This window comes from Ahaetulla prasina, chromosome 14 (assembly GCF_028640845.1).
Source record: "Ahaetulla prasina isolate Xishuangbanna chromosome 14, ASM2864084v1, whole genome shotgun sequence".
Lineage (NCBI taxonomy): Eukaryota > Metazoa > Chordata > Lepidosauria > Squamata > Colubridae > Ahaetulla > Ahaetulla prasina.
The window spans coordinates 13474129-13546217 of record NC_080552.1 but is presented as its reverse complement, the minus strand read 5'-3'; the positions used below and the strand labels follow the sequence as shown (position 1 = coordinate 13546217).

The following is a 72089-nucleotide window of genomic DNA, read 5'->3' as shown; positions in this document are numbered from 1 at the left end:
TGCCTTGTGGTTTAGCATTTCGGTTCAGCCTGGATCTTAAGCTACTTTCCTTCAGGACTGACTGGTTCTTTTTTTTTTTTTCCTTTTTTAAAAATACTTTTATTGCACATTTTCCTTTATTTATACATCACATTTCCAGTTTTGCAATGACACTGTACTGGCCGTATCAAGTCCTTTTTAAGTATAGATAGTATTTATACACCCTGGGTATAACCCAAGGGTGAAATCCAAAAATTTTTCCCTACCGGTTCTGTGGGCATGGCTTGGTGGACGTGGCAGGGGAAGGATACTGCAAAATCCCCATTCCCTCCCCACTCCTGGGAGAAGGATACTGCAAAATCTCCATTCCCACCCAGTCCAGGGGAAGGATGCTGCAAAATCCCCATTCTCTACCCACTCCTGGGGGAAGGATACTGCAAAATCTCCATTCCCACCTCACTCCTGGGGCCAGCCAGAGGTGATATTTGCCAGTTCTCCGAACTACTCAAAATGTCTGCTACTGGTTCTCCAGAACCTGTTAGAACCTGCTGGATTTCACCCCCTGGTATAACCATTATTCTCATAGTCATACCTTATAGTCTCTTTTAATTACATAATGTTGTACGGCATAGCTATAACCATTATTTTCACAGTTGTACCATAACACTCTATACATTTATCCAGTGGTGGGATTCAGCCAGTTCGCACCACTTCGGGAGAACCGGTTGTTAACTTTCTGAGCAGTTTTCCAAACTGGTTGTTGGAAGAAATCATTAGGACAGAGAACATTTTGTTAAATGACTTGAATCCCACCACTGCATTTATCCCTCTATATGTTTTAATCTAAAATCAGGTACAGTCCGATATGATTATTACTTATGATATATATCCTTATATATCTATATAACTGTATCTATTTCTATTTTGTTGGTCTTCTTTCGTTATTAAATTACTAATCTCTGCTTTGGGCTGACTAATTCTTGAAAACCTTTCTTAACCCATTCTGGAAAGTGAGAGTGAGGCATCTCTCGGATTATTTAAAGAAAACACAACTAGATACACTTAAAATTACTTTTACTATTAGCCTTCTAATCGTTCCTCCCACTCATCTCCTCCCACTTAGGACTGCATGACTGTAACTTGTTGCTTGAATCCTTACGATTTATATTGATATTGATTGTTTTCTAGTATGATTTGATCGCTTATTTGTACCCTATGACTGTCATTAAGTGTTGTACCTTATGATTCTTGATGAACGTATCTTTTCTCTTTATGTACACTGAGAGCATCTGCACCAGAGACAAATTCCTTGTGTGTCCCATCACACTTGGCCAATAAAGTATTCTATTCTATTCTATTCTATTCTATTCTATTCTATTCTATTCTATTCTATTCTATTCTATTCTATTCTATTCTACTCTACTCTACTCTACTCTTATTTCTATTTCTATTCTATTCTTAATCCTATTCTATTCTATTTCTTTTCAATTCTATTCTTAATTCTATTCAATTCTATTCTTAATTCTATTCCATACTATTCTTAATTCTATTCAATTCTATTCTTAATTCAATTCTATTAATTCTATTCTATTCTATCCCTTTTTATTTGTTTTTATTTGTTTCCTAGTACGATTTGATAGCTTATTAGTAACCTTGACTATCACTAAGTGTTGTATCTTTTTATTCTTGAAGAATGTATTTTATTCTCCTTATGTACACTGAGAACTTATGCACCGAAGACAAATTCCTTGTGTGTCCAATCAAACTTGGCCAATAAAGAACAACAACAACAACCCCGTGCCTCTGTATTCCAGGAAAAGAACTGGAAAAATGAAATGGCCAAAGAGTTGAGCAATATTGAGAAGAGGACGAAGACCAGGAAGCTTCTGATCAAAAGGGGCCCCTTGAAAAAAACAGGAACTCTGTTCCAAATATTAAGACTTGGGTTCTACAGCTGGAGACACTTGTTCTCCTCAGTCTGGTAGGCTGCAAATGTGTGGAGAAAAACAACCTGTTAGGCAGCCCGGCCACTATGAAAGCCTAAGAAGTTGGCAACTCAACACTTTGGAAGCCTAGCAGCTTGGAGGAACATCCTTGGTGTCGGGCCCAGATGTTCCAGATGCTCTATGCCCAAGTCTCTCTCCAACAAGACGATAATAGCCACGAGATCTGGGTGAGGAACCTTTGCCAAGCTCAAGGAGAAGCCTCATCTGGTGTTGACCTCTCTATCTTACGGAAGAAGTAGCGATGGCTATAATGGTCTACAACAGGGGTTTCCAACCTTGGCAAAATTAAACCTGGAGGCAAAATTAAGCTTTGCTGGCTGGGGCTTTCTGGGAGTTGAAGTCCGCCAGGCTTAAAGTTGCCAAGGTTGGAGACCCCTGGTCTGCAACAAGGGGGCATCCCCTAGTCCAACTCACCAGGAGTAACAATCCAAGGAGATGTTTGCATTTGATCACTCGGGACAAGAGAGGCCTTCCTTCCAGATGTTGCAAAGCCAAAGCACATCCTTTTTCCAGAGCATCTGGCATCTCCGATAGAAATGCCACACATGTGGCCAGCGACGCAGCCTGCGACAGGGCAAGCGCACATATGCACACCATCTGCAAAATCTCTCCTTTGAGATGCTTATAAAAATCCTCCCCCCCCCCCACTCAGCCCCACACAACTCTTAAACATTTCTGGTCGCGAGCCAGCCGGGACGTGATTCTCCTGTGAGCCATAAACTTATCGTTTCCCCCCCCCTCTTTTTATAAGCCATTATAATTTCGGCATTTCGTTTCAGAACCGTGCCGAGCAGTTTTGCCACAACTTGGCACAGCGCAATCACCCAACACCACCAGTGACCAGTCACACTGTTTTTCCAACCGGACATCAAATAAATGATCCTTCCAATCAATCAATCAATCAATCAATTATGTTGGGAGACAAAGTTGCCATTTTGCTCTACAATTCAGTTGCTCCCCACACACAAGTAGCCTCTGAGGGCCCCTCAAAACTAGCCCAGGTTGCATCCTATATAAAGTTCTTCCCCCCCCCCCACCTACGAGATGAAGCAGCGAAAGGATGAAACGGGGAACTAAAGGAAGAGAAAGAAAGAAGGAAGAGAGTTTTAATAAAAGGATGGAAAGAGAGCAGAATAAAACTCTCCATTAAACGCTTATTTCCCTTTGACGGACGGACTGCCTATATAAAGTCCCTTTGATCCTCATAGAATCATCTATTGTAATGTCCTTCCTGTTAAAGACTACTTCAGCTTTAATTGCAACAATACAAGAGCAACCAACAGATTTAAACTTAATGTTAACCGCTTTAATCTAGATTGCAGAAAATATGACTTCTGTAACAGAATCATCAGTGCTTGGAATACTTTACCTGACTCTGTGGTCTCTTCCCATAATCCTAAAAGCTTCAACCAAAAACTTTCTACCATTGACCTCACCCCATTCCTAAGAGGACCATAAGGGGCGTGCATAAGCGCACAAACGTGCCTACCGTTCCTATCCTATTGTTTTTCTTTTCTTCTTCCTATATATATGCTTATACCTCCTTATATTTATCCATATATGTGTTTATATACTATATAATCCTCTTTATATGATGTTGTGACAAAAATAAATAAATAAATAAATAATTAGAACTCTTTCAGGTCCTTGGGAAAGAGGTGGTAAGTGGATCATAATGCCAGCTTCAGTCTACCTGCATGACAAACCCTCCTTCTCGCCCACCATCTTCCACTTGTCTATAAACAGAAATAAATAATCAGTAATAACCATAGCGGGGATTTTTTTCCATCTGCCTGTAAAACAGGAACAATAGGTGGATTTTCCCATTTTTTTAAAAAAACAACCACCCAGAAATTTAAAAAAAGACCTTCCAGGTTACCCATAGTAATAATAAGGTCTTCTATTTGGTCTATAAGTAAGACTAACAATATAAACCAAGGAGGCCTTTCACCTAATAAACAAGGACGCGGTCATATTTTCTTCGGCTTATCTATAAACAAGGAACCGCAGGGATAAATAGGTGGAATTTCCTTTTTTTTTTTTAATAAGAAGGGATCAGAAAGTGGGATTTTTTTCCCCCATCCCTCCCGCTTGGCTGCAAACGGGACTTTAAAAAGTGTGTCAAAAGAAATTTGGGAAGTGCTGGAGGAGGGAGGGTGTCTTGGAGTGGGGGGGGGGAGGCAGAGGGTACCCGTCTGAGCCCCCCCCCACTTTGCCAAGGGACCCACTCCGGGTTTCCCCGGGAAAAGAGAGAGAGAGAGAAATAATCAGATCCCACTTACTGCGAGGAAGGGCGCAGGTAGGAAGGAGAAGATCGCCCGCCGGGTAAACGTCAGATTCTGCCCAAGCCGAAGCGAGTCTGGAGTTTTTGAGCACTTGGGGAGTGGGAGGGTCGGGCGGGGGGGGAAAGCCCGCAGCTGCTCGTTAGGTACGCGGGGCTTGCAAAGCCGGGCAGGAGGAAAGGAGGAGGAAAAAGAAGAGGGGGGGGGAAGAAGAGAGAGAAACTCTCCTCTCCGAGGGCGAGCAAATAAAAAGCCACGCCGAAACATCTGCAGCTGCTGTGGCTGCGAAACGGGACGCCCCCGTCTTTTTTTGGCTCCCTGGCTGGCACGGTTGGCCGAGGTTCCCCAATCCGTCTCTCTCTCTCTCTGTGCCCCCCACCTCTAATGGCTCAGCGTGAAGAACTGGGAGGAACCGAACAGAGGAAAAGGAGGAGGAAGGAAAGAGTGTGGGGGGGGGAGAAACCGGGGAGAGAGAGAGAGAGAGAGAGAGAAAGAAAGAAAAAAGCAACAGAGAAGATACTGGCTTGCTTTTAAGATAAAGGTTTGGGGGGGCTTGGGCTTGGTGGTGGGGGCTGGGGGGGGCAGAAGGAAGATTCAATATAGATCCAAGGCTTAAATAAGACGGCAGAGGGATTTGGGGGGGGGAGGGAGGGAGAGAACGTCAATTCCCCGCGGAAAATGAGAAGCAGATTTTGAAGAGGAGGTTTTAAATCCACCACCCACCCACCCATTGCAAAGGGCTGTATGGGTCGTTTTGAGTGTTTGCGCGTGGAAGCGCCTGGGCTCTCCGCTCCTTAGCTGGGCGATCTGCCGCTTCTCCTCCTCCTCTTCTCTCTGTTTTTCCTGGCTTTGGGGTGGTTTTTTTTTTTCTTCAAAGGGGAGGGGGGGGTCCTTAGGTTGCCACTCGCCGCAGCCACACCGCCCCCCAACAAAGAGAAGTCCCGAAAGTGCCAGCAAAGAGGAAGAAAGGAAAGGAAAAAAGGGAAGAGCATAGAAGTTAGAAGAGCGCAAAAAGGAAGTTAGAAAGGCTGGGTCGTACCCCCTCCAAATCGAGCTGGCTTAACTGGGATGGGAGAATTGGGGGGGGGTTGGTTAGGGGGAGAAGGGAGGTGGAAATAGAAGCTACCTCGCCTTTTCCGAAGGGAAAGTCGGTTTTGGGGTAAGTGAGGAGGGGAGGAAGGGGTTTTTCTCCCGCTTTTGGGCTGAAAACTCCGACTTTCTGGAAAAGCAGAGAGGGAGGGTGGGTGGGTGGGGGGAGGCAGGAAATTTTTATTATTAGTTCTCTGGTTCTTTCCTCGCCATCGTCTCCCCCCCCCCTCCAACCCCCATTGGAGCTTCACAGGCCATTGGGTTGCTGGAAGCTTTTAGGAAATTGAAAAAGGAGGGGCTGGGTTTTCAGAAGGTTCGTCTGCGGGGCTCAGCCAAGGTAGTAGAGATGGAGGAGGGGGGGAAGCTTGCTTTGTGGGGAGGGGAGGGGAGGGTGAGGGAGAATGGGTGGGTGGGATGGGGGACCTCTGGCCTCCCTCTTCCCTTGGTGGCAGAGTCGAGGAATGGACTGATGGAGATGTCCGTTCTTCCGGGACTTCTTTTGAACTAACTAGCTGGCAGTTAGTACTACTAACCAGAGCATACAAAAACATTTGCTAGACCAATCCTTGAATACAGCTCATCTGTCTGGAACCCGCACTGCATATTGGACATTAATTCAATCGAAACAGTCCAGAGATATTTCACAAGAAGAGTCCTCCACTCCTCTGCTCCGAGCAAAATACCTTAGGCCACCAGACTCCGAACGTTGGGCTTAGACAACTTGGAACTACGCCGTCTTCGGTCTGACCTAAGCATAGTACATAAAATTACCTACCACAATGTCTTACCTGTCAAATGACTACTTCAGCTTCAACCACAACAATTCATGAGCAAATAATAGATTCAAACTCCCTCTTCCCTTGGTGGCAGAGTCGAGGAATGGACTAAACCGCTCCAAACCCGATTGCAGAAAATACGACTTCAGTGACAGTGGTCAATGCCTGGAATGCCCTAGCTGACTCTGTAGTTTCTTCCCCAAACCCCCAAAACTTTAAGCTTAAACTGTTGACCTCACCCCATTCCTAAGAGGTCTGTAAGGGGCGTGCATAAGTGTACCTGTGTGCCGTCCCTGTCCTAATATTCCTTTTTACTTACTCTTTTCATGTTTCCAAATGATGTTTATACTTTTACCTGTTATCTTATATATGACTGACAAATAAATAAATAAAAGTAAATAAAACTGAGGTCCTGGCCTCATCTCCCTTCTCCATGGCAATTCGGTCAAGTTTTATAGAATGGCCAACTGAGATCAAAGGAGAGAAAAATGGCCCAACAGGGACCCTTGAAGAGCTTCCTTTTGGGTTGGCCAGCTCTCCCCTAATGGAAACAGGGAGAACCTTGCTTTGCTAGAATTTAGAAGCAGAGAGCCAGATGGGACCTGGGAGGTCTTCTAGTCCAACCCCCTGCTCAAGCAGGGGATGACTCTATATACCCATGATGGCGAACCAAGGGCACGCGTGCCAGAGGTGGCACGCAGAGCCCTCTCTCTGGGCACGCATGCCATTGCCAGCTGCTCTTTTTGTTTCTGGCACACACATGCACGCCACTCAGCTGGTCTTCGCGGGTGCTGGAGCGCCGGAAAACGGCCTGGATAATGGCAAAAAACAGGCATGCACACGCCGGCCAGCTGGTCTTTGGGTTTCCAGTGCTCCGGCACATGGAAAGACCAGCTGGCTGATGTGCATGTGCGTGCCAGAAACCCAAAGACCAGCTGGCCGGCACATGCATGTGTGCCGGCTAGCTGGTCCTTGGGTTTTGGTGCTCTGGAACATGCACACGTATGCGTGTTCCAGTTTGGGCACTTGGTGCCAAAAATGTTCGCCATCACTGGTCTATGCATTCTGGACAAATGGCTCTTTGCAAAAATGTCCAGCAATCGATGCTATGGCCATAAGTTTCTACAGGGGCAGGTAAGAAGCACAATGATGTCACACACACACACACACCATGATGTCATTACGACACACATTACACAACTCGCCGCAATTCCACGATGCTCCCCAGGCGGGCATGACATCTGTGACTTTGAAAGGAAAGCAAAGAAGAGGAGGACCCAGCAGCAAGGCGAACGGTCTTGGCTACAATAACGATGGAGGCACCATTGGAAGACCCAAAGAATCTGGTTGGGGACGGATCCTCCTGGAGAAAACCGATCTATGTAGACTCTTAAGAGTTGACACCAACTTGATGGCACATCATCCATCGCTCAATGCAAAGACCTAGCTCAGTGATGGCTAACCTTTTTGCGATCATGTGCCAAAAGCGGGGGGAGCATGGGGAGTCATGCGCGTGCCCATACCCATGATTCTATGCGCCCTGCTCCCCACTCATGTGCGTGTGACCCCCCCCGTGCTCCCCCCACTTTTGGCATGCAATGGCACGGTGGGGCTGGTAGGCCCGTTTTTTGCCCTCCCCAGGCGCCAAAGCCTTTCTAGCCGGTCTGTTTCCCTACTTCGGGTGTGCCCAGAAAGCCTGAAAATCAGCTGGCTGGCACACACATGCACACCGGAGCTGAGCTCACGTGCCCACCAATAGGGCTCCACTTGCCACAGGTTTGCCATGATGGACCTAGCTCTCTGCAGAAGGATGCAATTCTGGGAAGGGTGGACAGAAGGACAGATTTCCTGGAGAAGGTCCACAATGTGTTTGCTAAGCACTGGAGTTGGTAGCACAGGATACTTCTCTACTTAGGAAAGCCTTAAAATAAAGTTAAACCTTGGGAAAGATAGAAGGAGAAAGTGACCAGCAGCATGGTCGGGAGACTCAGTTACGGTGGTAGTGGGGGCACCATTGGAAGAACAGGAGGACCAAAGTGGGGACAGATCCTCTTGCAGGAAGGTCCAGAGATGGTGCTTGCTAAGAAATGACTGGCTGGTACATAATATTTTTCTATCCAGGAAAGCCACAGAGAAGCTCATCATCTTGGGAAAGGTAGAAGGAAGAAGAAGATGAGGATGTCCAAACAGCAAGGTGGAGGGATTCAGTTACAGTGATGATGGAGACACCATTGGAAGACCTAAAGGATCTGGGGGAAAAAATATATGTGGACTCTAAGAGTTGACCCCAACTTGATGGCACATTGTCCATCCACCGATCGATGCAAAGACCTAGCTCTCTGCAGAAGGATGCAATTCTGGGAAGGGTGGTGTTGTGGTCTGTCAGCAGCCTATGGAGCTGGCAACGGAGTCGGACAGCGATGAGACTGAGGTGGGGCCAGGGCCATCGGGAAGTGAGGTGTGGATTCCAGAGCCTCCAGAGACTGATAGTAGTGAGGCAGAGGAACAGGAGGAGCCTGTTCCTAATGCACACATGAGAAGAGCTGCCAGAAGGCAAGAGCAGCTCAAGCAAAGAGGACGACTCGGGAGTAGGGCCAAGAGATGATTGGCCCCTCCCATAAGGCTTAAAACAGACCAGCACCTGCATTTGAGCTTTGCCAGAAAACAATGTTGTAGCTGCGTCTTCTGCTTCGTCTTCTGCTTCGTGTACGTCTTTGTTTTTGTGGCTTCTAGACGTTTGCCAGGAAGGGCCTTTGGCAGTTTGCCTAATTGGTTCTACGGTTTGTGAGATAACTGAGGAATTTGTGTTGGGAGGCATTTGTTTTACTTTGAGTTGAACGACGCTGGGAATGAAGTAATTCCCAGCTGTTCGAATAAAGTTTGTTTTTCCACGGACTAAGTTTATTACTACCTACTTGGGCCTGGGTCACAACAGGTGGAAGAAAGATTAAAAGAGGAAGACAAGGTCTTGGCTACATGTGCATGTGACACCCCCCCCTCCCGCGCTCCCCCCAATTTTGCCACACAATAGCAGGTTGGACCCGGTAGGCCCATTTTTCGCTTTCCTGAGGCTTTCTAGGAGCCTGGGGAGGGTGAAAACAGCCTTCCCTGGCCCTCTGGAGGCCCTCCGGAAGCCAGAAACGTCCCATTTCTCGACTTCCGGTAGGATTGGAAGGCCTGTTTTTCACTCTTCCGAGGTTCCTGGGGCTTTCTAGGAGCCTGGGGAGGGTGAAAACGGCCTTCTCCATCCCACCAGAGGCCCTCCAGAGCCTGGAAACAGTCCGTTTCCCAACGTCCGGTGGGACCGGAAAGCCCGAAAATCAGCTAGCCAATGCGCACATGCTTGCTGGAGCTGAGCTAGGGCACTGCTTGTGTGCCCACAGATATGGCTTTGTGTGCCACCTGTGGCATGCATGCCATAGGTTCTCCATCACAGTCCTAAATGCTAGAAGCTCAAGCAAAGAGGATAACTAAATCGCTGTAGCCAGCAAGCTGCAATTACTCAAGTCTTTCCTTAGGCTTAGCGAGAAGCCACATTGAAGAATGTTGTTCTGCTCACCTCTGGATGCCCCTACACCTGGAGCTTTGGGATTGTTGTGTCTCGTCCGCTTTCACCGCAGCCAGGGCCTTCTTATCTGTTTCCGAACGCTGAGGAATGTCCTAGTATGCCTCCCGGCCCCAGCCCTGGCTCCATGCCCAGACAGGCTGAGGAGGAAGAAGTACTTCCAGCCCCCAGCTCTGGCTCCATGCCCAGGCAAATGGAGCAACTAGACCCCTCCCCCTCCCCCACTGCATGTGAGCCTGAGGGAGGTCAATTACCAACAGCTGCAGACTGGAGTGACCCTCACTTCAGAAGAATTGATAGGCAGTGGCGACAGAAGGAAGGGAGGGGCAGGCCTGGATAAGTGCTGAGTCATGGAGCCACACCCCATGGCCTATATAAAGGATCTGCTTTCTGGCATTCTCTGAGTCAGGCAAAGTCTACCTTATCTTGCTGAAGTCACTTTCTGGTCTCCTGCCTGCCTTGAGAACTTTGCTAGGACTTTGGCAGAGCTGCAGAGGCACGCCTGATTCGGATTTCCCTGACCCGGCCGTCAGCGGAGGAGTGGGACACGACACACTGCTTGTGTGCCCACAGATATAGCTCTGCATGCCACCTGTGGCATGCATGCCATAGGTACTCCATCGCAGTCCTAAATGCTAGAAACTCAAGCAAAGAGGATAACTAAATCACTGTAGCCAGCTAGCTGCAATTACTCAAGCCTTGCCTTAGGCTTAGCGAGAAGCCACACACTGAAGAACGTTGTTCTGCTCACCTCTGGATGCCCCTACACCTGGAGCTTTGGGATTGTGGATCAGCCTCTAACTGAACATCTAGCTGAAGAGGAGATTCCTATGGCTGATCAGCCTCCATTTGTTTCCGAAGCTGATCCATCTTGAAGCACAGGCTCAGCCGCAGCCAATTTACCGCAGCCAACTCACCGTGGGACAATCTGCTGTGGGACAATTCAACAATTATTTTAATTTTTGTCCTTCACATTTTATTTCGTCCCTCCTTTCGCGTTCTTTCTTCAATGATTCTATTCTACTATTTCTTCAATTTTAATGTAACTCTTGTTCTGGGGCGAGTTGGCCACAGTGAGTTGGCCATGGCAAGTTGGCCACGGCGAGTTGTCAAAGACCTCGTTCCACTGGAGCATGCTTGTCTGTTTCCAGGTCAAAGTCAGACTCTGAATCATGGCTTACAACAGCAGGTTGTTTCATTTGACACTAAAGAAAGTTATCTATGCTTAGAGCAGTGCGGTGGCCTACAGGTGGAGCTCTCACCTGACAATCAGGAGGCTGAGTTCAATCCTAGGTAGAGGCAGATATTTCTCTCTCTGGGCATAATGAGAATATATCTGCTGAACAAAACTCCGCATTGGCGACAGGAAGGGCATCCGGCCATTAAACATCTGCTAGCTCCATTCAGTTGCCCAAACTCCATCCTGCAAGGGATTATGGGGTTGTTAAAAGATGATGATGAAAGTTATCTATGCTTACTTTGAATAAACAGGTAGTGAAATCTATTGTTCCTCTGTTATTCTAGCTCCATCTTTTGAGGTTCCCTCTTCTTATCACAACCACAACTTTTCCATTTTAACTTCCCCATCAATGAATACCAAAATTAACATACAACGTAACTTGCTAAATCCCAGCTGTTTAGGTTTCCCTCTTCCTTGGTGAGGGGGGCGAGGGGAATCCCAGATGCCTTCTTGGAAAAGAAGAGCCAGGTTTTAGTTACTTGGCTGCTGCTACGTTTGATTGAACACGGAAAATAAATAAGGATAGTCAAAACATTCAAGAATTTGGACACGGGAGAGAGGAAAGCACAGAAATTCAGGGTCTTACAAGCTGCACATTTCAATGTCCTCCCCCCCCCCCCGCCACCTCCAACAAGTTATGTTCCGTTGTTTTGGAAGGAAAGAGGATAATCAAATTTGCCTCCTTTCTCCAAAAGGACCTCAAATTCAGTGCTCGAGAACGATAACCGTGTATCTTGCCACCTTCTCAGTAGCCTGCAAATTGAATTGAAGGCAACACAAAGGCCAGTTTTCATCCTTCTCTAATCGGAATGGGGCTTTTCGCCTCGAACGCTTGGCGCTGCCTGTTTCTCCACCACGGTTTCGTCTCCGCGTTATTACACCTCGGCACTTTGGGCCACAGATCTCCCCCCCTCCCCAGTCCCTTCGCCGTGGCCCATTCGTCGCAGCACAGTTCGCGTCGGGCTTTTGGGCACACGGGACAGTTTGAAGCCAGCCAATCAGTGCAGGGGCTCAGGGGCTTTGGGAGTAGGGCGAGAGCTGCAGTTCAGAGGGAGGCTCTGTCAGTTCAGAACTTTGAACTGTTCTGTGCACCCAAAAGCCCGACTGCAATGGAGGGGCTGCAGCAAAGGGCCTGGGATGGAGGGGCAGTGGCCCAAAAGTCCCGGGGCGTAATAACATGGAGGCAAAACCCTGGTGGAGAAACAGACAGTGCCAAGAGTTCTAGGCAAAAAGTCATAGGCTCTTCTCTAATTGCCTCAAATTTCTGGTGTGGACCTCGACATGGAAGAGTGTTTCTTGTTACAATTCAAGTGTGGACACAAGAAGTGGTCCCCTAAATTTGGGAGATTCTAGATAGGTTCCTCTTCCCTATTTTACCCATCTTGTTTGAGATCCTTATAACGGGGCACAAGGATTTTAGAATGGAAAACACAGAACCAGGACATTGATTGACATGTTCCAGAATTAATTAAATCTCAGGATATCTGAGGGGGGTGGGAAGAGAAACATACACCCCATTGGGCCCCAAAGCAGTAGTGAAATTCAAATTTTTTTACTACCGGTTCTATAGGCGTGGCTTGGTGGGCGTGGTGTGGCTTGATGGGCGTGGCAAGAGAAGGCTACTGCAAAATCTCCATTCCCAACCCACTCCTGGGGAAGGATATTGCAAAAACGCCATTCCCACCCCACTCTGGGGCCAGCCAGAGGTGGTATTTGCTGGTTCTCTGAACTACTCAAAATTTTCGCTACCGGTTCTCCAGAACCTGCTGGATTTCACCCCACCCCAAAGGTGCTTTTCCAAAAGACAATGGGACTTTCTGGCTTTCTTTTTTTTCTTCGACAACGTTTTGCTTCTCACCCAAGAAACTTCTTCAGTTCTCATCCAAGAAGCTGCTTCAAAAAGAAGAGTTTTATAGCTCTGTACGAGGTCAGTAGAATCAAGATGGGTATAGGGAATGGTTAAAAAGAAAATCAAGATGGTAGCTGTGATGATGTAATCAAAGCGCGACATGTTGTCTGTGTACATCACACATGCGATGTACCCAGAAAAGAGTTGGCATTTCCATTGAACTTTGCTCAAATACTTGTAATAACTATTTATTTTGAATGCTGTCCAGAGTCACTTTCCATGAGATGGGTCACCATATAAATTGGATAGGATAGATAGATAATTAGATAGATAGATAGATAGATAGATAGATAAGATAGATAGATGATAGATAGATAGATAGATAGATAGATAGATAGATAGATAGATAGATAGATAGATAGATAGATAGATAGATAGATTCAGCCAGTTCGCACCTATTCGGAGAACCAGTTATTAACTTTTTAAGCAGTTGTTGGAAGAAATCTCCTTTTGGTTTTTTTCCACTTTCCAGGGCTAATCCTGTAAGGAAGGCAGGAAGGAAACCTTCTGGTGGTGTTTCTAGCCTAATCTTTATTGCCCTGCTTACAGAAACTGCCTCTCTGGTTAACCCTTATTACGTTGTAACAGCTAAGGCGAAGCACCCATCAACGTGAGTGATGTTGAGTTGGCCATGCCCACACAGTCACATGACCACCGAGCCATGCCTATCTAGCTGGTCATTAGGGCAGAGAACCGATTGTTAAATTATTTAATCCCACCACTGGATAGATCGATAGATCGGATGATAGAAAATGGATACTGGTAGACAGATAATAGATGAGGGAGATTAGATAGACAAATGAGAGAGAGAGAGAATGGATGGATTGAAGGATTGATGGTAGATTGATTGATTGATAGAGGATGGATAGATGAGAGAAAATAGATTAAATAGACAGATGATAATGAGACAGACAGACAGCATGTTTAGTTTGGGGCTGCTACAATTCAAAGTATGAGTTTAAAAAAATGTTCTTGATTCCCAAAAGATACCTTGAGTTGCTATTCCAAAACCCATCAGGTTTTGCATTGGCATCCCCTGTAGCCCTGACAGAGGGATGTAGGGTGTTCAAAATTTCAAGGATAAGGATTGGATCAGAACACAGTAGTTTTCATTTCATGTAGGTTTCTAAAGACTAAACTGAGAGGCCATTTAGGGTAGTGGTTAGGCCACCAGGAGTCCAAACTAACTTGAAGGCTCATGTAGAACTTCATAAAGCAACATTTCTCCCACCAGAAAGGTAAAAACTGTATTTGGAAGTTGAGGAAGGGTCTCACAAACAGGTCCTCAAAATTCAATAAGAGCAGTGGTTTTGGATAATGAAAGAAAAATTTTGGTCTAGAGCAGGGGTCTCCAACCTTAGTAACTTTAAGGCTCATTGACTTCAACTCCCAGAGTTGAAGTCCACAAACCTTAAAGTTACTAAGGTTGGAGACCCCTGCTCTAGAATCTGCCCTACAGTACTGGAATAAAGAATATGGTATTTTGTGATAGGACTGTTATAAGGAACAATAAAAGTCATATTCACTTGTCACATCAAACTGTAGTTTACCTAAGCTATGCTTGGCTGAGCTGATGCTAAGCTCTAAGCTATGGCTTCCAAACTACAATGGCTTGATTTATCAACCTGCGAAGCCAAAAGTAAATAACATGTTAGGCCTTATCAAGATGGGTGAATTTACCTGGAGGAAATCTTTTCTGGTCAAAAGCGAACAGACTTTTAAGAAGTCTATGTTGGTTTAATATTTAGGTTTCATCAAGGGTTGCTGTAGGAGTTTTGATGAGCTTAGTGTGCCCTCTGCTGGTTAGCTAAACATTTTCATTTTTAAAGAAACAGGCATAATACTTGGTCAGGAAAAAAAATAACCCGATGTTTTGAGAATGTGTGTTATTTAGAACAGCCGTTGGACCTCTGAGGTTATTTAGTCCAACCCCTGCTCAAGCAGGAGATCCTATAGTATACCATTCTAGACAAGTGCCTGCCCAGTCTCTTCTTACAAACCTCCAGCGATGGAGCACCTACAACGTTTGAAGGCTACTTTGAACGTTACTCATTCCCTTTCACTTAAGAACAAGGAATGCAGGACTGATAAGAGATTAGCAAATGACACGTTTATTTATGGGGTTTATTTAGAGCCTCAATCTGTAGGATTCCAGGCAACCTGTAGAATCCAACCACAGAATAAAGCAATGATAAGACCACGGCTGCAAATGATAGCAAGCCATTATATCAGAATCAGCTCCCCCAAGTCCTCTGGAGAAACTATATCGATCTGTTCTCCAAATCCAGAAATATGTTGGCAGAAAACTGTGAGGCATGAAGAATAAAGTCCACACGTTTAAGTTCCAGTTAAGCCAGGAGGTGAAATCCAGCAGGTTCTGACAGGTTCTGGAGAACCGGTAGTGGAAATTTTGAGTAGTTTGGAGAACCGGCAAATACCACCTCTGGCTGGCCCCAGAGTAGGGAGGGAATGGGGATTTTGCAGTATTCTTCTCTGAGGAGTGAGGAGGGAATGAGGATTTTGCAGTATCCTTCCCCCAAGAGTGGGGAGGGAATGGGGATTTTGTAGTATCCTTCCCCCAGGAGTGAGGAGGGAATGGAGATTTTGTAGTATCCTAGAGTCAAGCTATTCTCCAAAGCACCTGAGGGCAGGACATGAAGCAATGGGTGGAAACTAATCAAGGAGAGAAGCAACCTAGAACTAAGGAGAAATTTCCTGACAGTTAGAGCAATGAATCAGTGGAAGAACTTGCCTCCAGAAGTTGTGAATGCTCCAACACTGGAAGATTTTAAGAAGATGTTGGACAACTGTTGGTCTGGAGTGGTGTAGAGTTTCCTGCCTAAGCAAGGGATTGGAGTAGAAGACCTCCAAGGTCCCTTCCAACTCTGTTATTCTAAACATCTCTCTCTAGAAGGAGGTGTCATTTTCATCCAAGAGTTTTTTCAGATGCCACTGGCTCCTTCAAACCTCGCAGAGATTGGGAGGTCGTGGAGATGCTCCGTTGACCAAATGACAGCAAGACAGGCAAAGCCAATGTGTAGAACAAGCACAATGGAAAGAATCATCATCAGATTTTTGGAGGAGAACATCCAGTTGAGTAAAAGCCTTCAAAAACAATAAGCTCTTCTTAATTTTCTTGGAAAAACACCAACCTTCTCATCTTTTGATGATACCACCAGAACTTCCACACAAGGGGCGTTCAATGCCTCCTTAGAACCCCACTGCAGATGAGTATGTACTGTACTGTATGTGGGCTGCCCCGGTTTGAGAACTGTGGGCTTAAACGGATCTGCAACGCACAATTAAAACCCACCTTGGTTATCTTCCCATGAATAGAATAGAATAGAATTCTTTATTGGCCAAGTGTGATTGGACACACGAGGAATTTGTCTTGGGTGCATACGCTCTCAGTGTACATAAAAGAAAAGATACCTTCATCAAGGTACAACACTTACAACACTTAATGATAGTCGTAGGGTACAAATTTAACACTTAATGATAAAACACTTAATGATAGTCATAGGCTACAATTAACCAATCAGGAAACAATCAAGATAACCACACTATTGTTCTTACTTTCTCTGAAGACCTTGCTATATACCAATGCATTCCTTATTAACCCATTAGAAGTTTTACCAACATACAGTAGTGGCCAAAATTGTGGAAACCTTTTGGGAAAAGTGTATTTTCTAAAACTAGCTAATAACACCACTTTTTTTCTTTTTGGAGTAGTACCATAAAATTGCATATCAATGAAAAGATAATTTAATCAAGAATGTAATGCAACAACCTTTATGAAGGATTTGCTATTAGAATAGCAGTTACAGTATAAAGAAGAAAAGTGAAACACGTAGAAAAAACAAGATATACAAAAATGATCACCACAGAAAAAAAAGAGATATACAAAAATTATCACCATGTCAGTTAATACTTAGTTGGGTAACCTTCAGCATGAATTACGGCCTTATAACGTCTTCCCGTGGAGTGAAGCAAGTCTTTTAGTTCTGCAGCTGTTATCATGTGAAACCAAGATTGAAGGATGGCTTCTATTCACTGGGTTTTATTGCTGGATCGCTTCTGACTAACCAGCTTCTTTAGTCAGCTCCATAGATTTTCATTTGAGGTCTGGGCTATTCCCAGGTCATTCCAGCAGTGGAATATATAAATAAGATAATCATCTTGAAACTCCCCCCAAAAGTGGTGTTATTATAGCCATCAAACCTCAAAAATACACTTTTCCCAAAAGGTTTCCACAATTTTGGCCACTACTGTAACCACACTATTGTTCTTACTTTTTCTAGAGACCTTGCTCTATACCAAGGCATTTCTTATTAACCCAATAGAAGTTTTATTTAAAAAATCGCTGCACGTTTACAAAGCCAACATGCATTCATTACGGATTCCTTTCTTTCGAAAATTGCTGAGATCTATCTTCCTAATTTTGGGGTATCCCTCTAATTCCAGAACCGGTTCGTCATGCACGCAAAATTTTATATACATTATATATGCCTTTCCCCCAACCCCCCGCCGCTGTTTTCCTTAACAAACCCCAAAAGTATACATCTTTAAAAACTGGAGAGTGCTGGAAGGGGAACCCTGGCTTTGAGCTGATGCAAGATGACACAAATCCCGTATCTGTGACAACTTTTTTTTAGACCTGCAAACCATCATAAGCAGGTCTGCTTATTTGTAACGAGTCATCAGACCATCACAAAGTAAAGTCTCTGTATAAAAATAACTGCGTAAGTTAACCTAAATCACATTGGTACAGGTCCGTATTATATGTTACAAACAAACAGAGCGTTTCTCGGAGCTTGAGGGAAATGCAGCAGTGTTACAGTAAAAACCTACAAAAAATAAATAAATAAGATAAAAATAATAAGAACCCCAGCGTATTTTTAAAAAAGGACCGAGCGAGACTACGGTGACTTTCTCCATTGTTTAACTTTGTACTCCTCTCTCGTAGACAGATTTTAAAAGACTCCTTAGCATTTCTTTCCCTCGCAGCTATAAAGAATGCATTTTAATTGATGCTGAGCAGAGAAATTCTCTTGCAGTTGTTTTTTTTTTTTTTTTTAAAACCCTCCGTGCATTTTGCTCCTCGGCTGGAGAAAAAAAAAAAAGATTTTGTTCCTTAAATGTCTGTTTGCAAATCCAAAACTGCTGGAGAGTTGAAAGTTGTACTTTTTAGCTGTTCGGAGAGGATGCGGGGAGTCGGTTTGTGCGTGAATGAATGTTCTGGCTTTTCACGGCGACTCCTCAAGGAAAGGAACTGATAATAAAACTGTCAGGGCAATAATGCCTTTCCACAGATCTATGATGAGACCACACAGGACAGCCGGTACTCTGTTCTGGTTGCTGCCTCTTAAAAAAAAAAGGCCAAAGAGGACCACCAAAATAATTAGGCGCCTGGAATGGCTCCCTACAAAGGAAACCTTACCGCTTTTTAGGGATGTTTTGCTGTGGGAGGAAAAAAACAGAAGAAGAGAGAATTGAACACAGGATCAGCCGCTGGAAACCAAATGCAGGGAGATTTAACACTGCCTGAAGATAAATCCCTCCCCCCCCCTTTTTTTTTTACAAAATGCACAAGTGTGGAATTTCATGCCAGAGTTGGGTTCGTGTCCATCGTTTGAATAGTTTGACCGGACCGGATGGCTAAATGGAGAGCCAGCTGGCCTAGTGGTTAAGGCATGAGGCTAGAAAGCCAGAGACTGTGAGTTCAAGTTGAGCCTTAGCCATCAAGAATGACAAACTGGGTGACTTTTGGGCCAGTCACCAGGAGGAAGTGAGTTCTAGTCCTGCCTTAGGCGTGAAAATTGGCTGGGTGACTTTGGGCCAATCACCAGGAGGCTGTGAGTTCTAGTCCTGCCTTAGGTCTGTATGATTTTGGGCTAATCACCTGGAAATGGAGAGTTCTAGTCCTGCCTTAGGCATGAAACCATCTGGGTGGCTTTAGGCCAATCACCAGGAGACGGTGAGTTCTAGTCCTGCCTTAGGCATGAAAGCCAGCTGGGTGACTTTGGGCCAATCACCAGGAGACTGTAAGTTCTAGTTCTGCCCCCAGGGGCAGGGCCTTCTCTGTGGGAGCTCCTACGCTTTGGAACAAACTTCCCGCTGGTTTACGTCAAGTGCCTGATCTTCGGACTTTTCGCCGTGAGATGAAAACACATCTATTTATTCAAGTGGGACTGGCCTAATTAAATTTTAATCTGGGGTTATTTATATTTTTAGGGTTTTTAAAACTATTTTAAATGTTTTAAATTTTTTTAATTTTTGGCCATTTTGTAATATGCTTTGTTTTAGTCTTGTTTTAATGTATATATTGTGCTTTTTATTTGGCTGTACACCGCCCTGAGTCCTTCGGGAGAAGGGCGGTATAAAAATCGAATAAATAAATAAATAAATAAATAAATAAATAAATAAATAAATAAATAAATAAATAAATAAATAAATAATAGAAGATTAAATCGCTGGTCCTTAGAAGATAAACCTCTGGTCCTGGTGACCGACCCAATTTGGATCCTGCAACATCATCCTGGGACACGTATATATGCCTTCCATTCGTGATATCATTTATTACTCCTTGGTTGAAAAAAGTCACAGATTTCTCCTTCCAATAAGCTCCAGACAATAATATATTGGAACATCTCTACTGGAGGTTGGTCCAATACCATTAAAGTGATACAGAATATACCCCTTTCTCTCACCAATTTTCCATCACTCAAATGCCCCTATTAAGAAAAGATTATTCATGTAATAACTGCGGCTAGAATTGCACAGCACAAAATTGGAAAAGTGAGGAGATCCGTACGGATGAAAATGTGATTAAGAAAATATTAGAATGTGCAGAAATGAATAGATTAACACTTGCAATTAACACTTGCAATCAACCTGCCTTCCACAGAGGACCTGTATACTGCACGAGTCAAAAAGAGAGCTGTGAAAATATTTACAGACCCCTCACATCCTGGACATAAACTGTTTCAACTCCTACCCTCAAAACGACACTATAAAGCATTGCACACCAGAACAACTAGCACAAGAACAGTTTTTTCCCAAACGCCCTCACTCCGCTAAACAAATAATTCCCTAAACACTGTCAAACTAGTTACTAAGTCTGCATTACTATTAATCTTCTCATCGTTCCTATCACCCATCTCCTCCCACTTATGACTGTAACCTTGTTGCTGGTATCCTTAAGATTTATATTGACTGTTTCTCTATCGTTAAGTGTTGTACCTTATGATTCTTGACGAATGTATCTTTTCTTTTATGTACATCGAGAGCGTATGCACCAAGAAAAATTCCTTGTGTGTCCAATCACACTTGGCCAATAAAAAATTCTATTCTATTCTATTCTGTTCTGTTCCGTTCCGTTCCGTTCGTTCCACTCCTATGCTATGCTATGCTATGCTACTCTTCTATTCTATTCTATTCTATTCTATTCTATTCTATTCTATTCTATTCTATTCTATTCTATTCTATTCTATTCTATTCTATTCTATTCTTTTCTAACATTTGCAATTAAAGGAAAGGAAGAATCTGATTATTACAAGATATGGGAATTATTTTATCAGTGGTTAGAAAATAAATATGAAAGCAATGTATTATAAAGGCAAATAAGTTAAGAGAAATGTTACAATAGGTATGTTAAGTATTAGTAGTAATACAAGAATAGATACAAATAATGAATATGGTGGTAAATTTTAAACGTTATGAGACAAAAACATGTACTCGGATGACACACTGTTTAATGAAAGATGAAATGTTTGTATTAAAAGAAAATTTAAAAAAATATATTTAAAAAATAATAAGAAAGATGGAACTGCCAACCTCCTAGTATCCCATTGGAATAGATTTAAGTAAAATATATGCAGGGCTAAATATACCCACCCACCCACCCCCAGATCTATTCCTCTCCTTCTCTCCCCATCCTGAAATCTCACGAGAGTATGTTGCTGAATCAAGAATACGTGATGGAATGTATAACATGTCCACGCTTTAAAGTACAGGAAGATCTTCATTGGATCCCCTTGTGGGCTTTCTTTGTGCCAAACTTTGGATATAAATCTCGGGTGTGAACAAGTAGCAAGATTCTAGCATCCGTTTGCTTGCCAAAACCACATTTTATTTTATTTTATTTTTTTGGAGCATCCTGGAGCATGTACGCTTCTGTTGGATTAATCTGACCTTTCTGGAGGAGTTATGATGTTCCGATGTTGTTCTCTCTTTCCATGACTACTTTCCATAATATCAAATGCTGAGATCTTCTCCAACCAGTTTCTAAGAGGAAGTTGTATTGCATTAACAGAGGGATACAATCAAGATCAAGGGAGGTACTAGTACCACTCTATAAAGCCTTAGTAAGACCACCCCTAGAATAGCGCATTCAGTTATGGTCACCACACTGTTAAAAAAAATGTTGAGACTCTGGGAAGAGTGAAGAGAAGAGCAACCAGGATGATTAGGGGGACTGGAGGCTAAAACATATGATGAACGGTTGCAGGAGCTGGGCATGGCTAGTCTAGTGAAGAGAAGGACCAGGAGAGACATGATAGCAGTCTTCCAGTATTTGCCCTAGAGAGGTAGGGGTCAAGCTATTTTCCAAAGCACCTGAAGGCCACACAAGGAATAATGGATGGAAACTGACCAAGGAGAGATTCAACCTGGAAATAAGGAGAAATTTTCTGACAATGAGAACAATCAACCGATGGAACAGAAGTTGCCATCAGAAGTTGTGGGAGCTTCATCCCTGGAAGCTTTCAAGAAGAGCCTGGACTACCATCTGTTGGAAATGGTCTCCTGCTTGGGGGTGGGTGGGTTGGACTAGATGACCTACAAGGTCTCTTCCAACACTTAATCTGCAACTGTCCATAGTCTGCAAATGACTTCTCAAGCAAGGGCTGGACCACATAGCCATAGCAATAGCACTTTGGACAGTTACTAAATGAACTGCTGCAAGTTGAGGACTATCTGTAGTTCAAATATGATCCAAGAGTCACAATGTGCCAACTCAGATGGTCCAATGGTCAAACAAGCAGGAACTAGATAGCAATAGCCCTTAGATTTATATAACGCTTCACAGTGCTTTGCAGCCCTCTCTAAGCGGTTTACAGAGTCAGCCTATTTGCCCCCAACAATCCGGGTCCTCATTTTACCAACCTTGGAAGGATGGAAGGCTGAGTCAATCTTGAGCCGGTCAGGATCGAACTCCTAGCCTGCAATACTACATTCTAACCACTGCACCATCATGGCTTTACATAACACTAGACATGTCCCTCAAAAGCAAAATCATGAAATTACTTCTCACTTACTTTGGCCAGGTCGTGCAGGGGGATTCACTGGAGAAAGCAATTATATTTGGAAGAGTTAGCAGTAAAAGGAAACGAGGTCGCCCAAAGAACACAGTGGCTGGACACCATCAAAGCTGACACCAGCCAGAGCTAAGAACAACTCAAAGAAGTAGTACAAGATGAGAAGATGTGGAGAGACCTGGCCCATAGAATCGTCAAGAGTTGGACACAACTGAATGGATATCACCATCATCATCACCCTCACCATCATCCTTCTAGGTTCATAGTCTTCGTATCTAATCCATTCTCTTCTTATTCTTGGCAACCAATCTTGGATCCTCCCATCCAAAGGAAAGAATGTAAAATTGCAGAGTGCCTTTGAGAAACTCAACAAAAGCATTGCCAACTGCCAGACTGGATGGACTACAAGGATCATCATATGGTGTCTGTTATTCTATTAAGGCTGACTCAGCCTTCCATCCTTCCGAGGTGGGTTAAATCAGGACCCAGATGGTTGGGAGCAATAGGCTGACTCTGTAAACTGCTTAGAGAGGGCTGTAAAGCACTGTGAAGTGGCATATAAGACTAAGGGTTATTGATATTGTCCTTCCTTCCTTCCTTCCTTCCTTCCTTCCTTCCTTCCTTCCTTCCTTCCTTCCTTCCTCCCTCCCTCCCTCCCTCCCTCCCTTCCTTCCTTCCTTCCTTCCTTCCTTCCTTCCTTCCTTCCTTCGCAGTGGTTAGAAGGTAGTATTGCAGGCTACTTATGCCAACCGCCAGCAGTTCGATTCTCACCGGCCTAAGGTTGACTCAGCCTTCCATCCTTCCAAGGTGAGTAAAATCAGGACCCAGATTATTGGGGGCAAGATGCTGACATTGTAAATTGCTTAGAGACATCTGTAAAAGCACTACGAAGTAGTATATAAGTCTAAAATGCTCTTGCTATTCCTTTATTCTGTTTTCTGTTTTCTGTTTTCTTTTCTGTCCAGGAGGTATCTGACTCTTAGTGGAGCTTTTATTCTTGCAGTGTAGCATTTTGCCACTAGATGGGAGAACTCGCTTAGAATCCAGAAATCCTTCTGCCTTGAAGGTGGCTTTTAAAGAAGGGTTTTCAAGAGAACAATCCTGCAACATCTTCAGTGAGTGAGTGAGTGAGTAAGTAGCTGTGATTTAATTTCCCAGTAAATTAATCTACAGTCAAAAATGACTTTGAAATCTGTTCATTAAATGCTTACGGGGTCATCTCTAGGTTTTAATAAGGGGCTACTGGACTGCAACTATCCACAACATTAGGATAGGATAGGATAGGATAGGATAGGATAGGATAGGATAAGATAGGAAAGGATAGGATAGGATATAATAGGATTAAGAATAGGATTAAGAATAGGATAGGATAGAAATAAGACTAGAGTAGAGTAAAATAGAATAGAATAGGAGTAGAGTAGAATAGGAGTAGAGTAGATTAGAACAGAACAGAATAGAAGTAGAATAGAATAGAATAGAATAGAATAGAATAGAATAGAATAGAATAGAATAGAATAGAATTAAGAATAGGATAGGATAGAATAGAATAGAATAGGAGTAGAGTAGAATAGAATAGAATAGGAGTAGAGTAGAATAGGAGTAGAGTAGATTAGAACAGAACAGAATAGAAGTAGAATAGAGTAGAATAGAATAGAATAGAATAGAATTAAGAATAGGATAGGATAGAATAGAATAGAATAGAATAGGAGTAAAGTAGAATAGAGTAGAATAGGAGTAGAATAGAGTAGAGTAGAGTAGAGTAAAGTAGAGTAGAGTAGAGTAGAATAGAATAGAATAGAACAGAACAGAACAGAACAGAATAGAATAGAATAGAATAGAATAGAATAGAATTCTTTATTGGCCAAGTGTGATTGGGCACGCAAGGAATTTGTCTTCGGTGCATAAGCTCTCAGTGTACAAAAAAGATATACCGGTAAGTGAAATATCAACATATTAACCAACATAGCTACCATAATAGAAGCTGAGAATTGTAGTCAGTTGTAGATGACATCAGAGGTCTTCTCTATCTCTCATCCCGTTCTTGGTTTCTGTGGTCTTCTGTGGTCCCCCTTGCTAACTAGGTCTGTATAGCCATCAGCTTCAACAGTTTGACCATGTTGGATGAACCCAGCCGTTGTGTAGGAGAAGAGCAGGCAGAGCTGAGAGGTGGAGTCAAGGGCATCATCAGTTTAGTGTTGTTATGTCGCTACAAGGATCCATGTCCAATCCCTGTTGAATTGTGTTGACCCTTATCTGGCACCAAATTTACCAATTTTACTCGACTAGATTCCTGTGTATAGGCTTGAATAAACCTTCCATATTGCCACTTAACGGATGGCCCTGATCCTTTGTGCCCGACACAATGTGAATTATGGGTTAGCGCGATGTGTATCATTTCACTTTGGCTTCATCCAACTATCCAAGGTCTATCCCAAAGGTGCTTTTTTCAAGAGGCAACGGAACTTTCTGGTTTTTCTTAGAAGACGTTTCGCTTCTCATCCAAGAAGCTTCCTCGCCTCTCATTGGATGGTGGGGAAGAGCTCAACAGAGCTGAAGAAGCTTCTTGGATGAGAAGCGAAATGCCTTCAAAGAAAAGTCCAGCTGAAAGTCCTCTTGAAAAAGCACCTTTAGGAGGACCTGGATGACTGAGATATCCACGGTCTAGCAATAATATTGCTCCAATATTTGAGGGTCTCCTACAAAAATGAGGGGGGGGGTCAAACTATTTTCCAAAAGGCAAGACAAGAAGCAACGGGTAAGGAGCTATTTCCTAATGGTGAGACCAATCAACCAATGGAATAGCTTTTGCCTTCAGAAGGGTGCTTCATCACTGGAGGCTTTCAAAAAGAGACCGGACAACCATTTGTCTGAAATGCTCAAGCAGGGGGTTGGACTAGAAGACCTCTGAGATCCCTTCCCATTCTATGTTTATTTTTTATATATATAAATATTTTTATTGTACATTTTTCTTTGTAATACATCGCATTTCCGGTTTTGCAACGACAGTGTAATGGCTGTATCCAGTCCTTTTTAAGCATACATCGTTTTATGCACTCTGATTATAACCAATATTCTCTTGATCATACATTTATAGTGTCTTATAAATGCATGAAGTTGTATGTCATAGTTATAAGCATTATTTTCATAATTGTACCATAACATTCTACATATTTATCTCTCTCCTTTCCCCTCTCTACTTCCTTCTCCTCCCTTTTCCCCTTCTCCTCCCCTCTCTTCTCTCTCCTCTTCTCCACTTCCCTCTCCTTCCCTCTCTCCTACTCCTCTCCTCTCGTCCATTTCCTTCTCTTCTTTCCCCTCTCTCTTCCATCTCTTTCCTTCTCTTCTTCCCTTGGCTTTTCTCTCCTCCCCTCCTCTCCTCCACCCCACTCCACTTCCCTCTCTCCTTTTGTCTCTCCCCTTCCCTTCCCTTTCATCTTTTTTCCTTTCCTTATTATATATACATTTCCATTTCCCTACAAGGTACAATGTATTTTCCAGGTGCCGTCTCATTCAAACATAACTAGACATTTTCTTGGATAGCTACATACCCATTCTATGTTGTATGTTCTATTGTCTGAAGAGGCATTTTTTGTTAGGAGACAAGACTATAAGACAGCATGTTTTGGTAGTGGCCGCAAATTTGCCCAGAGAGACACGATTTTATGATTGCGGTGGGTATAAATACAATAAATAGATAAATGTTCTGATGGCGTCTCTCAGCTAGGCAGAGAAATTCTATATCTCCAGAGGGGGGGGAAAAGGAGAAAAGATTTCCTAAATATGATTTCACAATTTTCCTTGCTCTGGGAGAAAGGAATACTTTTCCACATACACCCCCCCCCGCCCCTCATAATGGTTTTGAAAAATGTTGCAAAAATACGGCAAGCCCCTTCTGACTGCATCTCCTCTTCCAAATGCTCATAATACGCATGTTAAGTTAAACGATCTCCCTCTTAAAAAATGTTTATTACTTAAATATCGGGTAAGGGAGTTGGAACATTGTGTAACAAAAAATGTAAAGGGGGGAAAAGCTGACTCTCACGTTTTGTTGTTTTGGGGGTTTTTTTGTACCAACAAGAAATCTGCGTCTTCACTCTCTGCGTGCAAATACCATCTCACCAAGTAAACAAGAATTGTTGATGGATGAACAAAAAAATAGCTACGTACAAGTTCATTCTTTCATAGATATTGATATAAAATAAAGGCATGAATCCTATCGACAATATATATCTAACATATCTGCCTGCCTGCCTGCCTGTCTACACACTTATATCAGTGTTTATCAAATGAAGATATGGGATGTATCCAGTGGTGGGATTCAGCTAGTTCGCATCACTTTGGGAGAACCGGTTGTTAACTTTCTGAACAGTTTGCTAAACTGGTAGTTAGAAGAAATCATTAGGGCAGAGAACCGGTTGTTAAATTACTTGAATCGCACCACAGGATGTATCTACATATCTAACAGGACTATTTGTCCTTCTGTCTGTCTGTCTGTCTGTCTGTCTGTCTGTCTGTCTGTCTGTCTATCTATCTATCTATCTATCTATCTATCTATCATCTCTATCAACTATCCATCATCTCTCTCTCTCTCTCTCTCTCTCTCTCTCTCTCTCTCTCTCTCAGTATTTGTGTATTGTATGTAAGTGCACACATCTGTATTCTGAAAAGAAAGAAAAAGAGAGAGACACAGAGAGAGAAAAGGAATGAAGGAAGAAAGAAAGATAGAAAGAGAGAGAGAGGAGAGGAGAGGAAAAGAATGAATATATATAGAGAGAGAGAGAAGAGAGGAAAGGAAGGAAGGAAGAAAGAAAGAGAGGAGAGGAGAGAAGAGAAGAGAAGAGGAGAGGAAAGAAGAGGAAAGTAATGAAGGTAGAAAGAAAGAAAGAAAGAAAGAGAGAGAGAAAGGAGAGGAGAGGAAAGGAATGTAGATAGGAAGAGAGAGAGGAGACGAAAGGAAGGAAGAAAGAAAGAAAGAGAGAGAGAGAGAGGAGAGGGAGGAGAGGAGAGGAAAGAAGAGGAAAGAGGAGAGGAAAGTAATGAAGGTAGAAAAAGAGAGAGAGAGAGAGAGAGAGAGAGTAGAGGAAAGTAAAGGAATAAAGGAAGGAAGGAAGATAGATAGATAGAAAGAAAGAAAGAAAGAAAGATAGAACCATCCCCCTTCACAAGCCATGTCAGCCATCAATCCTTCCCTCAGCTTATTTCCCAAGACCCTGCAAGACGAGGGGGTCTCTGCCCATCCCTGAAAACGCAGCAGAACAAAATGTGGTAAGACACTAAGGGGCCATTTGTAACCAAATCCTATTACACCAGATACGGCTGGGATTAGGCCAGACATATTTTCCCAGAATACCCTCCCCCCACCGCCCCCAAGCCTTCTACAGATGTTCACTGTCCATTCCCCAGATGTTGTTCCTTTTCCCAAGACAAGCTTCCCTTTTCATTTCCAGGACGCCCCCCCTGCTCTCCGCTCTCAAGAGCCCAGCAGAAGTTCAATTTAGGTAGTCCTCGACTTACGACCGCAACTGGGAACGGAACCCCCCCCCAGGGCCGTTATTAAATGAGTCACACCCATGGCAGTTGATTTGACAAGCTTTTTTTAAAAAAAAGTTTTTGGCCACAGTTCTTAAGCGAATCACCGCCGTTGTTAAACGAATCGTTAAAACTGGTCATTAAACGAATCCTGTTTCTCACAATGGTTTTCCTTGTCAGAAGCTGGCTGGGAAGGTTGCAAATTTTGATTATGTGACTGTGGGGCATATGTTGAGGACTGGTGATAAGCTATAAGTATTTTAGGTGGGAGGGGCTATTCTTTTATGAATGTATTATTTTTTTATTCTTTTCTTTTCTTTTGTTATTTTTATTACTTTGCTCGTAGGGACACGGTGGCTCAGTGGCTAAGACGCTGAGCTTGTCGATCGAAAAGTCGGCAGTTCAGCGGTTTGAGTCCCTAGCGCCGCGTAATGGGGTGAGCTCCCATTACTTGCTCCAGCTTCTGCCAACCTAACAGTTCGAAAGCACGTAAAAAAATGCAAGTAGAAAAATAGGGACCACCTTTGGTGGGAAGGGAACAGCATTCTGTGCGCCTTTGGCATTGAGTCATGCCGGCCACATGACCACAGAGACGTCTTCGGACAGCGCTGGCTCTTCGGCTTTGAAACGTAGACGAGCGAAAAACGGGCCTATCGGAAGTTCAGGAAGGCCGGAAATGGGCCCGTTTCCAGCCTCCAGAGGGCCTCCAGAGCCTAGGGAGGCTGTTTTCGCCCTCCTGGAGGCTCGAGAAAAGCCTCCAGAGCCTGGGGAGGACAAAGAAGCTTCCCCTGTGCGTAGTGAAGGAGGCCAATTAGGCCACGCCCACAATGGCCACCCCCACCCAGCAACCAGGCAGAGAACCCCTTGCTAAAATTTTTGAAGCCCACCCTTGCCCAGAAAGGCTGTGTTTAAGACCCTACTTTCCCTAGCCTAGAGCCAAGTCAAGGTCAGCCCTTCACCTCTGAATGGGCAAATGGTACGATGGCCTTAAAAGCACCCTCGCTTAGCACCCACCCAGTAGTGAAATCCAAATTTTTTTACTACCGGTTCTGTGGGCGTGGTTTGGTGGGCGTGGCTGGAGAAGGAGACTGCAAAATCTCCATTCCCACCCCACTCTGGGGCCAGCCAGAGGTGGCATTTGCCGGTTCTCCGAACTGCTCAAAATTTCCGCTACCGGTTCTCCAGAACCTGCTGGATTTCACCCCTGCCCTGCACCCACCATTATATTTAACAAGGGAACGTGAAGTCTTCATGTTTCTAGCCGTTATTAGCACCAGACGTTCCCATTCTACATTTTCTTCCCGAATTACCCATTTTCTCCTCACATGCTCTGCCCTGCCTGGCATTGAAAGAGGAGGGTGTATATGTGTGTGAATGTGATCTCCCCTTGTTAATATTGCTGGGGCTTTTTTATTTTATTTTTTAAAAACCTTTTTCCCCCGAATGCCATCACTCTGCTTAACAACTAATTCCCACAACACTGTCAAATAATTTACTAAGACTGTATTATTATTATTATTATTATTATTATTATTTTCTTCCTTACTAGTATCTACTTGCTCAATAGTAGTACCTGTGAGAGGGATCTTGGAGTCCTAGTGGATAACCATTTAGATATGAGCCAGCAGTGTGCAGCAGCTGTTAAAAAAGCCAACACAGTTCTGGGCTGCATAAACAGAGGGATAGAATCAAGATCACGTGAAGTGTTAGTGCCACTTTATAATGCCTTGGTAAGGCCACACTTGGAATATTGCATCCAGTTTTGGTCGCCACGATGTAAAAAAGATGTTGAGACTCTAGAAAGAGTGCAGAGAAGAGCAACAAAGATGATTAGGGGACTGGAGGATAAAACATATGAAGAACGGTTGCAGGAACTGGGTATGTCTAGTTGAACCAAAAGAAGGACTAGGGAGACATGATAGCTGTGTTCCAATATCTTAGGGGCTGCCACAAAGAAGAGGGAGTCAGGCTGTTCACCAAAGCACCTGAGGGTAGAACAAGAAGCAATGGGTGGAAACTGGTCAAAGAAAGAAGCAACTTAGAACTAAGGAGAAATTTCCTGACAGTTAGAACAATTAATAAGTGGAACGACTTGCCTTCAGAAGTTGTGAATGCTCCAACACTGGAAATTTTTAAGAAAATGTTGGATAACCATCTGACTGAGATGGTGTAGGGTTTCCTGCCTGGGCAGGGGGTTGGACTAGAAGGCCTCCAAGGTCCCTTCCAACTCTGATGTTATGTTATGTTATGTTACTTCTTCCCACTTATTACTATAACCATGTTGCTTGTATCTTTCAATTATATTGCTTTTGTTTCCTAGTACAATTTGATAGCTTATTAGTAACCTTGACTATCACCAAGCGTTGAATTTTTTTATTCTTGATAAATGTATTTTATCCTCCTGATGAACAATGAGAGCTTCTGCACCGGAGACAAATTCCTTGTGTGTCCAATCACACTTGGCCAATAAAGAATTCTATTCTATTCTATTCTATTCTATTCTATTCTATTCTATTCTATTCTATTCTATTCTATTCTATTCTATTCCATTCCATTCCATTCCATTCCATTCCACTCCACTCCACTCCACCACTATTCTATTCTATTCTATTCTATTCTATTCTATTCTATTCTATTCTATTCTATTCTATTCTATCCATTTTTATCTGTTTTTATTTGTTTCCTAGTATGATTTGACAGCTTATTAATAACCTTAACTATCACTAAGTGTTGAATCTTTTTATTCTTGATAAATGTATTTTATTCTCCCTATGTACACTGAGAGCTTATGCACCGAAGACAAATTCCTTGTGTGTCCAATCACACTTGGCCAATAAAGAATTCTATTCTATTCTATTCTATTCTATTCTATTCTATTCTATTCTATTCTATTCTATTCTATTCTATTCTATCCTATCCATTTTTATCTGTTTTTATTTGTTTCCTAGTATGATTTGACAGCTTATTAATAACCTTAACTATCACTAAGTGTTGAATCTTTTTATTCTTGATAAATGTATTTTATTCTCCCTATGTACACTGAGAGCTTATGCACCGAAGACAAATTCCTTGTGTGTCCAAGCACACTTGGCGAATAAAAAATTCTATTCTGTTCTGTTCTGTTCTGTTCTATTCTGCAAACATCAGCATTCCTCTGAAAGTCTTCTATCTCTTGTCCCATTTCTGAAGGGTTTTTCTTTTGGTGGTATGATTCACACCTGCGGTTCTTTCCATGAAAGCCGGGGATATTTTAACTTTAAAACCCCAAGATCTGATTCCAGAAAGTTATAATGACATGCCGGTACAATGTTAAAGCATTTGGTGTTACATTCTCCCCACCCCACCCACCCGAATTAGGCTTGTTTGTCTCCAGGATTGATGATGCTCATGTGCATTAAACTCTAACCAGATGCAGAGGAATTTTTAAAGAGAGCCTCTTAACGGTAACATAGTTGGAAGGGACCTCGTAGGTCATCTAGTCCAACCCCCTGCTCACGCAGGAGACCTTTACGAGGGATTCGAGCCGCCCGAATTGCCAACCTTCTGATCGACAAGCTCAGTGTAATCACCTGTGATATTTTGCTGCCTCTGGCAGGTGTTCGTAGCAGCTAAGAAAAAAAAAAATAGCCAAATTTTGTCCAGTTTCTTCGCCTCTGCTCAAAGGACGTTCTGAGAATCCTTGGGTGGGAGAGGGGATCCTAAAGTCATCCATCTCAACCCCCTCCTGGCAGGTATCCCAACTTAAAGCATCTCCAACAGATGCCATTGGTTTGAACACATTGGGAGAAGGGATCGCTTCGGCCAAGGGATCCCTCCAGGGGTAAAATCCAGCAGGTTTTGACAGGTTCTGGAGAACCGGTAGTGGAAATTTTTTGAGCAGTTCGGAGAACCAGCAAATACTACCTCTGGCTGGCCCCAGTGTGGGATGGGAATGGAAATTTTGTAATATCCTTCCCCCAGGAGTGGGGAGGGCATGGGGATTTTGCAGTCTTCTTCCCCTGGAGTGGGGTGGGAATGGAGATTTTGCAATATCCTTCCCCCAGGAGTGGGGAGGGCATGGGGATTTTGCAGTATTCTTCCCCTGGAGTGGGGTGGGAATGGAGATTTTGCAACATTCTTCTCCCAGGAGTGGGGAGGGCATGGGGATTTTGCAGTATTCTTCCCCTGGAGTGGGATGGGAATGGAGATTTTGCAGTATCCTTCCCCTGTCACGCCCACCAAGCCACGCCCACCAAGCCGGTAGTAAAAAAAAAAAATTGGATTTCACCACTGGATCCCTCCCATCAAATTGTTCTGACAGGGATCGGTTTTTTTCCTAGCCTTTTTTCCTTGAATTTTTCTTCCTGTAGCTGAAGATCCTGCTACCATGTTTCAAGACCGTGGAGAATAGGCTATGCAGGTAACCCTGGACTTACAATTAGGATGAAGACTATTGCTTAACATAGTGTAAGCCGCCCTGAGTCTTCGGAGAAGGGCGGGGTATAAATGTAAATAATAATAATAATAATAATAAAAAAGCGGCTGTTCAGAGTGACAATGGTACTGTATAAAATGACTTAGGACCATTTTTCACACTTACAGACTGTTACGGCAGCATTCCTATGATCAAAAATTCAGATACTTGGCAACTAACCCCTATTTATGACAGCATTGCAGTCACTCTGACAAGCCAAGCCAATGGGAAGCCAGATTCACTTAACAGTCCACACCCCGAAATTTATTTAAAAATGTAAATAATAAATAAATAAAAATAAAAACAACTGTGCTACTAACTTAACAACTGCGTCAAGAAAGTTCATACAATGGGGGCATTTAACCTCTCTTCTGCCCCCACTTCAGTGGTGGGTTCAAAATTTTTTAATACCGGTTCTGTGGGCGTGGCTTGGTGGGCATGGCATGGCTTGGTGGGTGTGGCATGGGAAAATACTGTAAAATCTCCATTCCCTCCCCACTCCAGGGGAAGGATACTGCAAAATCCCCATTTCCTCCCGATCAGCTGGGATTTGGGAGGCAGAGAATAGATGGGGGCAGGGGCGGTTAGAATTTTTACTACTGGTTCTGTGGGTGTGGCTTGGTGGGCGTGGCATGGCTTGGTGGGTGTGGCTTGGTGGGCGTTGCACGGGATGGATACTGTAAAATCTCCATTCCCACCACACTCCGGGGGAAGGTTACTGCAAAATCCGCATTTCCTCCCAATCAGCTGGGACTTGGGAGGCAGAGAATAGATGGGGCCGGGCTACTCAGGATTTTTACTACCGATTCTCCGAACCTCTCAAAATTTCCGCTACGGGTTCTTCAGAATTGGTCAGAACCTGCTGAAACCCACCTCTGCCCCACTTCCCCATAACCAAACTTTCTATTTTCAAGGCAAATGTTTCTTTGCCCTGGTTGCCCGATATTCTCTTTATAGGGCTTAGTTACCAATCTCCTAGAAGACCAAAACTCCAGACCTATCCCACATTGTCTCACCCATTGGTCCTTTGAGTCAGATTAGTTCAACACAAAGAGGATTTCATTTCAGGGAAATCTCTTAAGACTTAGAAATTCTGATTTTTTTTTTGGTCTACCGTATTGCCAATCCTTCAAGGTAGACCAAACTAGGAAATCAAAATTATGTAGTTTTACTGTAAAGATATAGTAACAAGGGAGGAGATGGGCAACCTAGAAACATGAAAAATAGATGGATAGAGATATAGTGATAGAGATAGATGATAAAAGATAGATAGATAGATAGATAGATAGATGATAGATGATTGATAAAGAGATAGATATAGATAGAAGATATATAGATGATAGATAGATAGATAGATAGATAGATAGATAGATAGATAGATAGACAAATGATAGATGATAAATGATTGATAAAGAGATAGATATAGATAGATGATATATAGATGATAAAAGAGATAGATGGATAGATAGATAGATAGATAGATAGATAGATAGATAGATAGATAGATAGAAAGAAACAGGTAGACAGACAGACATAGACAGATGATAGATAATTCATAGGTAAAGAGATAGGTAGATATAGATAGAAGATAGATATATAGATGATAGATATATAGATGAAAGAGATAGATAGATAGAGATGATAGACGTTAAATAGATATATATATAGATGATAAAAGAGAGAGATATAGAGAGATATAGATGATAAAAGAAATAGAGATAGATAGATAGATAGATAGATAGATAGATAGATAGATAGATAGATAGATAGATAAGGGGAGAAAGAGGCAGAATTTTGCATTTCCAAATATGCCTTCCCCACTCTCTCTCTTTATTTTTGAGTGAATTAGGAAAGATCTTGACTGAGATAGTATCTCAAATTAGATTACTTTTACTGAGATTACTTTTGTCTGACCCAGTGGTGAAATCTGAACCGCAACTGTCTCGCTTAGCAACTCCACTGTGGTCCTATGTCGAGGAGTACCTGTATATGAAGTGTGGAAGCAAGAATGGAAAGTGACAGATATAGTGAAGACGTGTGCCACTGATAGAGAATCCTGCAACTTCCTGTGAAGTTGCAAAAGAAATGGGAATAAATCAAAATATTAATAACACGATGCAGATGGTTATTCCAAGGTCATCGTATATGTAAAAGGGATGTTTAGCCCTTTGATCTTATGTTCTGGGAGAAAGCAGATCAGACACAGTAGTGGCCAAAATTGTGGAAACCTTTCAGGGAAAAGTGTATTTTTGAGGTTTGATGGCTAATAACACCACTTTGTTTTTTTTTTTGGAGATTCAAGATAATCCTATTCCACTGCTGGAATGGCCTGGGAATAGCCCAGACCTTCACCCAATTGAAAATTTATGGACCTGACTGAAAAAACTAGTTAATCAGAAATGACCCAGCAATAAAACCCAATTAATAGAAGCAATCCTTCAATCTTGGTTTCACATAATAACAGCTACAGAACTAAATGACTTGGTTCACTCCGTGGGAAGACCTTGTAAGGCTGTAATTCATGCTAAAGATTAAGGATTAACTCACGTGGTGATCATTTTTCTGTATCTCGTTTTTTCCTGTGGTGATCATTTTTGTACATCTCGTTTCACTTTTCTTCTTTATACTGTAACTGCTATTCTAATAGCAAATCCTTCCTAAAAGTGATTGCATTACATTCTTGATTAAATTCTCTTTCCGTTGATATATAGTTTTATGGTACTACTCCAAGAAAAAGTGGTGTTATTAGCTAGTTTTAGAAAATACACTTTTCCCAAAAGGTTTCCACAATTTTGGCCGCTACTGTAGCTCTCAGAAGCCCACCTTTACAGTAAGTCATAAATAATTGAATGCTAGAATTTCAGCTCTTTGTAGATCCAAGATTCGGGCAATTAGCCAGAAGACTTAACTAGCAGTCTTCCAATACTTGAGGGGCTGTCATAGAGAAGATGGGGTCCACCTGTTCTCCAAAACACATGAAGGGAGGGCATGAACTACTTAGCAACGAGAGATCTAACCTAGAATTAAGGAGAAATTTCCTGAGCAATTAATCAGTGGAACTACTTACCTCTGGAAGTTGTGGGTGCTTCCATCACTGGAGGTTTTTTAAGAAGAGACCGGACAGCCATTTGTCTGAAATTTCTCCTGCTTGAGTAGGGGGTCATATTGAGGTAGGGGATCATATTGAGGGGTCATATTAGGGGTCATATTGAGTAAGGGATCATGTGACTGGGTGGGCATGTCATTCATGTTGAGGGGCGCCTTGCAGGACTCTACTTGCCCCTCTCCTCTCATCCACTCCTCTCCTCCCTGCCCGGGCCCTTAGCACCCCAACAGGAAGCAGTTGTTGGAGCTAAGCAGCCACCACGAGAAAGAGTTGACAAAACAGCTGCTCAGTTCAAATTGGATCTGGCCGAGAAGGAGGCTCAGCAGAAGCACCTCACTGAGGACTAGGAGCATAGGCTTTCCAAGTAGAGGGAAGACCTGCAGGAGTGCAAGGCCAGGTACTGGCACCTGGAGGCTCAGCGGGCTGAGATGGTCAGCCAGTTCCAGGCCATGAGGCAGTCCCACTGGAATGAGGCCCTCCGGCTCTTTGCCACCTGCAGCACTTCCTTCCAGCCTTCGCCCAAAGCCCCACACCAGGAGGCTGAAGCACACCCCAAGTCGGAATTTCTGCCCCCCTCCGACCCACACAAAAAGTCCCCGAAGGGGGAGACTCTCTGCAGCAACACAAACGTTCATTGCCAGGGGCCGTAGTTTGAGGACCCCTGATTTAATGCAATATTAAAAATGCAAATAATTTTTCTGCAGTCAGTCAAAAAATTTTTTGCGGACCACCAGTTGGTGACCACTGGACTAAAAGACCTCCAAGGTTCCTTCCAGCCCTATTATTCTATGTTCTAACAAGAGTTGATTTCTTTCTGGTTTTGGCTGTGCTGTTAGGGGCATGACAATTTACCTGACAAAACTTGACATTATCTGTTGACCTTGATCTAAATTAGTGCCTTCAAGACATTTTTGACTTCTGGGGATGACTGGCCAAGTTCCTGCAGTTTTCCTGGCAAGATTTTCTGTAAGTAGCTTACCATTAGAGTGCTTGCTTCCTAAGGGCCCTGAATCACCCATCTGGATGTAGTGCCTAAGGTAAGACTAGAACTCAAGATTTTTTAAAACTTGTAATCCGGCACCTTCACCTCTAGATAAGGGCACTTCAAACTGAGCAAGAGGTGTGGACTTCTACTCCCAGAATGAATACACACACACACACACCGGTAAAGGCTGGGGAATTCTGGGAGCTGAAATCCACACCGCTTAAAGTTTTATTTATTTTTATTATTTATTTATTTATTTATTTCGTCAAGCCTGTATTTTATGACAGATCCAAGTGTAAACATAATTATAAATACATGTAAAGGATATGAATAAAAGAAAACATTAGGACAGGGACAGTAGGCATGCTGGTGCGCTTATGCACGGCCCTTATTGTTTTGATGATGATGACGATGATGTTTCAACTGCAGTAGACAGTTCTTTCTTTCCTGTATTTGAAGGTCTGCCACAAAGAAGAGGGGGTCAACTAATTTTCCAAAACACCATCTTTTTCTCCCCTTCCTTCCTTCCTTCCTTCCTTCCTTCCTTCCTCCCTCCCTCCCTCCCTCCCTCTTTCTCGCAATAATTGCAAAAAGTAAGAACCTAGGGAATTCAACTTTCTACAGTACTTGCTCTTGTCCATTCACTTGCAAAATTACTGATAAAATACTGAAAGCAACAATCCAAGATACGGTTGCATCAAGATTCATGTGTTGTTGAGTGGCAAGCACACAATCCCCTGTGAAATATCACAAGAAAAAGAATCTCGATACAATGCTATGTGTATTTTTCCCTCCCGTGTGCATTAATTTTTTTAAAAACAAACCCCTGCACAAACACAATCTCAATTTAATCCTAGGGGCGAAACTCTACCACCAAGGCTGTCCTCTCCCTTCCCGCTAGCATTTTTTTTTTCAACGCACAAATTACAAACTTGACGAAAAGGCAGAGAATCGGGGGACAAATAAATAGAAATAACAGGTGCAGCAGCTTGCAGGAGAATGCGCGTGGACAGTTTCTCAGCTTAAAAGTGTGCGAAACTGTGCTAGACTCTTAATGCATCTAATTGCACTTTAGAACTGAGACAAGGAATTCAGGATTTTCCCAAAGTCAGGATCGAAATACGGATGAGATCCATTGAACAGGTGTTCCAGCAATCAACCTGGCTAACAGTCATCAGTCAGACTTCAAATTCCTGGGATGCAGTTAAAACCCATTTCCTTTTTCCATTAATAGGAATTACAACGATTTGTTTCACCGACAAATCGGAAAGAGATCGGGACAGGCACTTTTCAAGTGAACCACACACTCGCTTTTCACACCGCAAGATTAGCAACAGCAACCATTTGTAAGACTAGGTCAAAGGTTTCTCCGAGGCCCTTTCCAACATTGGCAAATTTACCTTCAAGGATGGGAAAATTTCTCCTATTTTTTAAAAGTATCTATCTCACAATTTGGAAGGTTTTGTTCAGGTCTTTTTTTTTTTTTTAACAACTCATTTGTCGCAGGGCAAATGTGCAAAGCCGCTTGTCGCAGGAGACAATTTTGATAACCCAGAATCTAATATGTAGTCTATAAAGTCATCCCAGGCGGTCCTTGTCCATTTAGTGACCTTTCGAAGTTACAGCGGCACTGAAGAAAGTGACTTACACGACCGGTTTTCACAGTTGTGACCGTTGCAGCATTCCCTGCGGTCACGTGATCAAAGCCAGATTCACTTAACCACCGAGTCACGAACTGAAGAACGGCAGTGATTCACTTAACGACCATGGCCCAGAAAGGTCGCAAAATGGGGCAAAAATTCACATAATCAATGTCTCGCTTAGCGACAAAAATCTTGGGCTCAATTGTGGTCGTAGGTTGAGGACTACCTGTATATATTTTATTGCAGTGTTGGCTACAATGTTTTAGACCCCTACCTACCCAAGACTCCCTGAATCCCTGTGTTTCATCCTGTATTTAGATTTTCGCGATCGTATTTCTCAGCGATCTTTAAAAACACCATGGGGGACTTTCTTCAAAGATAGAGTTTATTGCTAAAAATGTTTTGCTCAGTCACGGCTGATATGTACACCGATGTGTTTTCCAAAGAGTATTCAAGTAAACATTTTCAATATCTCTAGCTTTCCCTCCCCGCCCCTTCTATACACAAACGTTAAAAATAAATAAACTGTACATGAGAAAGTTCTTTTAACATCTCTACATTACTATATGTATCCCCACCTCCCACCCCCCCAAAAAAAATCACTCTTTCATAACAACATATACTTAAAAACAAAACAAAATATCCTTATTCAATACACATTAAAAACAAAACAAAACCCACCAGAACCTTAGACAACTCTGAAAATTTGTCTGAAGATCGGTAACAAATTTGGAAGAGGCAAAACAAACGATCAGGAGTTCAGGGATCAGAAACTAGGGCGTTTTAAAGGCATTATAAAGGATCGGGCATTATAAACCAGCAGTCAGACAAAGCTGACACCAGCCTTATAGGAAAATATCCTCTCTTATATGACAAAGGAAACTGCAGTTTCAAAATGGTTGGAGCTTCAATATGTGGTCCTTGCATTGTTATTTTCTTATTATTAATAACAAGAATTTTAAAAAAAACAAAAAACCCACGCACAACAGCAACAACAAAAAACCACAACAGGATTCCCTCCTCCTTTAAAACTCTCTGTATTTACAGTGGGTGGCCATTCTAAATTTTGTTAGAACCTTATATACGTATAAAAATAGACATCTCCGTGTAGTGCTTAAGCTTACTCTCTCTCTTTCTCTCTCTCTCTCTTTTTTTTACTCGTGGCCTGCACTGCAGTTCCTCTGGGGTTTCTTTTCCCATTTTCCAATAAAATAAAAATAATTAAAAAAAGAGAGAGAAGTGGGAGGGAGGGAAGGAAGGAAGCAGGGGGGAAAAACAACAACAGTGCAAGCGGTACATGGGGTGGGGAGGGGGAAGAAGAGGACAGAGAAACGATGGAGCAAAGTGTCTTGCAAACACCCGATGGCGTCTGCAGGTCTCTTTGTCAACGCAAGACTCTCTCAACGTTTGTGTTGTTTTTTTTTCATTTCAACCCTCCAAGCTTCACTTGGGGGTTTGGAGGATGATTGGCACCTGTCAAGTCCATTCACCCAGGTGGCTTGAGTTCCTAGCCACCTCCTCCCGATGTTTCAGCCTTCCGGATGGATCCCAGGTCCCCCTCGCCTCCTTTCTCCACATCTCAAAGCCATTAGCCTGGCTTTCAGCTAAGGCTCTTCGGACCTAAAGCCCCATATCTCCATCCATCACGCATGCTGCATCTATCCAGGAGCGAGGGGGGCAGGCGGGCGAGGGGGGGAGGGCACGTTCCCCACCTCCATAAGTCCTCCACCTTTTCCCTCCCCTCTCACACCTCCCATAATTAACAGGAGCACTTGCACTCTGAAATCACGGGATACTGAACGGGGATCCACGTGCAATATTTTTGCTTGGACCATCCTTGGCAGTACCATCTCAAGAAGGTCTTGGTGACCGATTTGATCGGTTTGCAGGACATGCCCTCCGGGAAGGAACAAGACCGCTCAGCCATGCAGTTCCCTTCCTTGATGTACCGGGGCCAAAACCGGCTGCCCAGGTCCTTCCAGGTGTACATCACCGGACAGTAGGTGTAAGCCCAAAGCCACTGGAGAAATTTCCGTCGGGCTTTTTTACCTATCTTGACCTTGGTCCTGTAAGGCGTCTCGGCAAGGTCCAGCTTTTTCAGCTCGCCGGGCAAAGCGCCCTGACCTTTGAACTTGTGCAAAGGCTCCAAGCTGGAGAGATTCCCTTGAGCTGGCGCTGCCACCGACATGAAGTTGGGGTCGAAATGGCTCCCCAGTTTCTTACGTAAAGTCCGGTCGTCCAAATCTTGCTCCTTAGGGTCATATTCGGGATCGGGATGCTCGATAATATCCTTGATGGGCAGGTTGTCGCTCGGGGAAGGGCGGAGTCGAAGGTAGGGCTGGAAAGAGCCCGGTTGAAGCAACAACGCCAAAGAAGAGCAGACCAGGAGTGCTTGGGGAGCCTTCATGCTCTCGGGTCCCCCACCCGGGTGGGTGGGGGGGTCACTTGGAGACTGTTTGCCCAGACCAGCCCAAGCAAGTAAGGAGGGCAGCGGGTGGGTAACGGCTGCTGCTGGCGGGCAACTGCTGCTGCTGCTGCGGAATAGCTTCTCTCTCTCTCTCTCTCTCTCTCTCTCTCTCTCTCTCTTCCGATTGTTCCCAAGCCTGGAGGGATGGGGGGGGGGGAGAGAGAGTTATTCTTCCGGAGACCCCCTTGCCAAGTCCAAGCGATGCATAAATAGGTTGAGACAAAATCCAGCAAGGCCCCTGGCTTTAAATAGCTCGCCCAGGGGTTAGGTGACAGATGCTGAGGCCAGGTCTCTCTTACCCTGCTCCTCCTGGCATGGAGAAGAGCAAAAAACAGAAAAGCAAAACAATACGAGGGGTGCCAGAGATAAAGGGGTGTGTGTGCTGGAGAGAGTGGGGACAGCAAGGCAGGAACCAATGGCCTTGCGGGGGGGGGGGGGAGGGAGCAGTGGTCCCCCTTTTCCAGACCTCAAAGGGCAACGGGTTCCTTTTTTGCTCAGGGTCAAAAAAAAAAAAAAAGCCCACCCACCCTTCTTCTTCTGCTACTTCTTCTTCCTCTTCTTCTGTTTCTCTCTCTCTCTCTCTCCCTCCTCCTTTCTTTCTCTCTTCCCAAAAATTCACAGCGGTCCTGAGTCCATCCCCATGGTGACAGCTGGACTTAGACCCACGGCAACATGTCTAGACGGCATGACAGCGTTTGGCGTGAGACAGGGGAGGCCCAAGAATAAAACCTTCTTTTATAGATGGGGGAGCCCTGAAAAAATAAAGGGGGGGGAGTCTTGGCGACAGCGAGGGAGGAGGGGAAGGAGGAGGAGGAAGAGGAGGGGAGTAAGAGAGCTGCAGGTCCCCAGAAACGCGTCCAGTTTTGGGAAGAAGTGTGTGTTTGTATGGCGGGGGGGGGTTGCCTTCCAACTTTTCAGTTGGGGGGCGCCTGGGTTTGTCTCCCCCTTTTCTCCCCCTCCTGTGCAACCCCTTGTTCCTCTTCTTTCAGCTCCTCGAAGAAGAGCGGCTCCCGCCGACACCCCAGGAACGCTGGGCACCCCCCGGCGCAAAGCGGGGCTTCATCGCGCGGAGCTTTCAAGGCCGTGCTGGCTCCGGGGCTTCAGCGCCCCGATTCCTTCGGCGGGGGGCCGCTCAGCATCGCGGGCGCCCGGTTGCAAATCCAGCCGGCGGAGGAGGCGAAGAAAAAAAAAAAAAGATCCCCGGGGCAGAGAAGCGCCTTTGCCGGAGATGCGAGAAAGAGAAGGTCGCGTCTTCGGAGGGAGGGCGAGAGTCAGGAAAGGCGACCCCTCCTCCTCCTCCTCCTCCTCGCGCACACACACACACACGCACACCCTGCCCGGATCGGGCGCAAGGGCTCAGGATCCCGCTCGGCGCCGTCCGAATCCCGCGGCGGGTCTCGCAGGCTGGAGGAGGAGGAGAAGAGGAGCTGGCGGCTGATGCGCTCGGCGGCTCCGCTGCGGCGCCCGCCGGCTGGCTGGCTGGCTGGCTGGCTGGGCTCAGATCGCGGCTGGCCGGCTGGCTGGCGTCTGCTTTCCCCGGGCGCGCTCCCTCGGCGGCGGCGGCGGCGGTTCCTCCCCGCGCCTTTGCTCAGCTCTGCAGCCAGCGCGCCTCTGCCGCGCCGGGCTCGCCGAAGCCCAAGTTAAATATCGCCCCCTCCGCGGCAGCCAAGTGTCAACGGAACGGGCCCTCCCCTCCCCGCCCCTCCCTGCCCTCCAGGGAAGCGATGGGGCCGGCCGGCCGGGGACTGGGTGGGTCCTAGCGCCGCCGCCGCCGCCCCCTCCCCTCCGATCTCATGGAGGTAGGGGCTCTTTCCCTCTTCTTCCCTCCCCCCCCACACCCCATTCCGCCGCCTGCGCTCCCCTGCCAATCTTTGGCCACACACGCATGCACACGAGAGCGTCGGAACCCGCATCTTTTCCAGGATCAGCCTTGGGCTCCGGGGGTGGTTTTTTTTTGGTGGTGGGGGGACAGCGGCTGTTGCGCGAATGCAGAAAGCGAGTTTGGAGAAGATGCAGGTTCCGTGTGTGAAGCCAGGGGAGGATGCGAGTTTGGAGAAGATGCAGGTTTCGTGTGTGTGTGTGTGTGTGTGTGTGTGTGTGTGTGTGTGTGTGAAGCCAGGGGAGGATGCGAGTTCGGAGAAGATGCGGGTTCCGTGTGTATGTGTGTGTGAAAAGCCAGGGGAGGATGCGAGTTGGGGGAAGATGCGGGTTCCATATGTGTGTGTGAAGGCAGGCGAGGATGCGAGTTCTGAGAAGATGCGGGTTCCGTGTGTATATGTGTGGGGTGTGTGTGTGAAAAGCCAGGAGGGGGATGCGAGTTCGGAGAAGATGCGGGTTCCGTGAGTATGTGTGTGTGAAAAGCCAGGGGAGGATGCGAGTTGGGGGAAGATGCGGGTTCCATGTGTGTGTGTGTGAAGGCAGGCGAGGATGCGAGTTCTGAGAAGATGCGGGTTCCGTGTGTGTGTGTGAAGGCAGGGGAGGATGCGAGTTCCGAGAAGATGCGGATTCCCTGTGTAAATGTGTGGGGTGTGTGTGTGAAAAGCCGGGGGGGGGATGCGAGTTCGGGGAAGATGCGGGTTCCGTGTGTATGTGTGTGTGTGTGTGTGTGAGAGAGAGAGAGACAGAGAGAGAGAGAGAGAATGTAAAGCCAGAGGAAGATGCGTGGACGCCCCCAGGTTGTGAGCGGAGGGGTTTTGCAGGGAGGGGAGGGGGCGACGCGCGAGGAGAGCCGCCGGCCCATCCTGGTTTCTTTAAAATGGGCAAATAGAAACCGTGATTTTGAAGTGGGTTGTGTGTGTGTGTGTGTGTGTGTGGGAACGCTCTGGCAGCACGTGTGAATGCGAGGTGAGTTGGGTGGGATGGGGAAGAGTTGCACGACCTCAGGCCGGGGCTGGTGCAGAAGGGAAAAGAAAAGGAAAGAGACGCTGGCGCTGAAGGAAGGGAAGGGGAAGGGGCTAACTCGGGTGTCAAGCAGGGATGTGGGAAGGGGCGATGCGGGACTAGGTCTGGCATGTTTTTTTGCCCTTTGGGTTGGGGTCTTCAGTCTGACTCTCATGGATTTTCTCCCACCAAGCTGGAAAGAATGGCTCCTTGCAAAAAATTCCTCTATTACAACTGCTAGAATACCCCCAAAGATGCGAACACGTGTGAATGTGTGAATTTGTGTGTGTGTGTGCGCGCGCGCCTGTGTGTGTGTGTGTGTGTGTGTGCAGGGGGTGAGATGTGCAGGGGGTGAGGTGAGAAAAATTCACGGCGCTCTGAACATGCTCCGAGACACTATTTTCTCTCTTATTTTGACAGCTTCCAGGTTCGGGCAGCGCCGCTCCGAAAGCCAACACAAGGGCAAAATATGCATCTCATATGTGTCTGCTTCATTTCTCTCCAGACCCCAAAATATTTACGGTACTTATATCTTTGTGTCGTCCCATCCACACACACACACACACATACACACACACACACACACGCCCAGAAGCTTCTGACCAGCTAACAAATCACAAATATTGTAAAAGGAAACCCCTCCATAAAAACCCACTGAAAGCATCCAACTAAACATCTCAGCAGCAGCACCGCAAGAAAACCGACAAGAAGAGCACCCAGTGCCATATGTCTCTGCCAGTGCTCCCCGATATTCAAAGCATAACTTCTTCCTGGACCAAATTGGTGTGTGTATGTGTGTGTGTGTGTATGACAGGTCTTAATTCCCCCCCCTGATAATTTCTGACGCCAAATGATTTGTAACAATATTGTACAAGTGTCAACTCTTCTATTGGACATTTACCTGCTGTAGCAGGGGGCCACACTTAGCCAACTTTGCTCCCTCCCCCCAAAAAAACTATTAATAATATTTTTTTTAAAAGCTGGGTACCTTCAGGATGGGAGACCACCAGTAAATATCAAAACTCACTAGAAGCGAGAGGGGGAAAAAAAATCTTAAAGATCTCAGTGGCAAAAAACCCCCCCCACTTTCTTATAGGATTGTCAAGAAAGCAACACAGCCTTCAGCTCAGCTCAAGCCAAAAACTGCCTTTGCTTTTCAGCCATTTAAATTAGGATTTGAATCCACGTTTGTTAGCACAGAAAAAGGGGCGGGGGAGAAACTGTCAAGAGTTAGTCAGTTCTTGTGTTTCTTCATCTTCCTGTCTCTCTTTAGAGACTTTCTAGAGATTAGTCATTTTTTTTCCCGGAAATACAGGTTGCTAATGCCCGAGAACCCTCTAAACGGTGCAGGAATTCCTACAAGGGTTAAGTGATTGTCTGGATTCAGACAATCAGGAAACCTGACTCAACACGTTGACTACACCTTGATGAAAAGACCATGGTCATGGCAACAGGATTTTTAATTCCAATGAGTGAGGCCATCCAGATCAACCCATCAGAATAGAGCTGGAAGGGACCATTGGAGGTCTTCTAGTCGAACCCCTCAAGCAGGAGACCTTACACCATTTCAGACAAGTGGCCGTCCACTCTCTTCTTAAAAACCTCCACTGATGGAGCGCCCATGATTTCTGGAGGCAAAACTCTTCCACTGGTTAATTGTCCTCCCTGTTAGGAAGTTCCTCCTTAGTTCCAGGTTGCTTCTCTCCTTGATTAAGTTTCCATCCATTGCTTTCTGGTCCTGCGCTCTGGTGCTTTGGAAAATAAATTGACCCCCCCTCTTCTTTGGGGCAGCCCCTCAAATACTGGAACGCCGCTATCATGTCACCCCTAATTCTTCTTTTCTTTAGACAAGCCAAACCCCAAATCCTGCAGCTGTTCTTTGTATGTTTTAGTCTCCAGGCCTTTAATCATCCTTAGTTGCTCTTCTCTGAGCTTTTTGATCCTCTCTTAAATAGGTCGAGGTTGCAACTACAATCTTTTATAAACGGGCAGCTTCGCTTATTATTTATCGTTCTGGTTTTAAGCTTGAGGATCTACCTCAGATCGGTGAGAAGACAAAGTGTTAAATTGGGGGGTGGGGAGAGAGAAAGAGGAAGGCTGCAGAGATAAGAAATCCTGCACAAGTTACCAGTTTACCACTGGGCGCTGCTGTAGGCATTTGCTTGTGAAAGCAGAAGAGAGAAATCCTTCTGCAGGATTGCGAGAAGAATTTGCCCTAGTGCCTACCAAAGAACCTCCCTCCCTCCTTCTCCTTCCTTCCTTCCTTCCTTCCTTCCTTCCTTCCTTCCTTCCTTCCTTCCTTCCTTCCTTCCTTCCTTCCTTCCTTCCTTCTATGCCTTATTCTACTCATGATTGTATGTCTGTAACTGTGTTGCTTGTATCCTTATGATTTACATTGATAGTTTCCTGATTGCTTATTTGTACCCTATGACTATCATTGTTGTACCTTATGATTCTTGATGAACTTATCTTTTCTTTTATGTACACTAAGAGCATATGAACCAAGACAAATTCCTTGTGTGTCCAAGCACACTTGGCTTATTCTATTATTCTATTCTATTCTATTCTATTCTATTCTATTCTATTCTATTCTATTCTATTCTATTCTATTCTATTCTCTGTTCTGTTCTGTTCCCTTTCTTCTGTTCCTTCTGACCCTCCCTATCCTTTCTCTCCTTCCTTCCTTCCTTCCTTCCTTCCTTCCTTCCTTCCTTCCTTCCTTCCTTCCTTCCTTCCTTCCTTCCTTCCTTCCTTCCTTCCTTCCTTCCTTCCTTCCTATCGGGTTTCCTCCCTGAGCAGGGGTTGGACTAGAAGACCTCCAAGATCCCTTCAAACTCTGTTATTCTGTTCTATTCTATTGTACTCTACTGAAGGGAACAAGAAAGAAAAACACAGCCTTTCATATCAGTTGTAAGCAGCTCTGTTAGGCACCACAACACATCCCAAAGCTAATCTGGTTTTTCCGGACTCCAAATTCAACCTGTTTTGTTTAGTGCAGTGTGCAGAAATGCACCCAAATGCACAACCGATAAACATTCACCCCAAACTCTGCAGTAGTAATATTGTTTGGTTCATCTAACATTCTGTGCCTGGCCAATTATGGTTTAATTGATTCGTCTGCCTCAGAAAGCACGTTAAATCACAAACAAGGCAACTGTGTATTTCACAAAGTCTAATAAATAAAATAAAATCTTTATCTCAGACTAGCCTGTTATTAAAACACAGCTGCCTGCAATTACTGCAGGTTCTAGTCCCACCAGGCCCAAGGTTGACTCAGCCTTCCATCCTTTATAAGGTAGGTAAAATGAGGACCCAGATTGTTGGGGGGGCAATAAGTTGACTTTGTAAATATACAAATAGAATGAGACTATTGCCTTATACACTGTAAGCCGCCCTGAGTCTTCGGAGAAGGGCGGGATATAAATGTAAACAAAACAAAAATAAATAAATAAATAAATAAAATAAAATCTTTATCTCAGACTAGCCTGTTGCCCATAAGACAGTGAACCATAGTTCAAGGTCTATATGAAACCCGTTTTATCACCAAGCCATCTATTTTGCCAAATTCCACCCAAAATAGAATAGAATAGAATAGAATAGAATAGAATAGAATAGAATAGAATAGAATAGAATAGAATAGAATAGAATAGAATAGAATAGAATAGAATTTATTGGCCAAGTGTGATTGGACACACAAGGAATTTGTTTTGGTGCATATGATCTCAGTGTACATAAAAGAAAAGAAAATGAAAAAAAAATACCTCAAAGGTAGAACATATACAACAAAAATGATGGTCATAGGTTGCAATGTAACCCTTAATGATAGCAACAAAAAGTTACAGTCATACAGTCATAAGTGGAAAGAGATTGGTGATGAAAACGATGAGAAGATTAATAGTAGTGCAGATTCAGTAAATAGTCTGACAGTGTTGATGGAATTATTTGTTTAGCAGAGTGATGGCCTTCGGGAAAAAACTGTTCTTGTGTCTAGTTGTTCTGGTGTGCAATGCTCTGTAGCATCGTTTTGAGGGTAGCAGTTGAAATGAATTGTGTTTTATGAAACCATAAACCCCCAATTTCATAAACAGACAGGACACCATGGAGGAAGTTTCAGAGAGGTTTAGACTCTAGGTTTTAACATCTAAACATACATCTCTAGAAATCTTTTATTAGATTAGATTAGAATTATTTATCGGCCACAAGGAATTTGTCTTTGGGGCATATGCTCTCAGTGTACATAAAAAGACAAGATGCACTCATCAAGAATCGTAAGGTACCATACAACACTTAATGATAATCATAGGGTACAAATAAGTAATCAAATCATACATGAGAAATTTTATTTCCCATGGACACTCCTGTAGAAATTATGAAAAGAAGGACTAGGGGTGACATGATAACAGTGTTCCGATATCTCAGGGGCTGCCCCAAAGAAGAGGGAGTCAAGCTATTCTCCAAAGCACCTGAGGGCAGGACAAGAAGCAATGGATGGAAACTAATCATGGAGAGAAGCAACCTGGAAGTAAGGAGGAATTTCCTGACAGTGAGAACAATGAATCAGTGGAACAACTTGCCTGCAGAAGCTGTGAATGCTGCAATGCTGGAAATTTTTAAGAAAATGTTGGATAACCATTTGTCTGAAATGGTGTAGGGTTTCCTGCCTGGGCAGGGTTGTTGGACTAGAAGACCTCCAAGGTCCCTCCCAACTCTGTTATTCTATTCTATCATTAGGATAAGGTATAGAGAACACACATTAGACTAGGTTTGAAATATTTCTGTGAGTGGCCAATACAGTTTTGAATAGAATTAAAGGCTATTTATGTCTATGGAGATTCTCAGTCATCCAGGTCATGGTTATCCCAAAGGTGTTCCCCCTCCCCCAACTTTTCTTGGATGAGAAGCAAAGGAAAACCAGAAAGTCCAGTTGCCTCTTAAAAAGCACCTTTGGGATAAAAGCTACTTACTTTTGAATTTCCAAATTTTTTTGTCTGCAGGCTATTATCCACCTTCTGAAATCACCTTCGGACGTGCACATTTGAATCGTTGAAAGTTGGATAACTATTTGTCTGAAGTGGTGTGGGGCTTCCTGCCTAAGCAGGGGGTCAGACTAGAAGACCTCCAAGGTCCCTTCCAACTCCTCTTGTCATTCTATTTCTATTTGTCCCCACTGAATCTCTTCAATCTCTTGGAGCTGAGCCAAGGGATGCCTGATGAACAGACTTCTTTTCCAGGTGGCCAGTTATCAAAACCGTTTCCCACACAGTCTGGCCTGGCAACGATGCTTGGCACCTTTTCTGCAGGGGATGCTGGAAACCACTGGATTTGTTATTATTATTATTATTATTATTATTTTAAAAAAGACTGTTTCAGGTCGAGTCAGTTTTAATGCAGCCAATGTTTTGATTGTTGACAATGGAGGAGAAGAACATCTAGAAAGCTCTTAGTCATCATTTGATGTCCTGCTCAGTAAGAATGCCAGGTCTTAGGGAAAAAAAAACCTTACGATATGCTGGTTGCTTATTCCTGCCTCTTGGATGGCGCATGGAATCTACAAGACGTTCTTCTACAAGACATCAAAGAGAACATTTGTTTAATGAAAAGAAGGACCAGGGGAGACATGATAGCAGTCTTCCAATATCTCAGGGGTTGCCACAAAGAAGAGGGAGTCAAACTATTCTCCGAAGCCCCTGAGGGTAGGACAAGAAGCAACGGGTGGAAACTAATCAAGGAGAGAAGCAACTTAGAATTAAGGAGGAATTTCCTGACAGTGAGAACAATTAGTCAGTGGAACAACTTGCCTCCAGAAGTTGCAAATGCTCCAACACTGGAAGTTTTTAAGAAGATGTTGGGTAACCATTTGTCTGAAGTGAAGGGTTTCCTGCCTAAGCAGGGGGTTGGACTAGAAGACCTCCAAGGTCCCTTCCAACTCTGTTATTCTATTCTATTCTATTCTATTCTATTCTATTCTATTCTATTCTATTCTATTCTATTCTATTCTATTCTATTCCCATTCCCATTCCCATTCCCATTCCATTCTATTCTTAATTCCATTCTATTCTATCCCTTTTTATTCGTTTTTATTTGTTTCCTAGTACGATTTGATAGCTTATTAGTAACCTTGACTATCACTAAGTGTTGTATCTTTTTATTGTTGAAGAATGTATTTTATTCTCCTTATGTACACTGAAGCTTATGCACCAAAGACAAATTCCTTGTGTGTCCAAGCAAACTTGGCAAATAAAGAAATCCTATTCTATTCTATTCTATTCTATTCTATTCTATTCTATTCTATTCTATTCTATTCTATTCTATTGCTTTGAGGAAGTGGAAAGTTTCCACAGAGCACCATGGATTGTAGAAAATACCAAAATGATCAAAAGTTACTCCAGAAGTGGGGAGGGGAGAAGAGGGGATGATGATTCTCTTTGATTAATTTTGGAATTTGTCTGTTGGGAAAAGTATAAACAAACAAAGGAAGGAAGGAAGGGAATAAGAAAGTAATTTGGCACAGGGGCTGCAAAACCAAACAGAAATTTTCATGTGGATGTGTCATACACCGATTATACCCTTTTAATGATAAACTTCATGTTTTGAAGGCAAATATTGTAGTACCCGAGTTTGTCATATCCGGCTGAAGCCATTATTGATTTTTTTTTTAAATCCTCACTTATTCGGGGAGTAATTTTCATCCTCCAGTTCCAAGAAAAGAAATGAACTGAGCCATCTTCTCAAGAGTAAAAATCGTCTTTTTTTTTTCCATTTTGCCTCCAATAAATCTGTGGAGAAGTTGTTTTCTCTTAAGGAGCCTTGCATGTGGTCGTGGTGGGAAAGCTCCTTCAGGATTTGTATGATGGAAAAAAATATTTTGTTAATGGATGGGCCTGTATCATTAGCATTTAATACAGGATAGGGTAGGATAGGGTAGAGTGGAAAGAATGGAATGGAATGGAATGGAATAGAATAGAATAGAATAGAATAGAATAGAATAGAATAGAATAGAATAGAATAGAATAGAATAGAATAGAACGAGTGAATGGAATGGAATGGAATGGAATGGAATGGAATGGAATGGAATAGAATAGAATAGAATAGAATAGAATAGAATAAGAGTGAATGGAATGGAATGGAATGGAATAGAATAGAATAGAATAGAATAGAATAGAATAGAATAGAATGAGTGAATGGAATGGAATGGAATGGAATAGAATAGAATAAGAGTGAATGGCATGGCATGACATGGAATAAGAGTGAATGGAATGGGATGGGATGGAATAGAATAGAATAGAATAGAATAAATAGAATAGAATAGAATAGAATAGAATAGAATAGAATAGAATAGAATAGAATACAATACAATACAATACAATACAATACAGTACAATACAGTACAATACAATACAATAAGAGGGAATGGAATGGAGTAGAGTAGACTAGACTAGACTAGACTAGAATCTGGAAGGGACCTTGGAGATCTTCTAGACAAGCCCCCTGCTCAAGCAGGAGACCTTACACCATTTCAGACAAGTGGCCGTCCATACTCTTCTTAAAAGCATCCAGTGATGGAGCGCCCATGATTTCTGCAGGCAAAGCTGTTCCATTGGTTAATTGTCCTCACTGTTAGGAAGTTTCTCCTTAATTCCAGGTTGCCTGCCTCCTTGATTAGTTTCCATCTATTGTTTCTTGTCCTGCCTTCTGGTGCTTTAGATAATAAAATTTTCCTCATTTTATCCACCTTGGAAGGATGGATGGTTGAGTCAACGGCAATAGCACTTAGACTTATATACCGCTTTACAGTGCTTTCCAGTCTTCTCTAAGCGGTTTACAGAGTCAGCATATTGCCCCCAACTATCTGGGTCCTCATTTTACTGGCCTCGGAAGGGTGGAAGGCTGAGTCAACCTTGGTCAGGAAATTTCTCCTTAGTTCTAGGTTGCTTCTCTTCTGAATTAGTTTCCACCCATTGCTTCTTGTCCTGCCTTCCGGTGCTTTGGAGAATAGCTTGACTCCCTCTTCTTTGGGGCAGCCCCTGAGATATTGAAAGACTGCTATCACATCACCCCTGATGCTTCCTTTCATTAGACTAGACATACCCAAATCCTGCAAACCGTTCTTCGTATGTTTTAGCCTCCAGTCCCTTAATCATCTTTGTTGTTCTTTTCTACACTCTTTCTATCTTTCTAAAAGCACACCCAGACGTCTTTAAAAATACTCCCAGACATACATCCCACTTGTCCTTCTCTCCTTCTTCCTTACTGTGTGCAGTTTTTTCCTAGGATGTCAATTCATGGAATCCCCGTTTTCTGGATGACTTCATCGTTCCAGGGGTAGCAACTAAACAAACAGAAAGCAGCAAACTGCCCCCAAGGTTTGGAGGTCGTTGACCAAGAAGGAGCTACGGCAAACTTGTTCTGCCCTTAGAGAAATGGAAATAAACAACACGGCTGAAAGTTCTTAGTGATCAGCAGCTAGACTTATTGCAGTAATGCTAGGGATCTGGTTTGCTTACTCAAGACTGATCCTTGATTTTCCCCACCCACCCACCATCTGTGACACTGGATTAGATGCAGAGGTTTCTTTCCATGGATTCCCTGAGGATGGGCACAGCAGACAGAAAAACGGGAAGGATGGATAATCCTAAAACATACGAAGAACGGTTGCAGGAACTGGGCCTGGCTAGTCTAGTGAAGAGGAGGACCAGGGGAGACATGATAGCAGTCTTCCAATATTTGAGGGGCTGCCACAGAGAGGAGGATGGGTGGGTGTCAAACTGTTTTTAAAGGCACCTGAAGGTCAGACAAGGAAGAATGGATGGAAACTGAGCAAGGAGAGATTTAACCTGGAAACGAGCAGAGATTTTCTGATGGTGAGAACAATCAACTGATGGAACAGAAGTTGCCTTCAGAAGCTGTGGGAGTTTATCCCTGGAGGCTTTCAAGAAGAGACTGGACTGCCATCTGTCAGAAATGGTGTAGGGTCTCCTGCTTGGGTGGAGGGTTGGACTAGATGACCCAGAAGGTCCCTTCCAACTCTTTTAAACATAGTATCGGTAGTCCTTGACTTACAGTCGTTCTTTTAGTGACCATTCAAATCTACAAGGGCACTGGAAAAAAGTTGACTTTTGACCGTTTTTCACACTTACGACCACTGCAGCATCCCCATGGTCACGTGATCAAAATTCAGACTCTTGGCAACTGGCTCCTATTTATGATGGTCGCAGTGTCCCCCGGGAGTCACATGGTCTCCTTTTGCGGCCTTCTGACGAACAAAGTCCATGGGGAAGCCGGATTCGGTTAACAACCGTGTTACTAATTTAACAACTGTGGCGATTCATTTAACAACGGTGGAAAGAAAGGTCATAAAACGGGGCAAATCAACACTTAAGAACCGTCCTGGTTAGCAAAGGAAATTTTGGGCTCAATTGTGGTCGTAAGTCAAGGATTACATGTACAAATTCTAATCCAGAGAGTCCTTGACTTACAAGTATTTGTTTAGTGACCATTCAGAGTTACAACAGGACTGAAAAAAGTGACCTGGTACACCGGGTCCTCGTACTTATGATCATTGCATTTCCATAGCGGTCACGTGATCAACTTTCAGTTGCCGGGGCAACCGGCTTATATTTACGATGATGTTAACCACACAGAAAATGGCAGCCCTCCCAATTTCCAGGAAATTGTCATCATTTCATGGAAGAGTGCTGCTAATTCTTATTTCCTAATCAGAAGATCTGAGAAGGAAACTACTCAAAAAAAAAAAATCATCATAATTCCAAAAAGCTGCTTGGCCTTAGAACTCACGGGTGAGATCAAGAAGGGGGAAAAAAAGGACCACTCAAACCAATCTCTCCCATTGCAATTTTTGGTGGCCTGCCAGAACGACGTTTTTTGAGATTATTCCTGCTTTCCATGAGGAGGTGAGACAGCTGATTTCCATTGCCGAGATGGAGAAAATGCATCAGGAGAAGGAAGGGAGATATATATATATCTTCCACCAATGCCTAAGAGTCTTCACAGCAACACTTTGCTTGCTTCCAGCGCAAACCGTCTGGCATGCGCTGAAGTTGATGAGTTCATATTGCAGAGTGAAGGCTTCTCACACAGCTTCCTAGAAAAAAAAACCCCGAAGCTCACACCACAAAGCAGGTGCAACCAATCCTGGGGGTGGGGTGGGGGGGAAGGAAATGGTGGTGATGTCAACAGAGGAACCATCCCCTCTTAACGCAATAAATTAAAATGAGGCTGAGACCATCTCTCTCACCTTCCCACCCCCACACACAAAAAAAAGGAAAAAGAAAGAAAAAGAAAAAAAACCTGCTCTCCTCAGATTCTGGAGCTCCCAAAATTGAAGTCTGCAGTACGACATCCTTTTAGGAACCGTTGCTTAAAAGCACGGGGTCTGTTCGGTATTTTTTTAAATCGCGTTCTGCGCAGGGGTGAAATGTAAAATATGTTACTACCGGTTCTGTGGGCGTGGCTTGGCGGGTGGTGGTGGTAATGTGACTGGGTGGGCGTGGCCAACTTTTTTTTTTTTTGGTTACTTTTAAAAGCATTTTTTTTTCTACAACCTCTTCGGCCCTAGAGGTTGTAAAAAAAATGCTTTTAAAAGCCTGTGATGATCAGGCAACTCAGCTGGGAACTCTGGGAGTTGAAGTCCACGAGTCTTAAAGGGGCCAAGGTTGGAGACCCCTGCTCTAGAAAGAATGCAGAGAAGAGCAGTAAAGATGATTAGGAGACTGGAGGCTAAAACATACGAAGAACAGTTGCGGGAACCTCTTTGGCCAAAGAGGTTGTTTAAAAAAATGCTTTTAAAAGGTTCTGGATCAGTCAACTCAGCTGGGATCGTCAGAACCCTTTTAAAAAGCATTTTTCCCCTCTGGCGATCCCAGCACTGACTGAGTTTCCTACTACCTACTTGGGCCTGGGTCACAACATGAGCAAGACCAGACCCTGGATCTCAGTCTTTCTATTCTCCCATCTGCGAAATGGGAATCATTGCCAAGTTTGTCAGTTGCAGGTGGAAAAGTTCAGGAGCCCTTCTCCAAATGGGAAGGAGGAGCTGGTCTGTTATGGAGACAGGTGCCCTTAAATGCCCCGCCAAGACAGACGGCTCTATCACCGTCTCCTCCTGCCAAAAGGGGGAAATTGAAGAAATAAACCTGTCATCCCATGGTTATATCTGCCTTGTACTCTGAGTCAAGATGCTGCCGCAAGAAAGTCAACATGTGTGCCAAGGGAAGAGGGGAGGGAGAACAAACCCGGGCTCCCCTCACCTCCTTAACCTCTGAATTGCTCCCCACTGACATCAGCCCTGGACAGATGCCAAAGATTAGATACACAGCTGCTTTTTCTGACACCATTGAGGGGAAAGAAGCATTCTTCTCCATGCCAGTCACTTCCTCCAAAAGACATGAATAGCCAGTCAGACACCAGGCCTGGAGTGAAGCAAGAACTGGGGATAAGGTAGAGGTAGGGGAGGGAAGTAGCACATCCTTGCATCACATCCGAGCACATCCTCCTCCTCCAGAAACTTTCCTCAGAAGACTTAACTCATAGACATAAGCAGGGATGGGATTCTACCAGTTCAGACCGGTTCGGGCGAATCTGTAGCTCTGCCGATCAGCTGGGAGCGAACCGGTTCATTCCAACAATCAGCTGGGCCCGCCCGCCTGCTCCTGCGCTTTACTGACCTGTATCTTCTCAGCTGATTCGTGCAGCGCAGCAGATTGCCGCGCCTCAGTCGTGTTACGCCTCAGCAGCAACCTGGAAGGTAATATAATATAAAATAATATAATAATATAATAATATAATATAATATAATATAATATAATATAATATAATATAATATAATATAATATAATATAATATAATATAATATAATATAATATAATATAATATAATATAATATAATATAATATAATATAATATAATATAACAACAGAGTTGGAAGGGACCTTGGAGGCCTTCTAGTCCAACCCCCTGCCCAGGCAGGAAACCCTACACCATCTCAGTAAGTTTTAGTTAAACTGCGCACATGCACGCAACGCGCACAATCACCAAATCGGTTGTTAAACCGGCAGGATCCCACCACTGGACATAGGGATCCTCCAGAGCAGGGCATCTCCTGCACAGCGTAGTACTTGAGAAGGGTGGTCACAGAGAAGTAGGGATCGACTTGTTCTCCAAAGCAGGGATCTCCAACCTTGGCAACTTTAAGGCTGGTGGACTTCAACTCCCAGAATTCCCCAGCCAGCAAAGCTGGCCGTTGTAACTTTGAATGGTCACTAAATGGACTGTTACACGTCAAGGATTACCTGTAGCCTTTTGAAGTTGCGGGTGCACCATCACTGGAGGTTTTCAAAAAAAAGACTGGACAACCTTCAAAAAAAACCCTGGACAAGAGGGCCGGTTTAGCTCACGCTGGTAAAAGCCTGTTATTAAGAACACAGTAGCCTGCAATTACTGCAGGTTCGAGCCCGGCCCAAGGTTGACTCAGCCTTCCATCCTTTATAAGGTAGGTAAAATGAGGACCCAGATTGTTGGGGGCAATAAGTTGACTTTGTATATAATATACAAATGGATGAAGACTATTGCTTGACATAGAGTAAGCCGCCCTGAGTCTTCAGAGAAGGGTGGGATATAAATGCAAATAAATAAATAAAAAAACCCGGTTCTTTCGAATAGGTGCGAACTGGCTGAATCCCACCATTGCCTCCATGGTGCAGGAGGGTGATTAGGCCACACCCACCATGGCCACGCCCACCCAGCAAGCGGGCAGAGAACCCCTTGCTAAAATTTTTGAAGCCCACCCCTGCCTCAACCTATCTAGCACTTGGCATCCTACAGTGGCCCAACTGAACGCGTTTGTGGTTATAGATGTAGGGCTGGATTGCTAGAATGCCTTTCCTTTGACTCTCTCGTTGAACCCCTCCTGTTTCAAGGAGGCAGGAAGCAGCCATCAAAGTAAGCCCTACCGATCACCAGAGCCTTCATGAATCTGGCCAGGACCATCTGCGCAACATCCAACTGGCTGCCATATGACCACAACTGCCGGCAGGGAATTCCAGCCTTTAAAGTGCAGGAAGATCCTCTCAGCATCAGAGGACAGGACGAGAAGTAAGAGATGGAAGCTTGCTAAAAGAGAGATCTAACCTAGAAGTGAGGAGACATTCCTGACCGTCAGAACAATGGATCGACGGAATGCAGGTATATCTCGACGTACGACCATAATTCAGCCCCAACTGCGGTTAAGCAAGACGTTTGTTAAGTGAGTTTTGCAACCATTTGGTGTAAAGTTCCGGCATTGATCAGGAGGTTGGATTAGAAAACCTTCAAGGTCCCTTCCAGCCTTATGATTCTTCTAAAACATGTGTAATTTGGGAAGGCTGGAAATGGGCCCGTTTCTGGCCTCCAGAGGGCCTCCGGAGCCTGGGGAGGCTATTTTCACCCTCCCGGAGGCTCAAGGAAAGCCTCCGGAGCCCAGAGAGGGCAAAAACGCCACCCCTCCATGCAGTGGTGGGATTCAAATAATTTAACAACCAGTTCTCTGTCCTAATGACCAGCTGGGTAGGCATGGCTTGGTGGTCATGTGACCATGTGGGCGTGGCCAACTCAACATCACTCACGTCGATAGGTGCTTCGCCTTAGCTGTTACAATGTAATAAGGGTTAACCAGAGAGGCAGTTTCTGTAAGCAGGGCAATAAAGATTAGGCTAGAAACACCACCAGAATGTTTCCTTCCTGCCTTCCTTACAGGATTAGCCCTGTAAAGTGAAAAAACAAAAACAAAATAAGATTTCTTCCAACAACCGGTTCTCCAAACTGCTTAGAAAGTTAACAGTGGGTGTTCAACAGACTAATGCAGTCTGTTATTAACAGCAGCTGCTTGCAATTACTGCAGGTTCAAGTCCCACCAGGTCCAAGGTTGACTCAGCCTTCCATAAATGAGGACCCAGATTGTTGGGGGCAATAAGTTGACTTTGTATATAATATACAAATGGATGAAGACTATTGCTTGACATAGTGTAAGCCGCTCTGAGTCTTTAGAGAAGGGCGGGATATAAATGCAAATAAATAAATAAAAAAACCCGGTTCTTCCTAATAGGTGCGAACTGGCTGAATCCCACCATTGCCTCCATGGTGCAGGAGGCTGATTAGGCCACACCCACCATGGCCACGCCCACCCAGCAAGCGGGCAGAGAACCCCTTGCTAAAATTTTTGAAGCCCACCCCTGCCTCAACCCATCTAGCACTTGGCATCCCACAGTGGCCCAACTGAACGCGTTTGTGGTTATAGACGTAGGGCTGGATTGCTAGAATGCCTTTCCTTTGACTCTCTCGTTGAACCCCTCCTGTTTCAAGGAGGCAGGAAGCAGCCATCAAAGTAAGCCCTACCGATCACCAGAGCCTTCATGAATCTGGCCAGGACCATCTGCGCAACATCCAACTGGCTGCCATATGACCACAACTGCCGGCAGGGAATTCCAGCCTTTTAATTGTGCGCTATGCACGAGCGGATTTCCTTCTGTCGGTTCTGAATCTACCTGTTCCTTGAAAGGAAAAAAAAAAGAACGGCGAGAAAACTTGTACCCATAAGTCTGGAATCTAAGCAAATCTTGGGATCTGACAGCTGGGAATCAGGAAGGTGTGCTTCCAACAGACGGAGAAGGGAGGAAGTTGGAGGAAGACGCATTGACATCAATAGATGCCATTCGGACTCCATGGCAGGTTTCTTATTCCAGCAGCCTTCCTTGATGTTGCAGCTATGACTGTTTTACTATCTATTACTATTCCTTGTTTTCCTTGGGTGCTGGGGAAATAGGGGAGAAAGGAGAAGGATGGAGACACAGAAGACAAGGAAGTGCTTCAAAGCCTCAGCGCTGTTGCAGGGAAATCCATCGACCCAAGTGCAAGACATCCAACGCTCATTATTCAAAGGCTCAGAAAGCTCAAACTGCCCAAGGAGTTGCTGATCCAGTTCTACAGAGGAATGATTGAGTCTTTCATCTGCACCTCCATGACTGTCTGGTTTGGTTCTGTAACCCAACAAGACAGACACAGACTTCAGAGGATCATTAGAACTGCAGAAAAAACAATGGCTACTAACCTGCCTTCCATTGAGGATCTGTATACTGCACGAGTCAAAAAGAGGGCTGTGAAAATATCTACAGACCCCTCGCATCCTGGACATAAACTGTTTCAACTCCTACCCTCAAAATGATGCTATGGGGCTCTGCACACCAGAACAACTAGACACAAGGACAGTTTTCCCCCCCGAATGCCATCACTCTGCTAAACAACTAATTCCCACAACACTGTTAAATTAACTACTAAAACTCTATTACTATTTTTCTTCTCATCCTTTCTAGTACTTATCTCTTCTCACTTATGGCTATATCCATGTTGCTTGTATCTTTACAATTTATATTGTTTTTATTGTTTCCTAGGTTGGCAGTTCAGCAGTTCAAATCCCTAATGCCGCATAATAGGGTGAGCTCCCGTGACTTGTCCCTGCTTCTGCCAACTTAGCAGTTCTAAATCACGTAAAAAAAAATGCAAATAGAAAAATAGGGACCACCTTTGGTGGGAAGGGAACAGCGTTCCATGCGCTTTTGGCGTTGGGTCATGTCATCCACATGACCACGGAGATGTCTTCGGACAGCGCTGGCTCTTCGGCTTTGAAACGGAGATGAGGACCACCCACTAGAGTCGGGAAGGACTAGCACATATGTGGGAAGGGAACCGTTACCATTACGTTATCCTCTGATTATCACTAAGTGTTCTATCTTACGATTCTTGATGAATATATTTTATTTTTTTCTTTATGTACACTGAGAGTTTATGCACCGGAGGCAAATTCCTTGTGTGTCCAATCACACTTGGCCGATAAAGAATTCTATTCTTTTTCATCCAGGATTTCTCAAGAGAAGAGATGGCCCGTTTCTCACCCCCAGCTGTCTTTCCTTCCAGTGGGTGGAGCTAGGGCTATGACCAAACATTATTTCATTTTCACTTAAACTGCAAATAAACAGAGGTCATGGGATCATTTTTTTAAAATTATGGAGTTAATAACCACTTCCTAATTTCACTTTTTTTAAAAATAGTAACAACTTCTAAAAAGTTGTAAAGTGCAGAGTGGGGAAGGTGCAGTGGTGGGTTTCAAAATTTTTTACTACAGGTTCTGTGGGTGTGGCTTGGTGGGCGTGACAGGGGAAGGATGCTGTAAAATCTCCATTCCCACCCCACTCCAGGGGAAGGATACTGCAAAATCTCCGTTCCCACCCACTCCAGGGGAAGGATACTGCAAAATCTCCATTCCCACCCACTCCAGGGGAAGGATACTGCAAAATCTCCGTTCCCTCCCCACTCCAGGGGAAGGATACTGCAAAATCTCCAATCCCACCCACTCCAGGGGAAGGATACTGCAAAATCTCCATTCCCTCCCCACTCCAGGGGAAGGATACTGCAAAATCTCCATTCCCTCCCCACTCCAGGGGAAGGATACTGCAAAATCTCCGTTCCCACCCACTCCAGGGGAAGGATACTGCAAAATCTCCGTTCCCACCCACTCCAGGGGAAGGATACTGCAAAATCTCCATTCCCTCCCCACTCCAGGGGAAGGATACTGCAAAATCTCCATTCCCTCCCCACTCCAGGGGAAGGATACTGCAAAATCTCCGTTCCCACCCACTCCAGGGGAAGGATACTGCAAAATCTCCGTTCCCACCCACTCCAGGGGAAGGATACTGCAAAATCTCCATTCCCTCCCCACTCCAGGGGAAGGATACTGCAAAATCTCCATTCCCTCCCCACTCCAGGGGAAGGATACTAAAATCTCCATTCCTTCCCCACTCCAGGAGAAGGTTACTGCAAAATCCCCATTTCCTCCCAATCAGCTGGGACTCGGGAGGCAGAGAATAGATGGGGGCAGGGCCAGGCAGAATTTTTACTCCCGATTTATTTATTTATTTTGTCACAACAATATATATAAGCATCATACAAAAAGATTATATAGTATATAAACATATATATGAGTAAATATTAGGAGGTATAAGCATATATATATATATATATATAGGAAGAAGAAAAGAAAAACAATAGGACAGGAATGGTAGGCACGTTTGTGCTCTTATGCACGTCCCTTATGGTCCTCTTAGGAATGGGGTGAGGTCAATAGTAGAAAGTTTTTGGTTAAAGTTTTTAGGATTATGGGAAGAGACCACAGAGTCAGGTAAAGTGTTCCAAGCACTGATGATTCTGTTACAGAAGTCATCTTTTCTGCAATCTAGATTCGGTTCTCCGAACTACTCAGAATTTCCGCTACTGGTTCTCCAGAACTGGTCAGAACCTGATGAAACCCACCTTTGGGAAGGTGGCCTTCAGACTGTGCATCTGTCCTTAACTTTACCCACACAGGGTCCTTTATATCTGCAGGATTCTCCCAATTTCTAACCAGCACAAGGATTACATACGACTAATTGCTTCAATGTAATCCGTATTGCCTTTTTTCTCTGGGACGTGAAGGAGTGGCACTTTTAGACCCACACAACAACAGACATCTTATGAAGTTCATTGAATTTAGAGACAGTCAGAGGTGGTATTCAGCCAGTTCTGGCCGGTTCTGGCGAACTGGTAGTGGATATATTGAGTAGTTCAGAGAACCGAATCTAGATTGCAGAAAATATGACTTCTGTAAGGGGCGTGCATAAGAGCACAAAAGTGCCTACCGTTCCTGTCCTATTGTTCCCTTCATTATATCAAATTGATATAGTTGATGCATATTTTTTACTTATATATATATTTTTTCTTCAAGATATGTTATTTTATCTATGACAATTGTTGTGACAAAAAAACAAAAAACAAAAAACCTCTTGCTGGCCCTGCCCCCATCTATTCACTGCTTCCCGAGTCTCAGCTGATGTTTCTGTGGGGCAAGGCTGAGGGAGAGAAGGGGAGAGGATAGGGGAGGATTCAAGCTGTAAGTGTCTGATTTATCAAACCTGATCACATAGTTTTGTAGTCAGCTAGTATGGAATATTACACAACGTATCTCCTCTATACACCCACAGAGTTCAATGAAGTAGGTTTTGAAAATGAGCCAATGTTATGGAGCAATGAAATTTTGCCACAATCAATGATACACACCCACCTTGGCATCCTGGTTTATTCACCGAAACTACATTCCAGTTTGTCCACTCGTGCTGACATGTCCTTGAGACCTGACTCATCCCATAGTTGTTTCTTTTTAAGTTTATATCAGACGACAGTCAATGATCCCAGTAAAATATATGCATACTTGCACGTTGTCTGGGAAAAAAAGGGAACTATTCTAATTAAGAAAAAGGGGGCTGGTTTTGCATGTTATTTGCATATGTAAATTTCCCCTATTTATGTGCATCAATGAATGCAATAATATAATATAATCAGTGGTGGGATTCAGCCAGTTCACTTCGGGAGAACCGGTTGTTAACTTTCTCAGCAGTTTGGTAAACTGGTTATTGGAAGAAATCATTCGGGCAGAGAACCGAATGATTTCTTGAATCATTACTTGAATTACTTGAATCCCACCACTCAATATTATTATATTATATTATATTATATTATATTATATTATTATATTATATTATATTATATTATATTATATTATTATATTATATTATATTATATTATATTATATTATATTATATTATATTATATTATATTATATTATATTATATTATATTATATTATATTATATTATATTATATTATATTATATCTCTTTCAATCTATTGTTGGCAGATTGAACAATTTCATGGTCTTTTATTTAGGATGGACAGCTTTTCAAACCAAGGATGGACTCAAATTTTGAGGATTCACATAAAGATACTAAAACACACAGCTGTCCTAACAGAACATATTTGAATGTGGGGTTCCTGGCCCCCTCTCTCCCTCTCTCTCTCTTTTTGCAAATGTTTCATTACCAAACTAGGTAAAATAATCAGTGCTAGAAGGAAGAGGGGTTTATTCTCTGTTTATAAACCGAGCAGGGCAGCTAGCTACTTGTAAATAAGCTCAAGAGCAAACTTCTCGCACTTGATGGTATTACCTAGTATGGGTCACGAAATGTCTGCAAGAAAACAACCAAGCTCAGAGGGCTACCAAGGATCCCATAGTTCAATCCAGGGCTACAAATTTCTCCTTCTAATCGGTGCATCTGAAATGCCTACAGTTGAATGTTCTGTTGCCAATACAAAGAGCACAACAACAGTGAAGGAATCTGTGCGTAGACTAGAGCCGCTATCAATCTTTAAAATTCCTCAGAATGGAAGGAAGATGCCTGCAGGGTCATGGATATTTAAGTACAGCATGCACCTTCAGAGTAAACACCCAAAGCTTCCACATGTAACTCAGTTCCTCTGAAAGACTGTAACTTCCTAGTCACTCATCACCAGGCCTTCTGCCAAGAGCTATAAATGAGAAGGCTTGTGAAAAACCATGGCAGTGCCAGAGGGCATGCCAATTGAAGTAGCTAAGTGCCAGAACCAACGGCCAAGAGCAACTGGTAAAATGCCAGCACTTGAAAACCTCTCTCTGTAGACCAGGTAAGACCTCAGGTTTCTGATTGTGAGTTTCTGACCTACCTCAAAGTCAACGGGAAAACACAGTAACAAGAGTTAGAAGGAACCTTGGGGGTCTTCTGGTTCAACTCCCTGCTCAAGCAGGAGACCCTCCTACAATGTTAGACAAAATGGCTGTCCAGTTTCTTCTTAAAAGCCTCCAGTGCTGAAGCACTCACAACTTCTGGAGGCCAGTCGTTCCACTGATTAATAGTTTTTCATTATCAGAAAATTTCTTCTTAGTTCTAAGTTGCTTCTCTCCTTGATTAGTTTCCATCCGTTGCTTCTTGTCCTGCCTTCAGGTGCTTTGGGGAATAGCTTGACTCCCTCTTCTTTGTGGTAGCCCCACAAATATTGACACCACATAGTTGATGCCATACTAGTAAGACAGAATATACACGGACACACACATATACACAAATATGTAGGTATGTGAGTGTGTATACACATGCATACATATATATATATATATATATATATATATATATATATATATATATATATATATATGTCTTTGGTTGTTCGGGTTTTCTCCAGTGTAAAATTGGAAGTGTCTTGGCGACGTTTCGACGAAGTCTCATTCGTCATCTTCAGGCTTCAGCTTCGTGCTTCTGGGAGCAATGTGTGATCGCAGCTGTTTTTAACTGCTAGTGGGGGTTTGAACTGATTGGGTGGGAGCTTGGCTATGCTCTGATTGGATGGGGTTTTTCTGTGCTCTGATTGGCTGGGGTGTCCTGTGTTGGTGGGGGCTTGGTTGTGCTCAGTCTAGTCTGTGCTGCAGGGGATTTGAGCTGGTGAGCTGCATAGCTGTTGTTTGGCTTTGTGGTCGCTACATCTTCATAGTGGGTGTCAGTCTGCTGCATGAATGGATTGGAGGGGTTTGAAATGGCTAATGTTGCAGCTGCGGTCTGGCTTCTGGTCCTTGGTCGTGCTTCATGATCAGTGTGGATTTGGGTCTGCTTTCTGGGTGGATGTGCGGTGGTGACATCCTGTGGACCACCGCACATCCACCCAGAAAGCAGACCCAAACCCACACTGATCATGAAGCACCCACCAAGGACCAGAAGCCAGACCGCAGCTGCAACATTAGCCATTTCAAACCCCCCAATCCATTCATGCACCAGACTGACACCCACTATGAAGATGTAGCACGACCACAAAGCCAAACAACAGCTATGCAGCTCACCAGCTCAAATCCCCCTGCAGCACAGACTAGACTGAGCACAACCAAGCCCCCACCAACACAGGACACACCCCCAGCCAATCAGAGCACAGAAAAACCCCCATCCAATCAGAGCACAGCCAAGCTCCCACCCAATCAGTTCAAACCCCCACTAGCAGTTAAAAGGAAGAAACAGCTGCGATCACACATTGCTCCCAGAAGCACGAAGCTGAAGCCTGAAGATGACGAATGAGACTTCGTCGAAACGTCGCCAAGACACTTCCAATTTTACACGGGAGAAAACCCGAACAACCAAAGACCTATATACAAACACCCGTGAAAACCTCAGAAAACAAATATATATATATATATATACACACACACACACACGTGTCTGTCTGTCTGTCTGTCTGTCTGTCTGTCTGTCTGTCTGTCTGTCTGTCTGTCTATCTATCTATCTATCTATCTATCTATCTATCTATCTATCTATCTATCTATCTATCTTATACAGACTACAGACCCCTCACATCCTGGACATAAACTGTTTCAATTCCTACCCTCAAAACGACGCTAAAGAGCACTGCACACCAGAACAACTAGACACAAGAACAGTTTTTTCCCGAATGCCATCACTCTGCTAAACAAATAATTCCCACAACACTGTCAAATAATTTACTAAGACTGTATTACTATTCTTCTTCTCTTCCTTATTACTATCCATCTCTTCCCACTTACTACTATGTTGCTTGTATCTTTCAATTATATTGTTTTTATTTGTTTCCTAGTATGATTTGATAGCTTATTGGTAACCTTGACTATCACTAAGAGTTGTATGTTTTTATTCTTTGAAAATAAGACCCTGTCTTATATATATATTTTTTTTGGAACCCTGAAATAAGCGCTTGGCCTTATTGCCATGCGCTCAAAAGCCCGATTAAGCTTATTTTTATTTTTATTATCTGGGGGGGAAACAATATTTTATTTTTATTGTTTGGATTTTTATTATTTGGGGGGGAAACGGGGTATAGATATACACACATATACATACATACACACACAAAAACACACAAATGTATGAATATATCTATGTGTGCGTATAATGACCGCTTTATCACTAATGAATCGAGACCCACCAAATTAGGGTTTTCTCCTGGATTATAATCGAGCCCCCACCCCTTTTTAAAATTCTCCCTCCCTTTTTCTTTTTGTCCTTTTTGGCCTGCCTCTCTCTCTCTCCCTCTCTCTCTCTCTCTCTCCCTTTATCCTCGCTTCCTTTTCCTCCTGCCATTGCCTTCCTTTATTTCATGCTTCCCTACTCACTTGTCCCTCCTGCTTTCAAACCCTTTTCCCAATGCGCCCCCTCCCTTATCTCCCATTGGGGGTCTCTGCGTGTCCCCCCCACACACTTCCTGCTGCCTGGTTCCCTCCCACCGCTACCCCTCCACCGGGGCTCTCTCGTTCCCCATCTTCCCAGGCCTGGGAGTTACAAATGATTAGATTTTCAGCCCAATTAAGGCAGCCTGGCTCCCAGCCCCAGGAGTGAAAAGGCTGGGCCGGGAAGGTGGGGAAAGGATTTTGACAGCCCTGGCGTCTCCAGCGCCCTCCGATGGCACTGCCTGCTGAGTCCCTTTGTTGTCTGCCACAGGAGAAGGGCCAAGCGCGGTGGGGGAGAGCAGGGGAGGGGGGGTCCCGCCTTCCTCCTCCCCTTCCCGAGCTGAGCCAAAAGAATAGCTAATTAAGAGGTCTAAGTGGGGGCAAAACTAATTCCCTATTCAGGCGGGGCCCGAGGGGCAGGGATGGGTCGGGGGGAGGAGGGCAGGCAGGCAGGCAGGCAAACTGGAGAACGTGACATCATGTCTTGTCTTGAGTGGGGGGACTTCTCCCTCTGAGGATTTGGGATTAACCCTTTGCTGGCTGTCCCCCCCCCACTTCTGCCCCCCAACCCACCCCCAAGCAAAGAAGGAACCCACCCGGAGCTATTGGGGAACCTGGCTTGTGCGCCCCATTTTAAGACTTCTTGTTCGAAGTTTCAGTCTGCCCCTCTTTCAGATGTAAGGGGGTGTTATGGTTTGGCTTTTTCTGGCTGTGGTCTTCCTTTGAAGGTTACCTTCGAGGCAATGGTGCCCACCGTATCTTAAAAACAGAGCAGTGGTGAAGACATCGTGATGGCCAGCAAAGGGAAGCGTGACAAAATGTGGCCCTTTGGGTTGGGCTGGTTGTGTGATATCTGTTTTGGGGGCATAGGGTTGCTGCATTCCGCCTTACTAAAGGAAATAAATATCATCTGGGAAGTGGCCTGTCAGGTTGGAGTAGTGTAAAAGAGGAGGGAGGGAAGGAAGGAAGGAAGGAAGGAAGGAAGGAAGGAAGGAAGGAAGGAAGGAAGGAAGGAAGGAAGGGGAAGGAAGAATGGAATGGAATGGAATGGAATGGAAGGGAGGGAGGAAAGGAAGGAAGGAAGGAAGGAAGGAAGGGGAAGGAAGAATGGTATGGAATGGAATGGAATGGAATGGAAGGGAAGGGAAGGGAAGGGAAGGGAAGGGAAGGGAAGGGAGGGAGGGAGGGAGGGAGGAAGGAAGGAAGGAAGACCATCTTGTGATCAGATGAAAATCAGCTCCCCTTGAATTCTACGTTGCTTCTCTCCTTGACAGTTTCCATCCATTGCTTCTTGTCCTGCCTTCAGGTACTCTGGAGAATATGCTGAACCCCCCACTTCTTTGTGTCAGCCCTTCAAATATTGGAACACTGTTACCATGTCTCACCTAGTTCTTCTTTTCATGACAGTAGACTTTAAACGAGATTTCAGTCTTGAGTTCTAGATTTAGATCCCTAGATTCTGAGGGAAAATCTTACTTTTCTTGGGACAACCTAAGAAAATGCTCCCTTATAGAAATTCAAAGGCCCCAGTAAGGGAAAAACAAACAAACAAAAATCAACATTACTTCCAAAAATATAGGCTAAATATAGCCTAAAAAGAGAATCTCATCTCATCTCATCTCATCTCACCTCACCCCACCTGCTCACCTCACCTCATCCAAGCTAACCTAACCTAACCCAACCCAACCCAACCCAACCCAACCCAACCCAACCCAACTCAACCGATCCGAACTAATAATAATAATAATAATAATAATAATAATAATAATAATAATAATAATAATAATAATTTAATTTTTATACCGCCCTTCTCCCAAAGGACTCAGGGCGGTGAACAGGCAGATAAAATAATACAATATATTACAATAAAAACACTATTTAAAAAACTTATTCAATAAAGCCTAAATTTAAAATACAATACAAAATATAAAATAAACCCCAATAAAATCCATGTTTAAAAACCCTATTAAGCCAGTCCTGCTCGAAAGAATAGATATGTTTTAAGCTCGCGGCGAAAGGTCCGGAGGTCAGGAAGTTGTCGAAGTCCTGGGGGAAGCTCATTCCAGAGGGTAGGTGCCCCCACAGAGAAGGCTCTTCCCCTGGGGGTCGCCAGCCTACACTGTTTGGCTGAGAAGACCTGAACCAAACCCAAGCCAAGCCAAGCCAAGCCAAGCCAAGCCAAGCCAACCAAACCCAATCTAACCTAACCTAACCTAACCCAACCCAACCCAACCCAACCTAACCTAACCTAACCTAACCCAAACAAAACAAACCCAAGCCACGCCAAACCAACCAAACCTAACCTAACCTAACCTAACCTAACCTAACCTAACCTAACCTAACCTAACCTAACCTAACCCAACCCAACCTATGAGAAGTGAGAAGAAGCAATGAGAAAACCCCCAAAGCTTTCTCAATATAGATAATAGGGGAGAAACAGCTTATTAATTAGCTGCATTCATGCTGCAATGTATAAGTCCTATCTTTGTGTGTGTGTGTGAGTCTATTTTTAAGTCAGTCTTGACCCCAGTAAATGCCTGGACTATTCCTTGCAGTTTTCTAGGTATTATTTTTGGAAGAGGTCGGTCCTTGCCCTCTTCTTCTCAGGGCTTCTCAGGGCTAAGGTCCAAGGTCACTCAACTGGCTTTCATGGGTAAAATGGGATCAGAGCTCATGGTCTTCTGTTATCTAGACTGGTGTCTTTAACCACTAAGCTGTGCAATCCAATCTTGGCAACTTTAAGATTTGTGGACTTCAACTTCAAGATGGCTGACTGGGGAATTCTGGGAGCTGGTCCACAAGTCTTAAAATAGGGAAGGTGAGGTGGAAACCATCCGCAGATCATTAACAGCCAGACTAAAAGCACACTCCTTATTATTCCCATCCCAACTCTCGTTTATTTTGTCAACTGGGGAAAATCAAATCCTGTTTTATTTTGCTTTTTTTTTTTCCTCCTTGAGAGAGAGAGTTCGTTTAAAAAAAGAATTGTTGATTTTCTTATGAAATCGACAAGTGAAACCTAGCATTTTCTGGTTTCAGTCCCCATGATTTTGCACACGATATTGTCAACAGCCCCATGCTTCCGCCAGTGATGTCATCATGTTTCTAACGCAGAACCCTATTTGTTGCATATTGTACAAGCACAAAAGTGATTCACAAAGGCCTTTCAGCTCGGACGGTAGGAGGGGGACGGTGGGAGCCCTTCGGCTGGCCATGATTTCTTCTTCTTCTTCTTCTTTTTTTTTTAAGGTGGAATTTAGGGCTGGTGGAAAGAAGAGGGCTTATCAAAAGCAGCTGCGATCTGACGGGCGCACAAGATTTGAAAAGTGGCGAGAACTGATTATGGTTGCCACCAAGCCAAGGGGCTAGAAGAAGCTCCAGAAGCTTGTTGACGACTTCCAAAACTCCTCCGGATGGCGTTGCAAACATGGGAAATTAAACATCAACCATTCGTGATGCAATTTCCTACCCAGCCCAGGAGAGAAACAAATAACTATGGTGCAAATTCCTGATGGAGGGCTTTACATAACAGCAAGCAAACAAAATCCAGATTGCCTACACCACCCCTAATTAGCACAGCCCATATCCTTGAGTCATTGACCTTCCCTACAGCAGCCAAAGCCATATATATTTATATTGGCAGCTCGGCGGTTCGGCCTTTGGTGTTGAGTCATGCTGGCCACATGACCACGGAGACGTCTTCGGCCAGCGCTGGCTCTTCGGCATTGAAACGGAGGGTTTTTACAGGTGTTTGTATGTAGGTCTTTGGTTGTTTAGGTTTTCTCCCGTGTAAAATTGGAAGTGTCTTGGTGGCGTTTTGACGAAGTCTCATTCGTCATCTTCAGGCCCCCAACCAATCAGAACACACCTCCACCCAATCAGAACATGGCCAAGCTCCCAACCAATCAGTTCAAATCCCCACTAGCAGTTAAAAGGAAGAAACAGCTATGATCACACATTGCTCCTAGAAGCACGAAGCAGTAAACACCAGCCTGAAGATGATGAATGAGACTTTGTCGAAACGTTGCCAAGACACTTCCAATTTTATACGGGACAAAACCCGAACAACCAAAGACCTGCATATATATATATGTATATGTATATGTATATGTATATGTATATATATATGTATGTATGTATGTATGTATGTATGTATATGTATATATATTACACACACACACATTCCCTGTCCTTTCAAAAGCTGCACCTCAGCTACCTTTGGCAGAGAAGCATCGCAATATTCTTCAAGTAAAATAAGTTGAAGGAGAGGATAAGATCACCTGTTGTTCTCTCTCCCCACCCTCTGAATCCTTAAAGGATTGGGAGAAATCCATCTCCCCTCACAAGCTGAATGGATGGACAGATGATGAATGCATGGAAGAAGTCTAGCTATAGGTATTCAAGGAACAAGGGAGGGAGGGAGGGAGGGAAGGAAGAAGAGGGAATCTAGCTATATGTATTCAAAGAACAAGGGTGGGAGGGAAGGAGGGAGGGAGGGAGGGAGGGAAGGAAGGATGGATGGAAAGAAGAAAGGAAGGAATCTAGCTATAAGGGAGGGAGGGAGGGACGGAGGAAGAAACAAAAGGATGGAAAGAAAGGAGAAGAAGGAATCTAGTTATATGTATTCAAAGAACAAGGGAGGGTGGGAAGGAGAGAGGAAGGAAGGAAGAAAGGAAGAGAAAGAAGGAAGGAGGGAAGGAAGGAAAGAATTAACTCTCCTTAACTATAAGCTAATAAACATGGAAGAAATATATGATTTGATTCAAAGCTATATAACCTCATGTGAAATTATTCATAAAAGCATTACCAGCCAGGAACACCTCTGAGACAACAGTCATTGCAGCAAACTATTAGGTCCAGGGCCAAGGTCAAACAAAGTTTGCAAACATGGTTAGGATGAGGTGCCTATGAAGTATTTGAAAGGGGACATTTCCACAGAAAATTCCTTTTCATATTTCAGGCTAGTGGTTGGGAAGTCACAGCAGAAAGCTCCGGGCAACCAACTGACTGACTTCACACATTTGATTAAGCCATGATGTAGTGATTTGATTACGCAGCTGGGCAAACCCATGCTTTATGGCTTAATAAGTTGTGTACAGAGGAATGGTTGAGTCTGTCATCTGCATCTCTATAACTGGTTTGGTTCTGCAACCCAACAAGACAGACACAGACTTCAGAGGATCACTAGAACTGCAGAAAAAGAAAAACGGCTACCAACCTGCCTTCCATTGAGGACCTGTGTACTGCACGAGTCAAAAAGAAGGCTGGAAAAATATTTACAGACCCCTCACATCCTGGACATAAACAGTTTCAACTCCTACCCTCAAAATGATGCTATATAGCACTGCACACCAGAACAACTAGACACAAGGACAGGTTTTTCACAAATGCCATCACTCTGCTAAAGAAATAATTCCCTCAACACTGTCAAACTATTCACTAAGTCTGCACTACTATTAAACTTCTCATCGTTTCCACCACCCATCTCCTCCCACTTATGACTGTAACTTTGTTGCTTGTATCCTTACAATTTATATTGATATTGTTTCCTGATTGCTTATTTGTACCCTATGACTATCATTAAGTGTTGTACCTTATGATTCTTGACGAACGTATCTTTTCTTTTATGTACACTGACGGCATATGCATCAAAGACAAATTCCTTGTGTGTCCAATCACACTTGGCCAATAAAAAATTCCTATTCTATTCTATTCTATTCTATTCTATTCTATTCTATTCTATTCTATTCTATTCTATTCTATTCTATTCTATTCCATTCATTCTTATTCTCTTCTCTTCTCTTCTCTTCTCTTCTCTTCTCTTCTCTTCTCTTCTCTTCTCTTCCCTCTTATTCTATTCTATTCTATTCTATTCTATTCTATTCTATTCTATTCTATTCTATTCTATTCTATTCTATTCTATTCTATTCCATTCCATTTTTTACTCCTACAAGCCTTGGATTCTCCCCTCACAACACAAAAACATAACAAAACCAGCTTTGACCAGAAAACTTTTTTTTTTAAAAAAAAGACAAACAACAACAACAATGTTGGCGCTAGCAGCTCTCGCAACTTCTCATCCCTGTCCTTTTGCTCCAGCGCCATCACTTCCCACTGCCAGATCCTATTCAACACTGAAATGGATCCCCCTCATTCACAAGGCAAGAATGCATGCCTCCAAGAATAATTAGCAAAATGAAGCAATGCAACTCGGAGGCGCGTTGGGAGACTGCAAATTGGTTCCAAATAGCAATCAAGGAAATTTGGCTTCGCCGGTTGTCGAGGGACAGCGGTGGCCAAAGTTAAGCGAGATTCCCAAGGCTTTTACAAAGCTTTCCAGCCATAGCGGTGGGTGAATTTAGAAAACCCCTTCAAAAAAAACCCCCCAAAACCTCCCTTTTTCTCTCTTTCCCACCCATCCACCCCCAAATATTTGGCAGGGAGTTCTCCTTGGTTAGTTGAAGGTTCTGGTAAAAGCGAACCAATTTACCTCAGAGAGAAAGCAAGCAATTTTTGTTGTTGTTGTTGTCCATCTTCTTGTTTTTAAGGATTATATGGTGGGATCCGTAAATGAGCGTGATAAGACACATTAAACTTTTGTTGGTGGCTAAGGGCAGTTTTGCAAGTCTCCGGTCTGTTAATGCGTGATAATTGCAGAGCCTTCATAATCTCTTGATTAATTCAATAACGGCCGCCTTCTATCCCCGCTTGATAAATTGTCTTGCGCCTAGTGGGT

At 43.9% G+C, this 72089-nt stretch overlaps 2 protein-coding genes across 3 annotated transcripts in view; both read right to left on the bottom strand.

The window, feature by feature from the left end:
* NTN3 (netrin 3) overlaps positions 1 to 4660 on the bottom strand; it is a 149559-nt gene extending 144899 nt beyond the window's left edge. The window contains exon 1 of one of the 2 annotated variants that reach the window (XM_058157491.1): positions 4268 to 4660. Coding sequence is in view for 1 of the 2 variants with exons in the window: in XM_058157490.1 (XP_058013473.1) it covers positions 4268 to 4534 (267 nt within the window). In the remaining variant the exon portion in view is untranslated. The remainder of the gene's footprint in view (positions 1 to 4267) is intronic. The other variant, XM_058157490.1, reaches the window with a different exon arrangement.
* A 33818-nt stretch (positions 4661 to 38478) lies between these two features.
* On the bottom strand, positions 38479 to 41187 carry LOC131185110 (noggin-2-like). Its single transcript, XM_058157245.1, has one exon. It carries the CDS (start codon positions 40284 to 40286, stop codon positions 39639 to 39641), a length of 648 nt encoding a protein of 215 aa, XP_058013228.1. The 5' UTR covers positions 40287 to 41187; the 3' UTR covers positions 38479 to 39638.
* Positions 41188 to 72089: the final 30902 nt, after the last annotated feature.

What these genes read in the sequence shown, in the direction of transcription:
- LOC131185110 (XM_058157245.1), bottom strand. Translation starts at nt 40,286, where the DNA reads ATGAAGGCTCCCCAAGCACTCCTGGTCTGCTCTTCTTTGGCGTTGTTG.